The sequence below is a fragment of the Netta rufina genome (genome assembly GCF_964035555.1).
Source record: "Netta rufina genome assembly, chromosome: 5".
Classification (NCBI taxonomy): Eukaryota; Metazoa; Chordata; class Aves; order Anseriformes; family Anatidae; genus Netta; species Netta rufina.
The window spans coordinates 40,148,270-40,204,903 of NC_140128.1; the positions used below are offsets into that span (position 1 = coordinate 40,148,270).

Consider the following 56,634-nt stretch of genomic DNA (forward strand, 5'->3'; position numbering starts at 1 on the left):
ATTAAGGATGCGTTCAGATGAAATGTCTGATCTAGTAACAGCTCACTTTGCTATGACCATCTTCTATTCAACACAGAACATGTAACTTAAAGATGAATTTACCCAAGTTTTAGGAAGAGAGAGGTATTACCCTGTGAATAAGCGAAGCTTTTACTCACCCATGTCTTGTGATGAACACTTTGTTCCTGTCAGGCATTTGCACCTGCCCATATGCTATCACACACCTTTTCCAGTTCTGTAAAACACAAGACTGCCCTCACAGTACCTTCTCTGCAAACTGGATTTGAAAATAACTGGTAATGCCTAGCCAGGGGAGGAACTAGTGCACTCACATCCTAACGCGCCAAGGATGTTAATCTTGCCAAGCAGTGGAGACTTAGAACTTTGCCTTACTGTGAACATTAGTTCTCTTCCTTGTTAGCAGTGCAAATTTGACTTTGGCTGATTAAGTTACCCTATTTTTGTATCTCAGGTTTTATGGCACTAGGATACAAGGCCTGCTTTTGAGTGAACAAGTTTAGTCAGCAATAGGGGTCCAGGGGGTGGGGATGGAGCTGCCTGTACCTGTCCCACCTGACAGCTTGCTGTAAATTCAGACTGTTTCTTTGAAACATGAAGTGAACATCCTACCTATGCTCCTTACCAGAATCTGTTAAGAGATCCATGTTGGGAAATTCCTCAGTGCCAGACCAAGCTTCTGTTCCATCTTCACTAGGAGCTTCTGTTTTAACACGAGGAAAGTTAACTGTGGAGTCCAGCCGCAATGCTGGCCTCTTCTCAAATACAAACCTTTCTTCTTCCCCGCTTTAATATTTGACAAAACTTAGTATACAGTCAGGTCTCAACGACAAGGTGACTGAAAACATGTTCATTTTCTTCTGAGCGAACATTTTTCTTCACCTTTGCGTTCTTGGAAAATACAAAGAAGGTTGCAGTGGTTAATTGGCAGGTGCGTTACTCCTGAAAGTTAACTCATGTAATAATCTAAAAGCCTTCCAGTCTGAGCCAGTGCTACGACAAACCCTCTTACTAGATCTTGGGGCCAAGAGCCATATGCAGCGAGGCTAGATCTTAACAGTATGGCACAGTGGGACATCACATGTAAAGCACAAGCAGCAGCGTATCTGTCAACTGAATATACACAAGCCCTGAGGAGTACTTAGAGGTGTGGTTTTGTCTGCAGGGATGATGCCCAGAACAAGATAGGTACCATGTAGAATAAGCTTCTTCTCTGTGTTCTTTGCCTCAAACTCCGGTACTACAAATCTTAGGTGGGAGCATCTGCTAGCCCGTACCAAAGTTGCATTAAATCTGAATGCTCAGGGCCTTCATTTGTCAGTGGCACAATTCATTAACTGAAGCTTAACTGCTGCTCTCTGTCAGGGGCTTGATGCTGTAGTCAAAAGAGAAACAAGAACTCAGTTCAAAGGTTTCTTTTGCAAGAAACTGCAGAATTGGGCCCCTGCTGTTTACATCTTACTTACTAAAGGTGGGTTGAGGATATAGAGAAGCCAGTCACATCCTCACACTTACCCTAGTGCAATGAGATTATTTATTTGTTTAAAGACTAAGCAGCCTTTTAAGGGAAGAGTTTTGCTTGCATCACTGATTTTTATCTCCTCCTTCGTAATGTCTTTTATCCTCACTAACAGGAACTGACTAGTATGTGTGACTGAAGAAGCACAAGTAATGGTTTTCAGTCAAAAACTTATGTTGAATTCTTTGTGGTGTTAATTCCTGATACTGGTTAACTGTACATGTAAATTGTGCCCAGCAGCATTCACTCACTCAATGTTGTGAGTCTCAAATGTCTAACACAGGAGGCTGGTGTTTGGAACCTAAGACAGAATATCTTGAATTTCTATTTTAGTAATTAAAGCATTTTTAACAATATTCATAACTTTGTGGTGATGTCTTCTTTCCTAGATGTTATCTTGCATCTTTTTTTTATATTGGAGAGCCCTTAAGACTAACCAGTTCCACAAGAAACACCATTATTAAATAAAACACCAAGGGAGTGGCAGGGGGGAAAAGTGAAGGAGACAGATTAGAACTTTAAAACATAGGTATCTACCATCGGGAGGTGGCTCTCTGCTGCTGAAAGTTACCCCTCCTTTTTGAGTCCAGGAAGTGGTAAGAACCCAGAAACAAAATAACACTTCCAGAAGTCACATGAGGGAAAACTGAAAGTAATTAAGCAGCAAAATTTGTAACTAGCAAAATTTAGCACTGCATATGCCAGGAGATAACCTAGAAAGCTGTTTCCAGCTCAGTCTTGTATTCAGAAGGCACTAATTAAAAGCACATTGCATAGACAGTTCAGTGGCTTAAGAGACCACGTACTATAGGAAGAGACCCTAAATCTTCTTGAGGAGGGCAGATGAGACAAGTGCTGCATAAACCAGTGGATGGTGTAAAACACAGCTCAATCCCTCATTTTTATTGATAAATTAAAATAACACGATTCAAAGATTCACAACAGTCACGGTCTTTGTAAGGGTAATTCACTCACTGTCAAGCTGCTGTTCCAAACTGAAAACAGATCACTTGCTGGCAAAAGCCATGATTTGCTCCTAAAATGGGGGAGGAAAAAGAAAAGTAATTTGTAAACTGGTACAGATGTGTACATTCTAGAAAGCAGCTATAGTCTCCTTCCCATCTCCACAGGGACAACAGTTCCTTGTCAGCCTTTTTTTTGTCAAGTGCAGAGCACCTACCCATATAGGCAACAAAATTAAAGAAATTGCAGCATTCTGTTCCTTCTCAAATAACACAAAGCAGAGATGCAACCGATAGATTCTGAGCTTAGAAAAAGAGGCCTTCATCTGTTTTTCTGCTTTAAACAAACTGTAAAAATGCTGAGCCCTGAAGCAGCAGGGTGTCATTCTTTTTAGTACAACTAATAAGAGACACCTTGCCAGTGGCAACTATTCCATCTCAGGAAGTAACTGCTCTTCAGTTCAGCCTAGTGTCTCACTGTGACATGACATAGGAAACTTGGCCACCTGTACTTAATAGGAAAGAAGCTGACTTGATTTGTGCCGTAACAGTCAAATCCAGAAATAAAGAATCTAACTTGAGGGTGTTTGGGAGCTCTGAGAATACGTGAATGAACATCACGACAGTCCAACAACTAACTTAAGACTGAGCAAAATTCAAGGAGGTGGGCTGCAAATAGAGGTTCTGCGTTTAAGACTGAACCTGCTTGCCAACACCTTCCTCAGGTAACCTCCATTAAAGACTTGCACTTCAGCCAGGAGAGGACAAGTTAACAAGGCAGAACAGCACGGAAACAGATACCTGTCTGAGCTGCACACTGTATCTGTCAAGTCACCCAATGTCTTGCTCTTTAATAAAGATTTGTTTTTTTGTAGGGCTGTTTTTTCACGGTGCCTTTCTGGAATGCAGTTCAAAGTTCCATGTTTGCATTCCGTAGCAAAATAAAGCCAGAGACTCCTCGTGACTTTTAACCCATAATTACCGAGGTACAGCAGACACCCCAATCCTGCATCTTCCCCTGCGCTGCAGGAGAAACTTAAAACCACTGAGCCACAAATTATTTAGGAAATCCTCAGGCTCATTACAACATAAAACCTCAGTTTGAAGAAGTTGTTTTCCAACCAAGAAGTGTTTTTCTTTACTTCAACAGCTTGTGTACACTTGAGCAATTCTGGAATCTTTGTACAGCCCTCACTAAAGTAAGAATCTTACTTTGATAGGAGGCAGGGCATTTGTTGCTTGCAATCCCCATGTCCTCAGCAACACCAAGGGAGCCAGGCTCGTGGAGTAAAGCCTCTTCAATATATCAATAGCAGCTATCAAGGAGACATTGTGCCTCTGCCGTTCTGTCTCAAACTTTAAGAGATGCTTTAAGGATCCTGGAAGAGATAATTGAATACTCATATTAAAACTGACTTGCCAGAAAAAGTTGTGCATCTCGTCTATATATCAGTCTCCACAGACAACTGAAAACCACAGAAACACCAGAGAAATGGTCTATCTTAATAAAGACCTCATTCCATCAGCCAGTGGTCTTCATCTCACCACCTCTTTAACTACCATCCTTCTGTGTGTTTAAAGCATCTTTGATGTTTTTAAGGATGGAAAATGCATCCAACAGTTTTGCTTCAAAAATGCTTGTGCCTTTTAAACACAAAATAGCAGCATACTTAGCCTGCAAACAGAGACAATGTTTGTCCTGATATTACCAACAAAGGCTTGTAAGAGTAAACATCTCACTGACACCTCATGGATCCTTACCCAGATCTTGCCCGTTGAAGGCTGCTGCACTGAGGTGATGAGTTAAGCACGCAATATCACCAAAACCCAGGTTTACGCCTTGTCCTGCAAGTGGGTGGACTCTGTGTGCTGCATCCCTAGAGCAAGAAAAGACAGAAATTTAGACCCTTTCTTGAAGAAAGCCAAAAAGGCTGTCAAACTCTTTGCAATGCAATTGATCCTAGAGCAGCATATACAACTTTATCCAGTACCTCTCCTTGTATGCTATGCTGAACTACCTGACTACCTCTCCAGTTCAAAGGTGCAAGAAAAAAGGGTGAACTATTGTCTCACAATAGTTCGATCAGGTGTGAGGTGATGTGCCACATTTCACAACACAAAGTAGACAGCCATTGTGAACACAAGATAGTGGTTTATCTATGAAAGTAAGTCTACTTACAATAAAATCAAAATTGGGTTATCTGTAAAGAACAAAATCAAACACATTTCCTAAAGAAATTAAATAAAATTTGATTATGAAATGTAAGACCACACATTTAAAACATTAATGAGATACAAAGCACAGTGTGCTCGTAAGCACAGAGTGACTCAGAAAGAAGGAAAGTATCTGAAAGGCAACGTGGCATCCAAGAATTACTATAAACTAGCAAGGTACTGCAGCTGTGGGAGAGAAGAGTACATTCAGCCTTAGAATGTAAACACTGTGGTATTTTCCTCTTTCTATAAATCACCGTACAAAAGCCTATGACATTCTATCCAGAATTATCTGTAAGTCTGGTCATTTGTGTTCAAGAAAAGTGAGCTAAAACTCAAACTGGTACACAGAATGACTGCTACAACGTTGGGGAAGTACAGCTTCATCATGAGATACTGCATCGTTTTGCCGAACTACGCAAACCAGGAAAGAAAAATAATTATCACCCAATTTACATAGGAAGCGCACAAAAAACTCCTCACACCGAAGGGTTTTGTTGACACAAGAGCAAATGATATAAACGGGGTGTGGATAAAGTCAAACTGCAAGTATAACTGTATTTCTAACCACCCTCAGTTGTTAACTGGGAGTCACTATGCTCACATCATTTCTAACCACATGCCACCCACTCATCCAGCGGGGACCTTACCCAATGAGAGCCACGCGGTGCTGGACATACTCTGTTGCATGCCCCATTCCAAGGGGGAACATGGCTCGGCTCTCTGGGTCTACTTTAGCGACGCTTGGGGGCAGCTGACGGACTGCAGTCCCCGAGGGTTTCAGGAACGAAATAGCAGACCGAAACATGGCCCCAGCAGTGTCGATGAAATCAGTGTGGTTTACGTTGCTCCACTGAAACATGCAAGCAAATGAAGAGAGATCTTTAGATGTTAACCCAAATGAGACATAAAAAAGAACCCAGTAGAAAAAAAATGAACTAGCTCCAAATATTGAATTTTAACCACCTGGACAAAAATATGCAGCAGAAGAAACAACCTTCATCACTTTAGGACATGTAAGCTTCCAACTAGGATAAGTCTACTCTTCCCATCTTTCAGAAATTCAGTTCAACTTCCAGTGCCTTTCAGACCTAACATAGAAGAATGGCCAAAGGGTCATCCTTTCTTTGCTAACTGTCCTTTTAATATCATCCTCACCAGAGGAAGAAACTTGAGAATCCACCTTTCCTATTGCTATCCTTTAAGCTGTAGGATTTCATCGTACTTTTCATGATTACAACAGTCACCCCCATACCTGCTGCAAGGCTGATACTCACAAAGGCAGAGTTGATGCTATCCACAAAACTTTCCTCATCCATAGTGAGAAGTTCTGATGCGTGTTCATGAGATGTAGACCAAACCAGAGAGCTGGCAGTGTCAGACAGCTGGTTTAAGAGAATTTCAAGGGTAAGTATCAACAGGAAAAATAAACAAATAAAAAAAGCAACCACTGCAAGGATAACTTTAATAAATTAAAAGGCAGAAGAATAGAGTGAAGGTAGCAAGGCAAGGCAGAAGAAAAGTTACTATAAGAACAGACTAAAAGATAAAAAAGGTAGAGACCACGAGGCATCTTACCGGAAGAAGCGCAATCGGCCCTGTGGGAAGGAACCTCTGCCACGCTACGTTATTTTCTGTGGCCTACAGCAGAAAGGAGCAAGTGGACAGTTAAAAACTAGAGACCTGGCATCATCTGCTTAAGCCGTTCTACTGCTTATGGAAGAGAGTCTGCAGAATTTCACCTCAGACAAATGAAGAGTTGCCACCACCGCTGACTGGTCATACCGATGCTCGATGTTCTGAATTTCAGCCTCCTTCCGGACTACAGAGTTATGGCCATCTGCACCAATCTGCGAAAGACAGATGCAAAACAACCTCCTGAGCATCTCCTAAGAAAGCCAATATTCCAAGTCTATAATTCTCTTTTGCTTATATTTTTTGTTTCTCTATAAGAATATATATCCATATTCACCCAAAACAGAAGAAGTAATCCCCTTCTGCTCTTGCCCAGTTCATAACCTTCTTGCATCAGGTACAGAAAAGGCTACGCACTGTGTCCCTTAGCAGCTCTGACAGAGTTAGCCACTCACCTCACTCAAGCCCTCCACGTGGGTGGAGCGGCACACACGGAATCAGAACCAAATCCAGTGGAAAGGACTTGGGCAAGAGATGATGCCTGATCAACAGAAATAAAAAGTTTAGTTACCAGCAGTTTGGTCTGAAGTCTGCGTCCATCAGCTAACTCAATTTGGACCCAAGGGCTTGTGTCACAGCTGTGAGAGGGAAGGGGCCAGGTATACCCGACTGCTCTGCTCCCGTAGAAAACCTCCACCCGGTCTGGTGGGAACACAAAGTACCAGGGTCACAGCATGATACAGACATGAAAAAATGAAACATCACTACAGTAGCAAAGGGCCACACGTGTCTTAATGGCACCCTAAGAATTGACCCTACAATTTTCTAGGCACTCAGAAAGAACAGATCTGGCCTACTGTTACTGCTAAGTCTGCTCTGGACAGAAAGCTACAGACCTTTTCATTAAGTCTCATTTTGAAGAGACTATGTTCTGGAGAAGTACATATACAATTGTCTTCTTGCTTTGTAGCCTATGGAAGACAGATTTTTTCCTCCCCTCCACCCCATGACAAGAAGCTGCCCATGTTCCAGAGTTATTTGTTAGACAAATTCTCTTTCTCCTCTCATAAATTAGCATACACAACAGAAGATGAGTAACTGAAAGCTCTCTGCAGGCAATAAAATATTAAAGAAGTTGTCCACTACCTGCTACTGCATCTAACTGTTTTGTGAGAGCAGACATAATGACGTCATTCTCCACTATGTAACCCATGTCATCTAAGTCATCTTTCTCAAAAACAATGATGGCCTCTGAACAAGCATCCCATACCTGCAAAGAAAAAATACATGGTATGAAGCTATGTGATAAATAAGTGCAGTTCCTTTTACGGAGCATGAATATGTCTATCTTAACAGCCAAAGGGTACGTCAATTTAGAAATACATGACTAGAGGAAATGTCCTGGACTACTGTTACATAATGAACATATAATGCTACCCTACCACCTTTACCTTTATTTCTGGCTTTCCTGACTAGTACCCATGTCTCCATATCTACAGCTTCCATTAGGAATCAAGTTTTCATCCTGTGACATCAAGACTCTGATAGGTATCTCCTCACAGAAAAGCATGGCCCGCCCTTTGCCAAATAAACAAACTTTGGATGTTTGAGAATTCAGAGCAGACAAACACACAGGACATTCCCATCCCTGAGTATAGCACCTGCATTCTCCGGAACGGTTTGAATCTCAGGCTGCAGACATGATCCCAGGCACCAAAACCTGAAAGAGAAAGACACAGGGTTACAAGTGACACCGAGACCCAAACAAAGCTGAAGCTCACTCCATGCTCTCCTCCTCTCTCCCTATGAGCTACTAACCCCTTTCCAGCTTGCCCAGACTTTCACCATCCCTAAACAGGGGCAGTTCTGCCTCAGTACTTTTACAGCACAAGCATCACATTACTTATTTTGCTATTAACACAAGCCACTAGAAAAGACATGAGTTTTCTTTGAGTGCTGTGACTTATATGGTCAACTGTCACTGGGTAACAAAACAGACACAGACATTCATAACCACTGTTTATAATACTTCTTTTTCCATAAGGAATCAAGGCTCTAATCTGCCTTTGAAACAAACGTTGATCAGGAGAAGTGTTGTGATCGGGAGCTACCAGACTACAGAGCACTAAATATATGGGAAACGTGCTTATTTTGTGAACAGAGCATTCCAGATGCTGTAGAGAGCACCTTGCAACCTTTTGCTAGCCTAACAACACAAACATTTGCATTATATATATTTATATAAGCAATCAGACCAAGATACCAGAACATGAATCCCCGTTATGATAAAAACTCTGATTTAACCATGGCAATTCAGTACTTAGAATACTAAGAGACAAAGCCAAGCAACCCCATCCTGTTTAGGATGAAGGCAATGCATCCCCAGAGGGGTTTTGTTTAAACAAAATAAAAACAGTTCAAACATGCTGCTAGAAACACGAAGAATAGAAATTACACTTACTGCTTAGGAGGGTCGCTGACCCTGGGGAGATGGAACTGACCCTGTTACTGAACTTCTCTGGCAACTGACCATATTCTTTCCTAGGACTGGCCTCCAGCAAAGCGATTTTCTTGTCATGGAAGTGGATATCATGCCCTAAAGGAAGCAAATACATGCTTTGTTAGAATGCTCCTGCCAAAAGGCCTTTTTCTTATTTCTACATCAATAATGCCCATGAATTTTTTGTAAGAAGAGAGAATTCAAACTAAACCCCATGAAGAAACACATTTACAGGGCAGGTTTTGAATACAAAGGTGTATGTTAGTATTTTGAAGCTTTATAGCTACAACCCTGTAACTCTGACTGACAACCCTTCTGCAGTTAAAGCAAGGATTTAACCTTTACTTTTTGTACAAATTTTTCATTTTTGCACAAATTTGTGCAATTTTGTTATGAAAGTCCGTTACTAATGAATTAATTCTACAAGTACAGAACATGTTTTCAGAGCTTAAGTATAAATTCACTAACTAGAACAAAAATTTAAACTCCCATGGTATTTAGCAAGTGCATTGGTGTTGGTTATGTTCGTATATTTTTACAGTGGAATAGCACAGGCAGTTTAGAATTCCCACATACTTAAAGAAAACTGGAAAAAAAAAAAATGAAGAGATTACTCAAGTACTGAGTAAATCACCCCAAACTGACAGCGCTCCTTGCATCTGACTGCTCTGGTGGCACAACCTACAGAGACCAGGAACAATGTCCTTACATCATGACAGGTTTACTGCCACAGCAGCCCCAATAACAGCCACATCCTGAACGTGTTTTCTAGATTCCCTGTAACAAGCTCATGGCTGGAAGGGCCCCAGCTCTGCTCCTCAGCCTTAAGGACTGCCTGAGGGGCTCCTGGTGCTAACTGTCTCAAGTTGTCATTGTTGTGGCGTTTAACAACACGCACAGAACAATGGTAAATCTGTGAAGTGAATCTTTAACACTTTCGAAGAACCGAGTTTCTTAGGATCTTTGTTCTTCTGTTCTTTAAAATCTCTTCTGTTCAGGCTTCTGTCCATATCATGCCCTCCTGAATCAATGCTGCAAATACAGGAGCTGCCAGTACTCCCAGGATCTCCAGTTATCCAAACTAACTGCAGATGTATTGTAACTTAGCATTCTGATCTTTAAAATGCAGACTCAGAGAATAAAACTTCGGGTCCGAGCAGCATGTAGGCATTAAGCTTAAAAAATAACTTCCCAGATAAACAAAGCTGCGGCTGAAATTATTCATCAGCGATCCGAGGGCGAATATTTGACACAAATACAAGTATTCTAGACGACTCAAAGCACGAGTTACGTTAAAAAATAAATGAACCGGAGCTACGCCGAGGCCCGCCACAGCCGCCCACAGGAAGGTCACGGCCTTACCCAGCGCGGCGGCCATGGCGCTGCCCACCATGCCCCCACCCGACACCACCACGTCGTAGAGCGGCGCGGCGGGGCCGTGAGGAGGAGAAGAAGGAGGAGGGTGAGGAGGAGGAGGAGGAGCGGTGAAGGAGCGGAGCGGGGCCCGCCGCCGGCCGAGCGGAGCCAGCAGGGCCCTGCCGCAGGCCGCCGCCATGGCTGTGGAAATGGCGGCCGCCGCCCCGCCCGCTACCGGCCATGGCGGCCATGGCAACCATAGCAACGGCGCCGCTCCCCGGGGGAACACCTCTCCCTCAGCACCAATGAGCGCGCGGTGCGGGCGGCCCGTCTTGAAGCCTGATTGGCTGTTGAGGCAGCGAGGCGGGGCTAGGGCGCCGCAACGCCTCGCTGATTGGCGGGAGCCGCGCCGGGAGCTGAAGCAGCGGCGGCGGCCCGCAGGTGAGGGCAGGGCAGGGCCGGGCTGAGGGGCGCGCTGGGGGCCGCAGCCCGCTGAGGGCGGTTCTGTGTTGCAGGTGGCGGCGGGACCCGAGGCGCCGAGCGATGGCGGGGCCGCAGGGCGCGGGCCGGGCAGCGGCGGCGGGCAGGTAGGGCCCCCTCGGGAGGCTCCGCCTGGCGGGCAGCAGCCTGCGCACAGCCGGCCCCTGTCCCCATCTCCCTCTCCTCCTGCGCTTGGTGTTCACCGCCCCACCGCACCCCTCGCTTGCCCTGTGTCTGATCCCTCCCTCAGCGTCTCACCCGGTCCCCTGGCAGCCCCAAACAGCCCAGGAGGGCTGGTGAGGTGCGCCTGGGTGCTCAATTTATTGCCTCTCGTGATTCTGTGATGTTGAACAGCCGCTTCCCGAGTATCCTTGAAGCTATAATGTCCTGTTCAACCCGCAGCCTCACCAGCCATAGAGTACCAGCACAATGAGTCGCGTTAGAGGTCCAGGCAGTCCAGTTGCCATTCCCTGTGTAGAAAACAGAGTACGAGCAAAGCCGTGCTCGTGAACTTAAGTAGCAAAGGAAAATACGAAGCCTGAGAATGATAAGGCCTAGGTCTGTCTTTCTCCCATCTTTTAATTCTAATTTGTAATAATTTCCCCTGTTTTCCCCTTCATAATGTCTTTGTCTTAGTCATGCATCTGGTAACAAAAGACAGTCCAGGTCTTTGATTGACCTCACCTCGGACAGTGCCTGGGATCAGCAAAAACCTCCCTTGTTTCCTAAATCCTGCCTGAGGCCAAAAAGTGCTTCATCTCCCTGGATTCCCTCCATCACCATCCCTCAGCCCTTCAAAATGACGCTGCGGGAAGCTCGCAAAAAGTCCCAGCTGATGAAGTCGTACCTGTTTCTTGAACTAGACAAACCAAGAGACAAAAGGCAAAGCCAGGATGAAGCTGAATGTCAGAAACAATTCCGGGCACAGCCTGTACCTGCCCACGTGTTTCTACCCCTTTATCAGGAAATAATGGAACAGAATGAGATTCGCAGGCAAATAGCAACGCAGAAAAGAAAGGAGCTGCTGCTTTCCACTCAGCGGCCCTTCAGTTTCCTGGAGAAGGAGGAGAAAAAGAAAGACGCTATGAGACAGAAGTTCCTGGCAGCAGCAACCTCAAGTGAGAGCTCCAAACCGAAGCAAGCCAGTCGAAAAGTTCCTAAATCCACTTATGACCCACTTCTTGGAGATAAACTCAAAGGTAAAGTGCCAGGGCTCTTCCTGGAAAAACAGCTCCTTGACTGTCCCTTACTGTCTGGGAGTGTAAAGCCAATATCGTTACTCCCTCTGGTATTGTCTGGTCTCCTGTGTAGCACCACTCATTACATTTCATCTAGAGACCCTTAAAATAGAATGCCCTAAATTTAGCAGTCTTGTGGTAGTGTCAGCTGTGGCAGTTCTGCACTACTCCCAAACACACGTGGGTACACTGAGCTCTTCAGACAGGTTTCTGTGCTGTTTTTGCTGCATATTGTGGTAGTTTGAGAATCCTTCCCTGAACTGAATTCCATGCTTTTAGTTAGACTAAAGGCACTTGCATGATGTGTGTGTGTGTGTTCAAGCATGAAAACAGATGTAGTGCCAGAAGTATCCAAGGTCCATGCAGTATCTTGGAACTGGTAATTTTACTCCTACCCAAGGATCACCCATCAGTTTAAGGACATAGAGTCCCATATGAAAAAAAAACACATCTCCAAGACAAGGGCACAATTACCTGCTACTCCTCAGAAAAGGAATAGGAGGAGAAGGCCAGTTCAGTAACTTACTCTGTGAGAACGGAAAGAGATAGCTAGAGATTAATGCCTAAGAATGAGACACGACCATGGTTCTTCATGCTCCTTCAAATTTCTTTCCTGGGAGGCGGAGGAAAGAGGAGATAGAAAGTGTGGAAAGAGGACACCAGATGCCGGTTCTCTCTTCTGTGAGTGGCTGCCATCATAAAGAAAAGTTTAGAGTTGTCCAGTGACAATTTGGCAGTCTTTTATGTCACTCGTATTCTTCTCATTGTTTTGTTCTTGATTCATTAGAAGCTGAACTCTACAGAGAAATCCGCATTCAGATGAGAGCCAAGGATTTGCTTGAGAGCTCTGTAGCTCCTATAGATACCAGCAACTGTCGGAGGAAGCCTCAGTCCCGAACTGCCACTAAAACTAAGCAGGAAAAACTTGGCTTCTTGCAGGACAAAAGCTTCAGCTTCACACCAAGGATTAATCCAACAATACCAGATTTTGAAGAACTTTACTGGGCATTTCAGAGGGAAGCAGTAAGAAGGCAAGAAGTCAAAGAGGCAACTCGTAATAAGCCGTTCAAGCTACGAACCTCCAATCTCCGTAGCAGGCAGAGGCAGGCTAATGAAAGGATAAAGGTGAGATGACCAGATATTCCTGTGGTACTTTTCTCTGTGATCAAGTTGGAGAGTTCTTAAATGTATAGCATTTATTTATGCATATTTCACATGCTTTAGTGAGACCTCTGCCCTTGCCTTAGGAGTACTGCAGAATTCTAGGACAAATCAGAGAATAAAGTTCTACACAAAGAGATGAGTTCTGGCAGCTAAGCTCAGCCACCCTTCCATACTCCTAACCAAGTCTCCTTCCCTCTCACCCCTCAGCCTCTCCCCATGTAAATCCCTACCGGTGGAAGAGAGAAAAATGAGTGCACTGCCCACATACCTCCGACTGTTCTCTCTAGTAGACAAAGAACAGAGGACATTCTGTGCTGTGAACAAACACACTGAATAAAGTTCCATTTCTTTCAGGATTCTCATCAACTTTCCAAAGTTTCAATGCAAAAAAGTCGTTCTTTGACTGCACTTTCCTCTCTCTCTTCCAACACCCTTCCTGTGCATATTACAGATGCAACAAGAAAAAGGGAATCTGCTATTAGGTAAGTAGAAAAGTTTGTCTGCAAGACCACACACCAACTAATGGCTGAAATGGGGAAAAAAAACATTAATGTTTTCCCTCATCACATCAACAATACTTTTCCTAAACGTTTCTCTGTAGCCAGTCTTCTTTCCTTGCTAGTTCTTACCCTGCCTCCCAGTTGATTTGAGAGCTGCATACATCTATGTCTGGAATTTTGCTTTTCTCCTTAGAGGATTACAAAACTGGAACTGCCAGCCAGCATGCAGTCTGGCACTGTTAAGCGAGCTCATTGCTTACTTTCTCCTATACAGATGCTCCCAAGAAAGCAAAACGGAAGGAGACAAAGAAGGAATTTATTGGCTGGAAGAACAGAAAAAGAAATGTCAGGCTATCCGTAAGTCAGTGAACAGCCGAGCAAAAGCCCTGGATCCGCATAGAAGTCTGGATGAAACACTCAAGGAGAAGTTGAAACAGAACTGGTCAGTATCCTCTTCTGCACAGAGATAACTGTTTGCTTTGGTAACTGGGAATTATCAGATGATTTTTTAAGAGGAGTTGGGTCTAAGAGCCTTCATTCCTAACCTGACTTTTTTGGCTGCCACACCTATTCCACATTCATTTGGGTTTCTGCACAGCCCCACGCTACTCTTTGCAAACAGAATAGTTTCCTTTAGATTAACATTGGTAGAGATGATTTTGTACAAACAAGCCAACTGAAACGTCTCCTTTGGTAAAGCACATAAAACACGTAAGGCAAGATTTTGTCAAAACTTGAACACTGGTTCTCTTCTTACACTCCAGTAGTAAAGCTTGCTGAGGGTGCACAGCTCGCTAGCAACAGCAGTGTTTTGCCCAGTATTTGGAGTAAGGACAATTCCCAGAGCTATTTAAAGGACAAAATGGTTATTAAGAATTCCTGGTTCCTGAGCAGCTACAGTCAGAGGGAACCTGTGTTAGACAGGGAAATTTTCCATTTCAGGCAAAATATGAGAGAGAGAACAAAGGAATACAGAAAGGAGCTGGAAGAAATGCAGCTGCGAGTCAAGAACAGACCATACCTCTTTGAACAGGTCACCAAGGTAACTGGTCAAAGTTCCAGAGTGTTTCTGGGTGACAGGATTCATTGTCTTTCATTTAAGACAGGCATTAAGAAGTTTAGTCTCAAATTATTCATCGATGAGAGGGTGCAAATGCTCGTATAGTCTCTGGACTGTGTTTAAAATAATACATGGGACAGCCACCCAAGTGTTACTTAAACTCCATCCCATGACTTGAAAAACACTTATATTTACTTACTGGTTGTAGAGCTTTCCAATCCTTAATGTCTATTGCAATCCACATATATGGTCTGATCAAAATTAAGGCCTTATCACACCAGAAACTATATGAAAGCCTATTCTGCACCTGAATACTATAGCCTACAGTCTAGAAGTTTTAAACTTTTTTTCTTAAAACCCTCTCCAGTTGAGCACTTTTACTGTGTAACTCCCATGCTACTGGAAAAACATGAATGATTGTTAAGTCACTTTTATCACCTGCAAGCTCAGCTGCCTGTGGTTGCATTCAGCACATCTCACCATCACACAGTACCTACCACCTGCAAATCTATAGTGCACTTAAGCATAGACACAAATTTTACTTTATATAAAGTATATTTCCCTCGGTTTTCTCTCTCAGTTCTGTCTCCTTGCAGAGTTGATAGATACCTGGTTAGAGACATACTGACAATATATAGCTATGTGCTGATTTCAGATATCTCAATAGCAATATCCTCTTTGCTTAAACTTTCTGTTCAGGTGAGTAGTTAACGGAAGCAGAGAACACATTTGTCTGATAAATGTTAGTAACATGTCTGTTCGTCATGTTGGTAAAGATTAACCAGTATTGATAGCATGAATTTAGCTGGAGACAAGATTTCTGTCCTCCATCCAGAATGCCTTAATCTTCAGAAATCAGCCACTCCCTCTGGAAAACCTCATTTGAAACTACATTAATTTGCAAGGTTTATGCGGAGGCAGTGAGGATATAGGATAGAGGATGCTTGGTTTTCAGCTTCTTGAATATGAGCTGATATGAAGCTACTTCACAAGCTCTGTTTGTTGAACTCCACTGTGGTTAGTGCTTACAAATTACAGACGAACGGGCTTCCAGAATTTCTCACAACCCTTTTTTGCACATATTCTCAATCTGAGTGTCAGAGTCAGGATTCAGACACAAATGTGCTACTGCATTAAGACTAGAATACTGTAGAAGCAGGAGAACAGAAGAACAAAGTGAAAAAGAACAGAAGCAGGAAAAGGTGAGCTCCAGCTTTGAAAGATGTGGGGGACATTCTCCTAGTATTCAGTTTTGATATTGTACCCTACGAAGAACAAAAATTCTGGACAGGGGCTTTGCTGTTCTCTTGTTCTCATTAGGAGTGTCAGCCATAAACTTTAAAAGAACTTGACTTGGCTTACAGGAAAGCCCCAGTTCTATATTCTTACTGTTTAAGTTTCAATTTCATAGCATGATGCCCGTCAAGGAGCAGAGCGTCGCTACAGACACACCCTCCAGCATGTTGGGCTAAGTGAAGAATTTGTAAGGAAAAAAGGAGAAGATGCTACTGAGTTGCTGGAAGAAGAATCTGACATTCACAGGTAATAATAACAATGCAATTGAACTCTTTTGCCTTTGATCAGAAATCTTTTCCTTTTTCACAGAAGCATTCCTACATGTAGTGGAGTAAAAATTACATTAATGTTACTCCTATTTAATTAAGCATCATGGTTTCTCTGTCTTGACTTCCATGACTGCTAGGTGGGCCCTTTATTTCTTATGCATGGGGCAAGCAGCAAGTAAGCCCTGCAAACCATTTCCAATATTAGACAACCACTATTTCTGCAGAGTGCCTCAGCCTCAGAGTGAAAAGAACGACTGCACTGTACAGGAAGGAGAACCTCATGAAGAACAGAGAGGAGAGAAAAAGGCAACGTAAGATCTAACAGAAGAATCCATGGATCATCTCTTGATTCTTTGAATTCAAGATTCTCCGGGTTAATCCTCAGGATCTTTCTGGTTTTGGCTGACAATAATTGCTCTGGGGTAAGTGAGATGGGAGAACTTCATAAAGGAAAAAAAGACTGACTGTCATTTAGAGCACATTTTGTCCAACCCAGCAAACCTTGCAGCCTCCCTTAGTCTTCACAAGTGTTCCTCATGTGAGCCATTTCCCCTTCTTTAAAAGGACTGCATGAAACAAACCAAGTTAAAAAGGTTGAAGCACTATCTCTGGATAAAAGTAGACATGAAAGATTGAAGAGGTGCATTCTCTAATGTCAGCTGCTTGTGTTCATGCCACAGAAGTGCAAAGAAAGGGAAGCATCCTTCTCAATGTGCTAAGCCTTGGTTTACACATAACTGGGGCAGAATGAATTTAAACAAGGTATTTCTACAAAAATAGCAGGAGTTGACCTACCTTGGGAGAAGACTTGTGGGGAATTTCTTCTCGAGCCTGTTAACTCTTCATTCACTCCTGACCATATCTGCTTCTTCCTCCCATTAGGAAAAAGCAATAGTCTTTCTATATTAAAATATCTCACGTAAGCCACAATTTGAAGCTTTGCTTTAACTTCTTACCAATTTAGGTAATTAATTTGGCCTGAAAAAAAACAACAACCAAAAGTATGGAGAAGGTTATAATTAAACCATGCATCACTTGGGATTGCTATTGTCCTAATTCTACTATTACTGTGACATCAAAGATGGACTTCGGTGTAAGCGAGATAATGTATTGCTTGTCAATGTGCCACACAAATGCCTGGGTATAATATCTTAAATGGTATGGTTCACATATTAATCATCTTCCTGTACCTGATAATAATGAGTGTCAAAAATACAAACCGCTCCCACCCATTTTCTGAGAATCATGGTGTCAAAGCACTTTGAGATTAAAAGTTTTTTAAATGGTTATCAGTTTTTCTGCATTGTCCAATTTCTTTACCAATCTTTTCCTCACTTCAATGGAAGTTGTGTCTTGTTGTGTTTTTCATCTTCAGTAGCTCTAACTATTTCTCCTTACATCACAACAACACCACTTCATCATCACATCAGAAACACGGTAGCAGTAACAGCCAGCATATTAAAGATATGAAACTGAGATCATGGCATTTCAAATCACAACACAGCAGTAAATCTGGGAATTTTGGGTCCCTGGTTTTCAGGCTGCTATGTTAGACTTCCACAGAGATCAGTTCATGCTGGTACATAGCTGACTGTATTATGTTGCAGCAATCCTTACTGACCCAAACAAGCTCTGACAAATCTAACCGTAGGCTTGTGTTTTTCCTTTTTATTCCTCTCTTTTTCTAGTTGAGCTTTCTACGCAACACATCTGCAGAGTGCTGTATCCCAGATTCAAATACTGTCCTTCACTAGAGAAATTGCCAAGTGTTTGAGAGCCACTTCCTTTCCTGTAGAGACTTAACAACCTGGGAAGGTTCAAGGAAGGATGTTACCAGTACTCCAGTTTCTACATAGGTTTAGTTGTGTAGGGCACCCAAAGGCTGTTCTTTCCCCTGCATCCCATGGAAAAAAGCAGAGATATAATCATATTGTCACTGTGCCCTGTCAAGTTGAAAGAAGAAGGAAGGAAAGATTTCTCCCATGCTACTAGTCTCTGGTCTACAGTCCACTTGGGTTTCTGTGAAAACATGTGGTGCAGTGGGAGGAAATTAGCATACATTTTGATCTGTGTTTACTAGTACCTGCATCACAGGAAAGTACTAATTCAGGAAAAAAAAAAAAAAAAAGCAAGTTTAACATTAAAAAATCCCAGCAAGAGACTAAATTGTACTTGGTTGAGTAGTAATTAGTATCTTCCAAGTACTGGAGTCTGTATAATCCCAGCCTCCTACCACCAGAAACCTTCTAATGACAAACCTAGGAAGCCTCATGTGCTGTTTTCACACCTCCTGAATTTAGCTTCCTGGTGACTGAAACGTGGTCACATTCTGCATTTTTTTAGATCATTTTGGCATTACAGTTGAATTTTGGTCCGGGACAATATGAGAATTAATAGGCCTGCTCAGAATGTGCTTAGCATTCAAAACTTACATATCCTTCCAGAGGTCTTGCACATAGAATTCTTTTTTTGTTGTTTTGTTTTGTTTGCACTTTATGGCTTCCATATTCAGTTACTTTACCACTTTTTGAAAGTTTTCTTCCTTTTGAAACCATGAAGTCAACGCATCCAAGTGATGCTTGATTCTATATATAAAGATTATCCTATCCTCTGTATACTGCATTAACGTGTACAGTTTTCATCATCAGCAACTGACTTGCTAGCCGGCTTTATCAAGCTTATTCCAGTAAGACTAAAGTTAAAGCATATTGTACAAGCTCATAACTACCTTAACTATAAACACCTCAGCCAGCAGTTTCTGGAGTGTTCATCTTTCTGATGAAATCTACTTAGAAAGTAAAAGCATCAAACCAAGTAACTGAAACTCACGAGGCACCTTTCTTGCTAAACAAAGTGTTCTGAAAGTAGGATTATTACATCTCTGATAGTTAATCTCGTAATACACCTCGAAAATGGTATGGAAATAAAGAATTCCCACTTTTGTTCTGGAATTTTGCATCATATGAAAATGTTTGTTGTTTTTAGTTAAAGAATTACAGGCTGTTCAACTGGACAACTGAAAGAGGACATCTCACTAGAGGATCTTCCTGTTAAGGTGCTAATGAACTAATGGTAGCCAAACTACATCAGATCCTGAATCACAGACACACAGTTCTTCTGCAAGAACCTCTAAATTACAATACCTTTACCAACAGCAGCACTACCTTTACATTCAGCTGGGGATCAATATAAACTCAAAGCATTACCTTCACATAGGAGCAATAACAGGTTCATAGTATCTTAGCAAATTCCTGCATTCTTAGTAGTGCTAATTCTGAAGAAAGTCTTCTAAGTTAACGAAAAGTCAAAACATCTACATGGTAGACTCATTTATAGTGCTTCATATATCAATCAAGTTTTCAAGGAAAAGCAACTGGAAAAGAACACAGCAAATGTAATTAAATGATATCAAGTAGTACATTTATTTCAGATATTAAGTCAGCTTCTGACAGTGAGATGTATTAGAATATAGTCTCTGAAGGTAAAGGATGGAAGGCCTGTTCCTCAAGATACTGGGTGTTTGCACAGTGTCTAGCACAATGAGGTCCCGGTCCTTAACTGGACTTCTAAGTGCTCCAGCAAAACAAACGCTTTAGGCTTTAGGAGAATGGACTGCATGAGCAGTTTTGAAATGGCGTTCCACGACATGGGCTAAATGACATCTAAGCAGCAGACTTCACCTTTTAAGCTCTGCAAGAGAGAAACTTGGTCCAGCAGGTCTTCTCCAACTCCAGTTTTAGGATTCATTCTCCATCTACCCACCTGCACCGTGCACACTTAAAGCAATGCTCACTTGTCCCACTGCAACATGATGAGTCTCTAGGAGGAACGATCAATCCCACTTCAGTCACCACATATAAGAGGGCGGAAGAAAGAGCAGCTGGTCTCACCCTCCTCCACTCCAATAATAGACTCTGTGTCTGGCAGATGCAGGGACTCAACACCAAGGCTGGGCTGAGAGTTCATGGAGATGAGATTCTTACTATGCACTGTAGATTCTTCCAGCAAACTGCTGCCCATCAGTGACTCTATTGTGAAAAAAAGGGTAAAACAAAATGATGTAAGGACACTGGAGCACATGGTACAATCCTTGTCCCCCCTCCAAGTCACATAGACTTTATTAGACATCTACTTTATCAATTCCTACTCTATGGACATCTGAAGCTCCAACAGATGATAACTCCTATATGTACTGTTTCGAATGTTAGTATGACAGGATCTCATGCAGGCTCAGCTTTCTCTTTAAATAATTCACACAGCATTAAAAAAACAGGCTTCTTACAACAAGAATATATAACAAAGGGAAAAAAAATGTAAAAAGAAAGATATCAGATTCATGTTGATTTTGAAAATAATAAACCTATCTGCCCCTTGACTACAGTACAGAAATAGACCTTTGTCTTCTATCCTAGAAAGGGGAGAGTGAGCAATCCATCCCCATCTCCAAGAGGAACAGTCTTTTATTCTTTACTGTTTTCTGGTCTGTCTTCCCTTCTCTTTGACCATCCATCCACTACTTCCTTCCTGTACTTCCTTCCCACCATGAATGAACGCCCTCCTTACCTGGCTGTTCTCGCTCCCTGCTGCCAGCTGTTCCAATTCTGGAGTGGTGTTTCCTCATATGCACATTTCTGCTGCCACTCTGGGAAAATGTCTTTCCACAAATTTGGCACTGATGGGGCTTCACTCCTTGGAGAAGAAGGGGGAAAAATATCCCAGGAATTACCAAATTGGGAATGAAAATCTCATCAACCAAAGAATCATGACCATGTTTTGATATGGCTGTTGACACCCTTCATGCTAATTATCCATGGAAAAAAAAAAAAAAAAAGAAAAAAAAAGGAAAAAAAAGTGAGAAACACTCCTGTTTCCTAGGCTCCAGAACAGAAGAGTTTTAGATACCAATATTGCCAGATGTTGGAAACCTGAAGTCTGAAGAGTAACATAACATTTCAGATCTGATTTATAGGAGGGTTCAAATTATTTGGAATCTCTTACTCAGTGACATGGAAATATTTGATGTCTTATGCCTAGAACACAAACTGACAAGAAGCAAGGAACCAGAGATGAACCATAAATTGCAATATCTGGTTTATATTACTGAGCAGACACTGGATGATAACTTGTCACTGTGGAAGGATTCCCACAGAGGATAGGCAGAGTCTATCATTTCCCCCATCTATAACCAAGTATGAAATCCCTAAGTGTGAGCTTAGCAGCATGGAAGCCAAATAGATGAAGGGAAAAAAAGCATGGAGAACTCATGAAGTCCCCAAAAGTTACTCCCCTTCCTCAAAAAAGCCATATTTATCACATGCTGAAGATACTTAAGATCGATCAATCAAAACAGAAGGCAGAAGCTTTGAAACACTTGTGAAATGCCTATCTAATGCTCTTTGGCATTAGGTTACAAGTAAGTAGTACTTAAAAAAAAAACACAACCCTACCCATGGCAGAAATCCATTCATGAGAGACTGAATGATTTTGATGATTGTAAAGAGCTGCTAGATACTCTCTTTTAAATAAGAAAATGAAGATATGAAACAGATATCCAACTTTATGATACCTTAGAAACACTCTTAATTTTAAAAAATAAATTTAAAAATTGTAATCTGAAGTCAGAAACATAACATTTAGAACCACAAACAACAGAAAAATTAAAGTGTGCAGGCCACCGGTACCACAAAGGAAGCTATCAAACAGTATAGCCAGAAATCCTGTAGAAAACAGGGATTTTTTTCTTAAGAAAATCAAATCTAAGTCCTACAGTAAAGATATTTTCTCAGATAGGTTACAGAATGTCAGATGAAAACTCTTACCTGAGTGGACAACCGAATGTTTCCGAAGGCTGGAGTACTCAGCAAAGGAGCGACCACATCCCTGTGCCTCACACAGAAAGGGTTTTTCCCCTACAAAGGAAAAGTAAGTTCTTACATTTTGGGATCACAACTTGATCTGATTGTCCAAGCCCCTGAGAACAGCCTGAAGAACTCTACCCCATTCTCTCTTTTGGCCTTACATGCAACAAAGTTCAACAGAAACAATATACGTGCTTCCTGAGTCTTTTAAAGCATTCACTTCATCAGCTTTTAAGAGGAAACACTTAAATTCTTTGATTGTTAGATCATCATTACCTGAAAGGCAAGAAAAGATCCTCTGTTTCTAAATAGATTTTCCAAGTGCATAAATACAAAAAGAGTAATACAAAAGTGCCTGGAATATGATATATCATTTATATGCAGTTCTTAACAGCCATCTCTCTGCTTCAATAACTCCCAGGATCCTGTTCCCATTCTGCCTCTCGGTGCCAAAAATCCCATTAACTGTATGTATTATTAACTGAATCTTCATATCAGATTCTACACTTTATTTCAGATCAGGCTGACCTTGGCAAAAATCTGTGAGAGATGTGTCAGTCATTTATATTTATCTGTGAAGAAACAGCAATTCGAGGCACAATTTGTTCTCATAGCCTGAAATTTGTTACTTGTTTATATCTCCAGAGCTATGTTTGCATTTTTCTGCATGATGATAAATTGGAATATGACTACACTAATGCAATGTAATATACTTAACCTGTTCTAAATTCCTTTTTAATAAAGTCTTGAATGAAACTAGAGCTAACTGTTGCTTGCGACATCCCACTAAAGAATTTAATATACTATATTTAACAGTATGATTTCAAGCCTTTTTCTACACTACTGTATCAGAGTAACAACAAGTCCATAGCAGATTAAGCAAGCTACCTGAACTATTTCTGTTGTCTAACATATACATAGCTCTCATTTCAGAGCAAGCTTGTTTTTAAAGGTGTTTCTACTCTGATTTTGTCTTTAATAGTCCTCTCCCTAGAGTTCATTCTCAGCTTTAAATCTGCGGTAGCATTCAACAGATCGATTGGTGTTACAGAACTGAAACACACAGCAGATTTCCAAACGCTACTTGTACATTCTGGCTTGTTAGAAGCACTTAAAACTTCGAAAGAAGGAAGGAAAACTACCACTGACAAAAATAACAGCACACAGTTCCATCTATAAGAAACCCTAGATCTATTTACATCTGCAGTTTTTAACACCTTTGGTCTGACAAAACTCTTAATTGCACATGAACAGATTGCAGGTTAGAAAGTTATTTTTTATTCTTCCAGAAGCTACTGCTCTGTTGGTTGCAGAACACTCTGTCATGGAGGATCGTGTCAGCTGGGTCTATTTACTTCATCTGTGCTTTGGCTGGGAGCTTTAAGTGCAAAAGAAAACTGTACAAACTATGTTACTGTTATTACACTTTCGAAATTTTATTATTGGCATATATCACTTTTTACTACATCCCAACATCTGCCCCCAAACCATGTGTTCTAGTTAGACTGCAAATGCTTTAAAATAGCAACTTTTTTCCATGTGTGTCTACAAAGTACCTAGCATACGGTAGTGTTCAAGGCAGCAAGCATACACAGCTGTTGGCAGCCCACATAATTTTTCATTTTACTAGAGATGCCTTGTGCTCTCACAGTTGTCAAGGTTATTTTGAAATGTTAACCAGCTCTAACGCAACCTTCATAGGCCATCAGGGAATCTCTAACAATGTCCTGAGAGGCTTGAACTGAGCCATTTATTTCAGTGGTGTGTTAACCCCAAGGCTTAAAAACAAACAGGCAAAACCCCCAGAATATTCACTGTCAACCTTGCTAACTTAGACTAAAATTTCTGATCATTTCAGCAGGAACTTTTGCAGCTCTCTCAAACACCTTCCTAGGACAAAAGCACCTAAAGCACTCTATGCAGTTGTCAAGACTTTGGCTGGTACAGCAACCTCTAAAAATACTGACATGGCAGAATCAAATTCTGCACAGGAGACAGCATGAGCAAACTGTATATAAATATAGCACTACGAAATTATGGTTCTTGTTTTATTTAATATAAAAAGCTGAGTATGAGTTAAGAGTACACAGGCTCCAATATATGGTGACATCCCAGATTAGCATTAGCACAAACACAACAGTTTGCATGCCAAAATGCTATCTTCTAACTATTGCCTTTTTCTATTAGACTTTGCTGCTATATTTTTAATACTCATTCCACAGTACTCTTTACTCCCTAAATTTCCCAAATATTATCATTCTCCAAGCAGCATAGATAACATAAGGTAGTCAGATCCAGCCAGATGTCAGTACAGCTACAACTGCCTACCAGGACTTCACACTGAAGAAATATCTAAGTTATTGTGCTTCTCAGGAAATTAAAACAGCTTCTTTATAAAAGCAATTACAGCAGTGGTGTTCACTGGCTATTCCACTAGGAATGGTCTACTTTCTCCCAAACCAAAGAGAGATTTTCCCCACCCACAATCAAACAACTCAAAGGGGGAAGAGGGATCTTCAAAGCATGCGTCTGAGAGGAGCACAGCACCATCATACAATAGTTCCTGTATGAAATTATGCAGGATAGTAAAAAGGGGTAAACTGTTGATTAATCTGTCCTACAGATCAATGTGAATTGATAAAAAAGGAACATTAATGAACGACAGAAATGTACAAGCATATGATTCTCAAGAGCTGGAGGATGGAGAAGGGAGTGGTTTAATCCTCAGTAAAGACCCCACCACTGCAGACCACCAATAGGTGAAGTCTAAAACACACCGGTGTGAATTCGCAGGTGGTTCTTCAGATTTCCAGCTGTTGTGAATTGTTTCCCACAGCCCAGCTCCGTGCACACAAAGGGTTTTTCACCATTGTGAGTTCTCATGTGCACCTTCAGCCTCTGCAAGACATAAAAACTTTTTCCACAGCCTTCTGCTGGGCAGGTGAAGGAGCGGTCATTCCTGCAAAGCAACAAAATAGCTGTTTCATAATCACCTACTTCATTGTATTTTTCACAAACACTCAACATTTTTATCTTTGATGAAATAACAAGCAGAAATGTTTAATCCAAAATGAATTATTTCTGAAAATGAAGGAACTCAACCAAAGTGATTGACCTATATTAGTCCTAAGGAACTACCATATAGCCAGAGTTTGGGTTTTCCACCAGAAGAAGTAATTCAGGTAATACCTTTGCATCATATTGCCTTGCCTAGAAAAGATGTACATTGATCTGGAAAGATGTAGCAAAGCAGTGCAACAGATTATACACAAAGGCCATAGATTTTCAGTCACTAGAGGTTCAAAAATGTGTACATATAACACATGCAATTACTGCTGGCCCTGCCTCAGGACAAGATGATGGACACGTATCTGTTGGAGTCCTTCCCAGTTTTCAAGCTTCTCATCTACCTTACTGACAGATCATTTCTCAGCCAGAAAAGATGATGGTCATTTTGTTGTTTTTTTTTAGAACAAGCAACTCTGTTCATGGATATATAAAATGTGACGGCATCCCATATGTTCTAATGCTCACTGTACCATAGGAGTAATGTATGCACATAGCTACTGTAAATTGTCTTTACTGAACACCTGTTAAAATACAAATATTATAAATCCAACACTAACAAGAGCCTGAGAAAATAATCTAAATCTGGCCAAAATGTTTCAACATAACCCACCTGAGGCAAGCAAAGGGCCTAGTATTTCTAAGAGTAATACCAGGTTTTCACAGCTTGCTGATGTCAAAAAATAATGCTGTCCCAAATAGAGCATGTTTTTATCAAAGTCAGAACAACATATAGCTTTATTCTGCTCACCGGTGTGTTTTCAGATGATATTTGAAGTGAGCTGGCCATACAAATGTCCGATTGCAGCCTTCAACTGTGCACTTCAGCTTCCTTTCCACACGAGATAAATGAGGAATGGGGCTAGAGTCTTTTGGTTGCCCATCTCCTGAACAAAGATGAACATTTTCACCTGGAAGAAAAAGCCCACCAAAATCTGAAAAAGTTCCGTATTACTAAGATGTGTCAAATTTAATAGATAAAAGCAGCATCATATGTGATACAGGACTATAAAGTAGATAAGTGCCTGGTTACTGATTGTTTACTATGTCCTACACACAGCTACCCAGCCCACAACAGGGATCAGAGATTTGCAAACCTTACCAGGACCATAAACTATTGCCAGCAAGCTATCCATATCAGACCAGCCACTACCAGACGAGGCTTATCACAAAAAGAATAGAAAGCCAATGCATCAGAAAATGTAAAAATAGTCTCTGTGTCAATAGCAACCGTCCAAGTAGCAGCCAGGATAACTACTTTTAAAAACACCTTAGGTAAAAAAGAGATACTGCACTTGTTTGCAATTCTTTATTGAAATAGTTGTCACAAAGTATGTGACTAAGTCCAATTATGTATTCTTCAGAAAGCTGATCTTGAAACCAAGTGGAGCTAAGAAGAAATCTTTACTTACAGTATGCATTAAAAATACACTTGAAAGTGAAAATGAAAGTTGAAATACAAACAACTGCAGTCAGAAAGAAGATATGCTTTATATGTACCAGAGAACAAGGGGACTGCTGGCTCCACCGAAGCTCATTCCCTGAGAAAAACTGAGGAGCCTACGTATGTTACAGAAAAATTACGTGATTGTTCTGTATAACTCTCTGTCACTGACAGTTTGAGGACACATCAGAATAGCTTAAGAGCAAGAGAGAGTGAAAGACACAAGAAGAAACAAGATGAAACTAGAGGTCTTGTGTGGAACACTCAACTTTTGAGACAGAATCAGGAGATATCCTACCATTATTGCTTGCTTTGGCATTCTTAGCGAGCTGTGCCCGAGTGGCAGCAATTAAACTGTCATGGGCCAATTCTTGCACTCGTAGGAACCATGGTGTACTGCTGTCTGTGCTATCATGAGAGAGAAAGTCGTTCCCAGAATCTTCTGCTTCATCTTGAACAAATACCAAGTGCTCTGCTGGGGAGCCCAGCCCTAGAAAAAAAGACAAGCTCATGAAACAGAATCATAATGTAACAGTGGGAAGACGGAAAGTTCTTTTGCTTCCCAAAGGCTAGCATTCATGGCACAGATGTAATAGCTGCACTGAAAAAGTCTTCACTGACCTCTGCATTGGAGGAAGCTGTTGATGATTAAATGATGCTGAAATATCCAATAATGCCCAGCAAATTTCGTGATCTTTTCCCTTCATAAGCAGCAGGGACAGAGATGTACTTGTATCTCCTGCATTCTGTTGTCTGAGACATATCCAGCCAGGTGACAAACAGAAGGAGAATTACCTGCTCTTGTTAGGTTGAGAAGAATAAATGAAGTGCTGTCACTGGGCTGGAGGTCTTGCAATAAACTGGAAGTCTCTGATGATGACAGAAGTTCAGATGGTTTCTGTACATTCTGTGCCCTTGTTTCCTCTCCATCAGGACCCACATTTACCTGCAGGCTCCTCAAGACAGCAGATGAAGAAACATCTTTGGAAGAATTAGTGTGACTTGGAGAAGTGAGATCTCTTTCATCATCTAGCGAAGAAAGTCAAACCAAAGAAAATAAAAAGTATGAAAATACTATGATGAATAGATACCTATGAATTATTTTCCTAGAAAACAAAACAAAACAAAACACTTTACTGATTTTGGGTGAAGAATGAAATTTCTAACTAATCAGACTTCACCGTTAATTAGAAAAGTTTCAGTCATCCTTCTGAACTTGTTGGAACGCATTATCAGCAAGAGGCAGGGATGACACACAACAGCACAGAAATAAAAACACCTTTATAAACAGCATCTTCACAGGCATCTGCTGCATAGGCTTTACCTGGCAACATGAGTCTGTTGCATTCTGAGGTCTCAGTAACAGGAAGGAGAGAAAGGCAGGTGATGTCTTTTGGCTCCGATTCCACCAGCCCTTGCCCCAGTGGAATAGAAGTATTCTGAACAAACTGAACCAGCAGCTGGAAAGAGATGTAGAAGATTAGGTGAAGAGTAGCATACATCATTAAGAAGGTACTAAACCTACTTCATTATCCCCTCCTTGTAGGAGTAGCCTCTACCCGTCTCTTGTAGGAGATGCAAAAGACAACTATTACCATCAAAGTAAGTGGAAGCTTTTCAGCTTATATTAACGACGAAGAATGTATTAATTTTATTTGTCATTTGAGAAATATAGATTAAAGTCTCATTTCTTTATCAAATAAACACGTTCTAGATCATTGAAGACTATACTGAAGGCTACTTATGCTATCTCATATGTTCTTTTTTAATTCATCTTTTATCACTCAATACTTTACTGCACTCTCACCTTCCAGGTAAGTGTTTTCCATGCTCAGCCTTTGATATAGGTATTTTTTTAAAAGTACTGGCTTTAGACACTTAGCAAAGAAAGTTGGCCTTTTAAATAAAAAAGCAAGCAAGAGAAAAGTCACAAAGATATCTAGCTAATGACTATTCAAAACTGGCAGATAATGATCAGAGGAACAAGGCTGGGATGACAAGAGGAGGGGGGGCAAACAGCATCATCTGTTCAAATCAGTTACAGCTAAAACCATCAAAGGTGAACAATTAAAGCCATTGTCCTTAGTGTGAAACCCAACCACTAAGGGGATTCACCAGAAGAAACTCCAGAATACTATACAAAGTAAAAGGGGCTGTTGAATAAAGGGGTACAGGACTTTGGGTTGCGCTTCCTGACAAGAAATTCGGGGACTTCTCATGAATTGTTTAAGGAAAAGGCCAAAGGCAGGAAAAGGAGGGGATCAAGGTGGATCAGGGCAGAACAAACGCAGGAATATGGAGAAAGGGGGATAAAAGAAGGCCATTACATGTAAGCAGGAAGCCGGTCAACTCACTGATCTGGCCAAACTCTGGGCCTAACCATCATGGTATGTTCTGTCTGCTCATGAAATTGTTCACGACCATCTCCTATGGGATCACGCTCCCCAGTGTGTATGTGTGTGTGTGTGATATAATAGTGAACGCCAAGCCAGGCTAATTGGCAAGTAGGATGAGAGGTGTGGGGCCAGGTATTGGAGCCACCCATGAAAGGTTTTCCCTGAGCAACAACCCTTAGAAACAGGATCAGGCTACTTCTGCCGTCTGTGTTTATGTGGGAAGGTGCCAGCATCCTACCTGTGGTAGTCTGTTTGTGTGTGTACCTATTGAAAACTGTGCTAAACCTCATTACTGGCTGGATCTGAGACCAGAAAGAGGGAGCAGCTCTCATCCTAATGGGCCCAGGAGGTGAGGAATGTGCAGGTCATTCAGTCCAGCAGATTCTGCTATTCTTAACATCACCAGCTCTGCCAATGTAAAAATTAACTCTGGCTAACTCATGAAAATTTTGAGTTATAAAAAAGGAACCTGGAATTCAAAATGGAGCTAGAAGTCAGAGAAATTTAGAAGGAAACTGCACCAAATTAGGTATTCAAAAGCTACTACCCTCATTGTTGCACATTTTAACAGGTATTCATGCAGAGCCCAGATGGAATTGTCTGTGCAGGGAGATGGTTCAAAAGAAAGTAAATTAAAAAAAAGGCACACTCTGTTCACTTAATCACAACGCTACTTGCTTAAAAAAAAAGAGTTGCTAGTCATTTGATCGTTATTTTGTACGAGCATGTTGTGATTGTCTTAACATTTAACTTTCAGAAAAACTGGCACCCCATTCCAAATTATTTCTACATTAAATATCAGCTTTTTGAGCCTCTCCTACACCAGGATCAAGTGAGTTCCATCTAAGAAACTACAAAGAAAACAAGCTCCTTTGGGCTCTGATTTCTCTATGCTTATTTCCTCACATAAGAACACTGGAAATACTGAGGCTTCCTCAGCTTTACCTCTAAGAAATACTGCTGCCAGGGCCTTAATTGCCCTGAGTGGTCTCACCTGGAGCACTCCCCCCACCCTCTGCCCATGGGCCTATTTAAGCCCAGCCTGGGGGGTCCTACTTGCTTCTTGAGCCCTGTTGTAAGTTTTTGTGTCTCCAGCTGTGTCTCTAGCTTTTCCTTCTGGATGGACTCCCACCAATACTACAACAGTCGCTTCAGCCCCATCCTTTGTTGCTTCAGGCCACGCTCCCTGGATGGCTGCTGGGCCAGGTTCACTGCTTTGCCCTACCTGGGCCTGTTGATGGGCCCTGCTACCAGCACCCAGCTCTGCCTGCTGTATTCAGGTGCTCAGGAACGTGCCCTGGTCAGTGAGGGGCTGAGTCAGCCCCTGCTCCCAGCTTACCTCCCTTAGCAGCAACCTGTCTTCAGCATCAACTGCAAAGGTAAATATTAAACCTTGAGGTCATCCAGATGGTGGTAAGCCACATGGAACCAGGTCATGAGCCAGACTGCACTTTGAAACATTAATGGTTTGGTTTTTTTCCTTCCATTAGATATACTATAAGATTATCCACAAGCCCCAGTCAGAAGAGGGAGCTACTCTTGTGTTGTCAAAAAATATGTAGGAGGTAAGAGCCTAACCCTGAAGAGCCTGCATTCCAGTTTAAGACAAAATACAGTGTGGAGAGAAAAAAAGAAAAAAGAGAAGGGAAATAAGAGTAGCAAAGTACAGCAACAAGAAGAAGCTAAACTAAAACCTATAAGCAGCAAAATGGTTCTAAATTATGGGGCTGTCTTTAATTTAAAAGCTATCCTTGATCCCAATGGCTATCTATTCTACCATGAAATACAAATTTTATGGACTTTTCTATTTTTATACAGATGGTCTTGGATAGAACTTTTCCTTTGCTTTAAAGCCTCCACTCCCACACATCAACATTAAGCCACTAAGGAGAAGCAAAAGGCAGCAGCCACAAAACAGATACCCAAAAGAAAAGGGATCCTTCTAATTTTCATCCCGAAGTAATAAGAAGCCAGTATGGAGAATTACAGGGGCAAAAGAAGCAGAAGAAAATAAAAGCCCATGAATCATCCTCGTTATTAAAATACCCAATTAAAAAAAAAAACTCTCAAACTAAAACCAATCATTAAGTATACCCCTCCCAATTCTACATCAAATAATAAAGGGAAAATAAAGTGACATTTGCATTTAAACAGCTAGGTACTTTCAGAAACCTCCCTCCCCAAAATCACCAAAAACTTTTGTGATAATTAGAGCAATTGAAATATGGGGGGGGGGGGAGGGGAGATCATTGCAAACACTATGTGCAGCTTTCTTAACTGTCTTTTAAGTTGTTTTTACAGATGAAAGTAAACAGGAAACTGCAAGAATATTTGGTAATTGGCTATTCAGCAAAAAGGACAAATAAGGAACAGGAAGGTAATTAAATATGTAGATGCACATCCTCTGACACTGCAGATAAGAGAGTAACAAAGAAAGAACACATGGGATGCTGATGGATGGGCTTGAGTGTGAACGACTTGTGTGACCTTGAAAAAACTCAACCAGAAACTTTCTAAGAGGTAGGAAAACAACATTACTAAGGGTTACCAGCACAGGTCTTACAGCAAACAGCAAGCTTCTTATGGGATAGGAGAGGAATTGTGAGACTGGGTAAAAGTTATCAGGATGCCTTAAGCAGGGGATGTGGGAATGTGGAAAAACTGAGATATTTAGGGGAAGGTTCAAAGGCGGGGAAAGGGAGGGATCAAGGTGGATAGGGGAGGAACAGCCATGGGGAATGGGAAGGGATGGGGATAAAAGGGGCTGACTGCATGTTAACAGGCTACATACAGGTCAGGACACTGCTGTGCCTCATGACGGTAGCCCATCCCATCGTCTCCAACACTGCTTGCTCCTAAATAGTTTCCAAGTGAGTTTGTCCAATAAACTTCAAGTCAGACTAGCCCGTGAACTGGAGGAAATCACAATCCGGAAACTCAACGTCCTGACCAGAGACTGGATTAAAAAAATATAATAAAATGGCTGGATATGGATACTGGAAGGACTCAAGGTCTGACAGACTGGACAGATCCATGAATGTGAGTATGTCAGCTGAAAGAGGGCATGATATGCTTGCAGATTTCAAGCCTGGTTACCTGATGAGCAGGAAGAGGATTAGGCTGTTTGTGATCTTCCTGCTCCACGTGAATGCTGTTCATGTTTGTGGATGTCTGTAAAGGTACTGTCCTTCCACTTGTATTAGTGTTTATAGCTGTACCTGTCTGTGTGCATGCATGGGAGCAGGTTCAGCCTTGCTTCTGACCAGACCTTGGAACAGTCTAGGGGGTCTCTAATCTGAAGGGATCAGCAGGGGAGGAATTTCCTGGATGCAACAGTTCAGCAAATTTTCTAACTGTATAGTATCTGGCATCACTGACAAGATCCAGATGGGCTTTAAGTATTCTTGAGATGGTGGATATCAAATACCTATGAAAGGAGGGGACTGATTCTTCTGCAAATATGCCCAAAGCATTAGTTTGTAACCAAACCCACAGAATGTTTTGGGGTACCTGAACAGGAATAGTAAGGGAAACTGAATGTAAAGAGTATTACCAAACCATGAAAGAAATCATTAGAGGTGTAAAGTGGCTTTACTCTACGGCTGAGATCTGCACAAAAGAAGTCCCTTAGAATTCAATGTGAATTTTGATAATAATTGCAAAAGGGCACCCACAGAGTAGAGATTCAAACTTATGGGACAGATGTGAGTTGTCCCTCCAAGGCTCATAGACTCTCTCAATACAGGATGAACAAAGTTCAGCTACATCTTCCTAGGAAGAATTTTTGTCTCTGCCATAACACCTTCTTGAATATATTCTCCTTCCCTTTTTCTGAAACACCACTTAACTCTGAAATGTCTTTAACACAGACAGTGTATGTACTAAATGTAAAATATTTATTGGCTCTTGTCACTTAATCGGCAGCCCTGTTGGCTAAAAAAAAAAAGATCTCAAGGTCTATCACCACAAGCATTGCAGAATGCTTATGTTACCAAGAAGGCTTGGATAATGTTGTTGACCTCAGAGAGGAGAGAAAAAAAATCTGTTTAAAGGAACTGGGAATCCCTCTTAGGGAGCCCTTAAAAAAAAAAAAAACACAGTAGAGAAACAAAAATATAGCTGTCTGGGACAGATGTTCTGCAACAGACTCCCTTCATCAGATGATTCATATGCTAAGAAGTGGCAGACAGCTGCTTTGTTTGTGGTGGGGGTGGCTGGAAGGGAAAGGGAAGGAAGGCTGGCCCAGTACTAAGGTCCAGATCTGGCCTCCCACAGAGGGCCAGGCTACACTCCCAGAACAGCAGGGATGATGTTCTTAATTGAAACTGCTTCTGCTCTAAATTTAGCCAGTAAACCACTACAAAATGGTCAAAGTAACATTTACATTAAGTTCACTTGATTTACTATGGTAATGCTACGCAGGAAGCAGAAAGCTCGCTGCAGTTCTGCAGTTGACCAGTGTGGTGGAGGTGCCTGGAAATATTTGCAATTGTAATGAATCACCCTGAAGGCTTAAAACATGCAAAATGCAGATCTTATCGGCTTTCTGAGGAATGCAGGCAATGCAGCTTTGGGGGCAGGGAATTCAGAAGAAAAGGCAGATACATTTGCCCATATAAACTCTCTCCAAGCAGCTCTGTGATTGCTCATCAAAGGAAGATCCACCTCTGTGCAAGCATTAAACATTTGCTCATATGTTAGTGACTTCTTTAGGGATAAAAAGAGTACCAAAGAAACTTATGCAATCCATTTGTAGTGCCTTGGTTAATATTATTCTAGATCCTACTTGTGTGTAAATACAATTGAATCTTAGTGAATACCTTTTTCGCATAGTAGACTATAAGAAAGGTATCTGTGGCTGCGAGAATTAGGGTGCCATGGTTCACCAGATGATAAAAAAAAATTATGACAAACTTTCAGAGATGCTGGAACTGCTATTTGGGAAAGAGATAAATGGGGTATCATTTCACCAGTTTCACCTCAAATGAATGGAAAATGGCATTAACTTAGTAATCAACTTTCACAATCAGAACAAGGAAGAGGGTGTGTATAGGATTTGGTATTTCACAATAAAAATGAATCTCAGTTTATAGCATTGATCAAGCTTTGATGAAGATTGAGGCTCTTGATTGAACATAAATCAGAAGACAGCATCTACGGAAAGAACAGCCTCTGCAACCACTGTAGTTCTCATGCATCGTGTCGGTTCTTACTGGAAAATGACTTATTTGCATTTGCTGGGAAGAAAAATGCAACTCTATGTGAAAATAGGGCTATTAGGTAAACGCACCTAATAAATAAATACCTTAAGCTGGGAAAAGACATGCCTGCTCATATATTCCAAATATTCCATCCTCTTGTTTGTCAGAAATAATCTAAGGGAATCCACCCCCTCATAGACTGAGGTCATAAAGTTTTCCCACCTTATCATTTAGAAAATTCAACGACAGTTTCTGTGAATTCAACCACAAGGCAAGGGAAAAAAACTCCTTGTGGCCCACCAAACTGAGATTATGCAGTGCTACTGTGAGCTTGCAGCTACTCTTTCTGAATGGTGTAATTGGAAGGACTTTATTAAGAAGGAAATGCCTTACTACATTATTTAGGCTGTGATGAGTTACCAGCATATATAATATAATGATATAATCATCATTTTCTTTAAAATAGCAGTTTAAGATACACGCTACATTGCTTGTGGACTGAAGAATGAAAGAAGACTTGACAAAACCAGTTCTATTTCCACCTGCGAACTTCCCTAAAGCTGATTTCAAAGCAGTACTAAGTCATCTGCTCTAGGACCACAGCCTTCAGAAGAGGTAAAGCTGAGAAGTATAAAAGCAAGCAAGGAGAGTGATACAGTCCTCTGCACTTTTAAATCTGGGAGTATAAAGATAGCTGGTTAATGGCTATTCTGCCTAAAAGACAAAGGAGAGGAATGGGAGAAGCAATAAATTTAAGACACCTTTGTGTTGAATGTAACAAACTGCAGACTTGTATCTAGCAAATTACAGAGAAAGAGTAACAAAGACTAGAAGTCAGATACTGATCAATGGGCCACTGCTCAAGTGAAATGTAAGAAACTTGTAAGAAAACAGCCTACTAGGTTATCTGAACAGGTCTCAGGGGAGAGACCAAATGGATAGGATGCCACAGGAGAACAAGATGTGTAAAACAAGTTATTATGCAATGTTCAGAGGGAGGATCAAAGGAGGAATCAAGGTAGGTGTGTGGTGGAAGAACTGTGGGCAAGGAGAAGATAAGAGAATCCAATTCTATGTTAGCCTGCTGAATTTCCTCCTATCTACTTACTAAACACTCTTCCTGATATCTCCCCTGCAAGAGAGTGTTCTGCTAGTGAACTTTCAGCCAACTAATGTGAATAGGAGGAAACAGCAGTCTAGAAAGACTCAAGATCCCAGACAGAAGCTGGCTAAAAAGCTGTGGGTCTGGCACAGTTACCAGAAGAACTTCAGGCCTGGCAGAGGCTGAAGACATCTGTGACTGTGAGTATGTGTGCAAGTTGACTGAGAGTACAGACATGTTCTGCTAACAAACTTTAAGCCTGATTAACCTACAAGAAAGACCTTCGGTGTTGTTTATGCTGTTAGTGTTTAGCTATTAAAGGTACCTCAGTTGTGTATGTATTTCTTTGTGGCCAGCTGTGTGTGCACTGTGCACATTCATGTGCACATATATTTGTTATTGCCATTCCTGCTCAGGCATGGTGCTGGCTGAACCTGGGGGACAGCAGCCTCATGCTGAGCAACCAGGATCCCCTGGGTGCAACCCTCCACTGCTTCTTGCCAACTCCTCAGTGGAAACATGAGGAATTCAAAAAACAGAACTGGCTGATGTAAACAAAATAATGCAGACTCCCCAAAACTGAATAAAGTCAATTTGGTTTGAGGGAAAGAAATAGTCAGTACAGTAATTTATTTTATTCTTGTAACAGAAAAAAAAAAACAACATTGTAATACTGAAAAAAAAAATGTAACCTGAGAATAGGCAACAGTATTGGCTGAAATTGAGAGGAAGGAGGAAAGCCTGCAATAATCTTTAATTTTTTACCATTCAAATGGTGTTAGAAAATGTCACTGAATAAAAACAACACTGAGAATTACTATCCAGGCAGCAAACTGAGTAGTCTCACTAAACTTTTTCCTGGCTGTTGCCCATAAACTTCTCTGGGAACCAAACCCACTTGATAATTGCTCACCTCTGGTTTGGATTCTAACTCATCCGATAACATTGATTCAAGTGTCCGATTCCTGCAGCTGTCCTCAGCAAGGCACAGATTGTTTTTGTTTTTAATTCAGAGAGAACACTCCCTGCTTATTCTCATATTTTCCTAAGCGTACAACTGTATGGTGGTCTTCCTGCATGAAGCTGTGTTGTGCAAATACTCAGTTTAACCTAAAATGATAAAACAACAAACACGAATGTAGAGGTAAGAACCAAAAAAAAAAAAAAGTCAGCAGGTGTTGCACATAACTGCAGAATGTACCTTGAAGTACTGGGGAAACTCATTCGAGTTCCTGCATTTCTGTTGTTACTGAGTCAGCAAAATAACATCCTAACAGCGTGAAACTCATTGTCAGAGGCTATTTCCCACCTTTTCTTTGCAATATGTACTTCGCAGCGAGGAAAACGAAGCGTTTACCTGCAAACTTATGGAATCGACTGAAAAATCACACAGCGTGCAAGGCGGGGGGGGGGGGGGGGAGGCTGCGTCCCCAGCGGGGTTACCCAAATGGCTGCTGAGAGGTAACCGCAGGCACCGAGCCTGTCAGCGGGGAGCCTCTGCTTCCCCTGCCCTGCCGCTGAGGAGTTCCCTGGCGAACTTCTCCCAGCCCTTACCACAAAGGCAGCGAGCACCCTCCCGACATAACGGGCGACCCGGGCCGGGCCCCTGCAGCCCCCCCTCCCCGCGGGCCGGGCAGCGGGCGGCTCCCGGCATGGCGGCGCCGAGCCCCGGGGGCAGCCCTGTGGGGGGCAGCCGGGGCCTAGCGGGGCCGCCCCCCCGGTCCCCGTCCCGCCCCCGTGGCTCCCCCCCCGGTCCCGGCGGAGCCCCCGGCCCCCCCCGGCCTTACCGGCATCTCCGCCGCGCGGATGTGACGCGGCCGCCGCCCGGAAGGGGCCGAGGAGCGGGGAGAAGGGGGCGGCCCCCGCCCGGCCCGGCCCCCGGCCCCGGGGCGGTGCTCGGGGGGTGGCCGGGGCCTGCGAGCCGCTGACAGGCGTCTTTTTTTAGGGTTTATCCGTCCCTCTCCGCCGCGGGCTGCTCGCCGCCCAGCCGAAGCACGGTGCTGCAGACCGAGGCTCGGGGAACTGCTGTAACGCCCCGAGCCAGCAGCCAGGGAGCTGGTGCCTCATGGCCGTGCAGATTGACCGGTTCAGGGGCCTCGCGCAGCCACTCATGAGGCATTCATCACACCCAGCCTTCAGCTGTGACGAGCTGAAGCTTTAGCCCGTTTATTCACATAACCCTACAAAAATGAACCTACAGCTCTGAGTGTTCAACGTGACCCCAATAAGCTGGAGCTGAGTGAACGGCCAAGGGAGCTGCCTGCATTGTGCCTGTCATCGTCCCGGCACGCGTGTGCTGACCCCGTGCAGCCCGACCAGCTTCACGGATCGGTTTCTCGCCGTGTCGCTTCAGCAAGCCCAGGGCAGCGAGCTGTGAAGCCTGACTCTGCTACATGAACACACTGGGTAGTCTCGAAAGTGCGCTGACTCGTCATGAGCTCAGCGACGGGGAGTTGTTGAGTAGGTATTAAAATAAGGAGACGTGTAGGAGCACAGGTTCCTTTCATTTGCATCCTTCCAGGCCAGCTGAGTTCAGCTGCTTCGGAGGTTTCATCTCCAGCATCTTGCCTGCCTGGGGAAACGTGGCCTAATCTGAGCAGGGGATCTGCACGAGGAGCTTGTGTGGGTCCAGACCATGCAGGCAGGTGCGAGAAGCAGCCCTGGCCCCGCTGGGAGTTATCCAGCGGGGAGTTTCCTCCGGTTTCAGTCCCACAGTAACAGCTGCCCCGCTGGGATCCCTCCTTCTCGTCAGAGAAACCAGGCTCAGTCACGTTTCCCCGTGACCAGACGCGAGGAAATGGAAACGAAGCTGTTTTTTTTTTTTTTTTTTTTTTTTTTCTTTTTTCTTTTTTCTTTTCTCTGTTTCACTTCTGCTGCGAGGTGGGGAAAGCGGCCAGCCCCGGAGGAACGAGCTGGAGCTACTGCAGGGTCGGTTGGGATAAATCTATCCACAACGGGACCCTGCTGGCGCACAGACGGGAGCCGGGGCTTGGTGCGTGTCGGCGCGCCTTTATTTTCATTTCATTTTCATTTCACGCCTGCGTTTCCCTACAGCGCGCTGCTCTGCCAACCCCCGCGCCTTCCTCCACCCCCCCTGCCGCTACTGGGCGATGAAAACCGCACAGTTTATGCGTTATGATCGCAATCAGCTCCCTCCTCCGACCGCTTCCAGCGCCCTGAGGGCAGCGCCACGCGCCCCCCGCCCGCTGCCGGCGGGGCTGTGTGGCAGCCGGGCAGCGAGGGGTTAACCCCCCCCCCGCACCGCGCAGGCCGTTGGGCCGGCCCCGCCTGCCATTCGAACGGCGGCGCGTTCCATTCCGCGCCCGCGGGGGCCTCCCCGATCCCTCCCCGCAGCCACAAAGCGCGGCCGGGCCGGGCCCTCCCCCTCTTTCCCCCCTCCCCATCTCGGCGTGGTGCGTGCCGGCAGAGCCGCGTCCCGGCCGGCGCCCGCCCCCTGCGCCTTGTCATTGATGTTGTTGTTTTTGTCGCAGGAGCCCGAGGCCAGGCCGGGGCCGCCGCCGCCACCGCCGCCCGTGGCCGCCGCCGCCGCCGCAGCAGGGCCCGGGCCGGCTGCAGGCATGTCGGTGTGCGGGGAGGCGGTGGGCGCCGGCTCCCTGCCCAGCGAGCTGGTGGTGCACATCTTCTCCTTCCTGGCCGGCCCCGACCGGCTGCGGGCCTCGGCCGCCTGCTCGCACTGGCGGGAGTGCCTCTTCTACCCGGCCCTGTGGCCGCGCCTCCGCCTCAGCCTCCGCGTCTCGCCGGCCGAGCGCCCGCGCCTCGAGTTCCTCATGCGCAAGTGCGGCTGGTTCGTCCGCGAGCTCCGCGTCCAGTTCGCCGCCGACAACTACCCCAGCGCCTCCCCCTCCCCCGGGGCTGCCGTGACGGGGGCGGCGGCGGCGGCGGCGGGGGCTGGGGGGGATGGAGGCGGCGGTGAGGGCCCGGTGGTGGCGGCGGCCTCGGCGGCGGGGGGAGGCGGTGAGGCGCCGCCGCCGCTGTGCCCCCGCTGGCTGGACCTGCTGCGGACATACCTGGAGCTGGTGCTGTGCGTCCTGAGCAGCGTCCGCAACAACAGGTAGCGCCCGGGGGGGGGGTTCTCACAGAAAAGGGTTTATTTTTATTTTTATTTTTTTATCCCCGAGCCCCTGCGGCCGTAGGGTGAAGGGGCAGGGTGTGCTGGTACCCGCTGGGAAGCTGGGGGGGTGTGGGGGGGATGCTTGAGGGGCAGCCCCAGCTCCTCCAGGCCTGTGGAGGGGTTGTGGAGCGGGCCGGGGCCTCCCTGCCCTCTCCTCGGGCTTGCAGCGCACCCAGAGGGCTTTAAACGCGGTTCCTCGCCCGTTTGGGCCCGATGCAAACGGGCTGTGCGAGGTCTCGCTTTCAGTTCCTCTCCGGCGCTGTGCCCCGCAGGTACTTCCCCAGGGGCAGCTGCTGGGGCTGGCTTCCGAAAGCTGCTCCTAGGCCACAGCTCGCCTGGAGTCCCTGCCCTGTGGGACCCTCGGGGTGCGGGTCCCACCCGCCTCCGCCAGCCTTCTCCTGCCTTGCAGGGGGAGCTTTCGCCTAACAGTCATATTTTTGGGAAGTCTGACTGACGTTCTGAATGAAAAAAGTGTTTAAGTGGTGCTGGCGACGATCAGATCATAGGCAAATTCTGCCAAATGGACTTGGAAGGTTGAAATCCCCAGGAGGTGTCCCCTAGGAGTTTCACAGGGGAAAATAATAATAAAAAAAGAATTTTTTTTTCCGCTGCCTCACAAAAATGCGAGGCTGTCAAATGTGTTGTGCGAAGGCTCCTGGCATATTTTACTTTCTGCATTCTCTGCGGTCTTATCTGCAGCTTCTGCAAGGACACTGCTTTCTGGAGTTGTTTTTACAGATTTTGTATGTACAGCGTGGCTGAGAGTGCAGCAAAATACTAGCAGTAGTTGTTTCTCCACTACCTGTTCTCTGGAGATAAGTATAATTTCAGCGGTAAGATAGAGGTGGAAAGTCACCAACTTGGATAGGATTTTGCATTACTGTACTTTCCTGATGTCTTCAGATCGCTTGCACGCTGCTCTTTTGTTTTGAAATGAATAAGGTTTGACTGGGGAACACACAGTACCTCGTCATTACAGCGGGGTCTTTTTTTGGTGAGCAACTGAAAAACGCATGGGGGATTTACATTAAGCACTTAGTCTACTCAGAATTGCTTTTTGAATAACACTTTTTTTTCTCTAAAGGTTTTAAGTTTGATACTTGTTTCCTTGCAAGGCAACTGGTTAGTTTGTGTGTAGAACGTTGTGCTTTAGCTTTTCAGGTAGGGTTTTAAGATTGAAACATGGTGGGAAGGAACGGTAAGGTGCCAAGTTGCTGCTTGGCTCTCACCTCTAAGCCAGAGCCATCGTCACCTGCCTTGATGCTTTTTCATTTTATCTGTGGAGTGACTGCAGGATGCTCACCTTATTTCTCTGCTCTGCATCACAAGGGTAATGATTAATTCCTTCATGTCTTCTCGTACATGGGGTAGGGATTGTAATTTCCAAACTAAAGGAAACAGCAGCATTTTAACTTGGCCGGTGGCTGAATACAGTAAATGCATTCCTTTCGGAATTAAGTTTAAAACAGGATGATTCTTTCATAACTCTTGTCAGCCTCTGTGATAGCTTTTTTTTTTGGCAGAGAAATTCAAAGAACTTCCATCTTGCACTTCAAACTAGAGAGGAAAAAATCTGCTTTTGTGAAATGGTGTGCCGTTTCTTAACTGTGTAATCTTGTTGTAGGCTTTTAAATCTATTATTAAACAATACAGTAACAACCCCCTCCTTTCAGGAAAAATGTTCTTTAAATGACTGTAGAATTCCTTGAGGATTTGTAATACCACAGGACCTAAGAGAAGACTAAAGTAATGACTAGAAGTAATGCAATTTCTGGATGTCCTCTTGGGTACAGGGGAATGATGATGTGGTGGGGTTTTTTTTGCTAATAAAAGTACTTTCTGTAGAGTACAAAGCTGCTGATTTCTAATCAACTCTGCACATTAAGTCTCTAGAAAAATACTTTGGAGCAGTCTTTACTAATTCTGATGGAATGAAGGAAGTAAACTCAGCTGCAGGCACACAGTTCAAAACACCTGATAATACTATGATAGGTATTTCTGCTGGCACTCAGCATCCACAAAGGTACGTTCAAGGTCCCTCATGCATTTGAGGTAGAGCTCAAATCAACACAAACTTTGTTCTGCAAGTGACAGAGTATTACTCCTAAATACTGCTTTAATAGCACTGAAACCAAGATGAGTTCTGTAATTCTGTAATTTCTTTAATTGAAGTGTACTAACGTGATGTTTATAGCCATCTCTAGCTTTTCTGCAAGCAGTTCTGTTGACAGCAAGCGAAGCAAAATAAAAATGTCTTATTTAAGCACTTGATATTCTACTTCCTATTACAAAAAAAAAAAAAAAAAAAAAACAACTGTGGAGGTGCCTCGTTTCTGTAACAATATCAGGAGGGACAAGTTGTTTCTCTCTGGCTCTTAAGGGATCCTAATCATCTGTGCCTTCACAAGCTGGTCTTTCAAAACTAAGTTCAGGAAGGCGGGTGGGAGGGTGACAAACTTTCCGTGAGTCATTTCAGTGTGTACAGTAGCTAATAGGCAGGGACTGATCATCAGCTGTAGACTGCTCTTTTATGTAACTGTGAAGGCCTGAAGTAGAGATTCTCCTCTGGCTGCTTAAAGAGGAGGGCAGGAAGGTATTGATCCTCCCCCCTTTCATCTGCAGCGTGTTCGTTTGTGAGATTTGTTTGATCTGTGCTGTGGAAACAAAAATGCAGATTGTAGTAAACCAGGGAGTTTAAGTGAAGTACGGTATCTACCTTGGAGTTGCCAGAATTGTGTGAATCATTCAGAAGAGGAGACTGCATCTGTGTTTGGGGCTTTCTAATAACTCGCTTCTGTCATCCTAAGCAGGCAGCTGAAATTGGGGTAGGAATCTGATAACGCAATATGTGCCTTAGCACTTTGTTCCTGTTGAATCCAAGCAAGGCCCTTTTTGCTTCCTTTTGCATTGCAAGGTGGAGGATGGATGTTCATAAAGACCCACCAAACCTGAAGAAGGAGCATAGTAAGAGGCTTGGTACCTGTAGTATGCTTTTTGAGCTAGTGCAAAATGAATGCTTAATATTTAATAAAAATACTAAATACAAAAGAGGATGTTTCCCCAGCTGTGGTTATACACAGAATGTAGGATTAAGTTGCCACTATGACTTTCAGCAAAAGATGACAGTTAACACCTAAATAAATTTGTTTAAGCAGCAATGGACTTCGCTAACCCCATGAAATAAGGATGAGAGGTGAGCCAAATGCCGTGGAGATTATAGGGTACTACAAATAGTAACAAAAATCTAATACTGATTTGGACTGTGGTGGTAACAACTGTGCTGTGCATGGAACAATAATTGGATGTTTTCATTGGCCAAGTTTAGAGGTGGAAAACTTTATCTGGGTCTCTGTAGTGCACAAATAGCAGTCAGGTAGATGTAGGAAACCTGGAGGGTGTCAATAAATCGTGTTTTGTCTGTCCAGTAGCTCAGTAGCTCTAAAATTGATACTCATCTGCAGCAACATTCGCTGGGGTCTGGGTGGCACCAAACAAAACCTGTGTGGGATGTGAATACGCAGGTGAATCAGAATTGTTCTGAAGGTTGCATTTTGTCTGAGCTCTCAGATTTAAGTCCCTGAGATCAGAAGATAAAAGCCTAATTATAGTATTGGCTGTGAGCACTGCCTTGCACACCAGGTGGATGCTTCTGCTGCTTTCCCTGCCACACCAGACTTTCCTCAAAAGCTGTAGGCGACAGAAAAGCACAAAATACTCCTGGTGGTGTTGCCAGTGTCTTCAGATTTCCTTGCCAACCTTATTCTTCAGCTAGGATCAGGCATTGGCTGAGTCAGATTTATCAAATATTGTGCGTGTGGTTGAGGCTCAGTTATATTCCAGTATCACTACAGTAGTCCTGTATTTAAAACACTGAAGTGTTAGAGTTTCTGAAATGGCTGTAAATACTGGAGCAACTCCTAGATTTTGTCTGACTTGATAGGAAGCCTGTGGATCTTCATTCATCTGTAGAAGAAAAGTAGCAGGTGGGACAGCAGAGAGATTTCAGGGAACTAGTCTATGGTTATTTAATACTTCAAAACAGGTAAATGGTTATTTATGATTGATACCAGTTATAGCCTGCAATTCATACTTAAACTGAAAGCTTGACTACTTGACGGCTTTCTTCTGTTGGTAGAACATCTGCTCGTACTAGGGGGGCAGCGAACTGGCACCAGAGCTTCCCTAGCTTTGAGATTTGTGATTGTTTTGCATCTTCCTAAAAGCCGGTCTGAAGTATTAGCATACAATGTGTAGTCAGTTTAAAAAAAAAAAAAAAAAAAAAAAAGCCACAAACAGCTCCTCTAAAACTGCTATCATTTTCATATCTGTTGTTTGATCTTTTTTTAGGGGATAGCAAAGATGCGAATCAGAAGCAAACTGTGCTGGGGAAAGGGAAACTGACTGTCTAGCACGCTGAGACAAGTCCAGGGTAAACTTAGAGGTTCTTCTTTCACTTTTTAGGTATTCCTTCTAGAAATTTAAATTGTCTCATGGTGGACCAGTCGTTCTCTTCTGTTGACTGATGATAGAAGCTGTTCTGATATTTCCTACTTCAGCGTGATAGAAATCAAACACTGTTTGGGGGGCGAGGAGCTTTTGCTCAGCTTCCACATGAAGTTTGTGTTACCTCAGTTGAGGAAGGTTTGGGCCCCCATTTATAACCCAGTTGCCATATATAAGTGCTCAGGCAGGGTTTCTAGCAGTTTAATTCTACTTGGGTGTTAAGCTTGGTGTTAAGTGTTAAAAAGTAGGTATCTGATGTTTCCATCTGTGAAATGTAACACACATGTTCTAAGAGTATGTGAAAGTGCTGCTAGAAAACTTCTTGATAGTGATGGCTTGCTGAAAATACTCCTCTGTGGTCACTAAAAACTGGCATTTGCTTTACAGCTGGATCCAGCACTTTGTATATCCCTCTTCCCCTTTATGCTTCAGCCTCAATTCCTGTAGTTCCATACGTGCCTGTACTCTAGGGCAGAAGGATGCTTCCCAGAAGACGTTACATGTTCCATGCAATAATGTGTTCTTGCTGCCTGTGCTTGTTTTATCCAGAATGATTCCTTACAGTGCTTTAACCTTGTATAAAGATTCCTTTTTTGTTTCTTTGTTTCATAGGAACCTCCAGAAGTTAAGTCTCTTTGGGGATATAAGCATTCTGCAGCAGCACGGAAGTATATCAAATACATACCTCGGAAAGGTTGACCCTGATGGCAAAAAGATTAAGCAGTAAGTTATATTTATAAATTGTCAAGTATGTTAAAATAATGTTTTTTCCTGTCTGAAACACGTAACTGAGAAAGCTTTTTTAATAGGATTAGAATGTAATTCTTAAATTGAGTTGATTTTTTGTTTCTAGTATTTTCATGAAGTAGTCTGGTTTTGTGGCTTGTTTTTTCCCCTTCTCAGCAGGGTGAGAATCTCTTCTTTCTTCTTTTCATCGTGTTCTAGAAACAATATTAACTTAATGAAAACAAAACAGGAGGAGGAACAGGGATTTGTTACCAGCACCTCTAGAATTGTTGTATGTGAAAAAACGAGAAAAGGAAGTAATCCGATGTCCTCAATTCTTGTGAAATATGTGTAGGAAGTAAACTTGAAAGAGGACATAAGCAGTGACAACTTATTTTAAGTTATGTCACAAAACTAGGTTAGGTATTTGTAGAATTCCTGAAAGATCTTAGCTCACGGCATGCTTGTTTAGTCTCAGAGTTGTATTTTAGCTTGCCATAATTACATTACAGTCTTTACTTTGAATAACTAGTTTGTGTTTTTTTTGGAAGTGGTGAAATACAGTTTAAAAAGCTACTGCCTTCTGGAATAAGTTGCCCCTGAAGAGTGATGCTAACTAAGCGAACAAGTTTTAGTAATTCCAGAACTTGTCGTATAGATCACTTTAATTTGTGCCAGCTTAAACATCTTCTTCCCAGTAGCTGCAGAGAGGCGTAAGTACAGCCACTCTAGACTGTTACTGTTTATTTTTAAGTGGTTTTGAGAACTAGCCTAGATATACTATCAGCTGTATGTACATATGTGAATGCAAATGTCAAACTAAATGTTTGCTCCTGACTTAAACTTGGACATCAATGTGAATGCAGACATGTGTCTTTGTTATCCCATTTTCTTTAAATTACTCTAACTTCTTCATTTTGAAATTAAGATTTGTATTATAGTGCTGCCTGCAGGTAATAGGCCAATTTGGTAAAAGCCCCATTTTCATATCCTTTGTGAAAACATAAATACATAATCAAATCATGGCCAAGGGGCTTAAAGAGAACCGTCTAAGCAGATGTTTACTCAGCTGAGCACACAAATATTTCTTCAAACAAATAACAAAAATTACTATGCATACTTCATAGCCATAAACTGTAAAAAAAAATAACTATCTATCTAATGCAAGGTTAGTTTTTTACATGAATATTGACCTTTGCACATTCTGGAATGAGCAAATAAATGCTACTTTGCTTATGTTTGTTTTGCTAGAATAAAGCAGTGTCTTTTGGGACCCACTAGCTCTTTTCTAAATTAAAAGAAAATTGGCAGTGTTTTATTCAGCATTCTCAAGTTCGTCAGCATTAGCAGCATATACTTCAGGAAGTAAATCCCAAGTGCAGAAGGCAAGACTAAGAAGATGTAAGGTGTTTGCATCTCTGAAGTTGAAAAACGTGGGTGCTGACAGCTAACACTGCAAAATACTGGGCAACCTATGGAGGCAATGTTATTGGTGGTTGAAGATTTAGGAACCCAAATGGTGGTAAACCTTAGTAGCTGTTTCAGGAACTTCCTACAGTCCAAACAGGGAAGAAAACACAGCACTTCCTCAAGTCCGAAGCATTGAGATGAGTGTCACAGGCCATGGGTGAAATCTTAGCCAGCACAGAGCCATTGGTCTTTGCCAGGGGGAACATCCTAAGGGCTGTTCTCGGGGAGAGGAGGCCTTGGATTATGTTTCCAAAATCACCCTTTTGTAGTGATCAGCATGTACAATATATGGCTTTGTAATGCTTTTTCTCTTTCTGTATTGTGTATGTGTCCCTGGATGCTTCCTAAAATTCTCTTTAGACCTCAGTTCATTACTGTGTAGAAGTTCATCAGAAACAATGCATTTGTCTTGAGCTGAGCAAGGGGTATATGTGTAAAAGTTTTGTTTTCTGAAATGTTTCCATGATTGATCCACGTGGCTTAGATAGTTTGGTTTCCAAAAGAAGCAGGTTAGCTCCTCATATTAAACTAAACTTATTGATTGGTGGTCTTTAATTAAACAAATGGGCCTTACTAATAGGTTTGCTTCCTGTCTGGGGCCATCAAGGTACTTCAGTACCTGTCAGGACTTCTGGGGCTTAAACAGTTAGTCAGCCTTTGGTCTGTCCTCTGCCTGAAAGTGCCACCTCTGGCATTAATTGTAACAGTAATTTATTTTGAGGTTTTTATTGCTGAGGTAGTTTTCTCCAGTGTGGTAGGTTTCAGGCTGATGGGGAACATCCCATTAACTGTTCTTTACAAGGAGCAAAGGGGACTGATTAAGTACACTTTTGAGGTATCACTACGCTAACTTGCTGTCTTGCACGTGCTGAGCTTTGCTCATATTTTGTGTTCTATGTACTAAACCCTGCTAAAATGTCAATTTTGTAAATGAGCTTTAAGGTAGTCCTGTGTATGTTACAGTGAATATTGTACTATGAGCTAGGTAGTTCAAGTGAAAGTTAGAAGTTAACACCTATTTTATTATCATAGTAAGAATTCACTTAATGTGTTTTAGAAACTGACACAATTCAAGCTGTTCTTGCAGACTCCTGTTAGATGCAGTCTGCTTATGAAAAATAGGATTCGCATAAGAATTTGCGGGGGAGGGAAAACCCGTATTAGGTGCTTGAAAAATGTATTCAAAACTTGTTGAAATGAATAAATAGCTGGTGGGTTTTATTGTTCTTCCTGTCCAGCCTCACATAAAGCAGATATTTAAAGCAAACCAAAAACCAGTCGTTGTTAAATATTCTACACAGACGTGTTGAGTCTCTTATCTATTTTTATTAAATTGGTAACGAGGTGGGGAAAGGAGTCTTAAAAATTTTCCTAGGATATATGGACAGGTAACCTACCAGCATAAGTCTAAATATGAGCATAAATACGTCAGTGCGAACTTAGCATTAAATTGGTATTATTTCTCATAGTTTAAGTTGTATTGAAAGAAGAGTGCTCAAACAGTACTCTTCTGAGCCTAATTATTTAAATCATAACAGAAGCACAATTAAAACAAAATTTTAGTGCAGTAAGGCATAGATGATAGATGTTCTACTGAGCATGTCAAAATTGAGTTGTCATCTATTAAAAAATTCCTATTATGATTGATTACTTGGGCTATTACAAAATAAAGGATTCCATTGCTGTAGATGTTACATCACCTTTCCAAGCTGCTGCAATGAGAGCAGGGAGAGAAGAGACTCTGTTTGTTGTGGGAGAAATTAGGGAGGTTCCTGTGGCAGAACCTTTTCCTTTGAGTGATCATCAGAGGATCTGCCTTAAATTTAAGCTTTGCCAGAAACAGACCCCAAACAAACATTGCCAGGATCAAATAGCTCTCATCTGAACTCCAAAAAAATTTAGGAGTAAAATAGCAAAAATGCGTTATTTGTAATTCTTGACCTGTTGTTTAAAACTGTTTAATTTTTGTTGCCAGTCCTCAATTAAAAAAAAAAAAAAATACTTGGAGACAATCTAGAAGATCTGCAGTGTATATAAACCTGATGACTGTACTAGGCAAAATGTTGGAAACTATTGAGATATATAACTGATAAATGACAATCACGCCAACTGTTCTGCGTGAACAAAGAAAAGGCAGGCCTTTTACAGTTGCAAAAGCTCCTCTTAAAGAGGTGACTAGGTAAATTCATGGAAGTGAGGTCCCTGAGGGTTACTAAAGACAGAAAGCCACCTCTGGCTTAGGAGGTCAAAGTTACAAGTGTTTGGAAATGTGAGGAAATCTCTGAGAATTACAACTCTCTTTCTATCCCTCTTAAGGTATTAGTTTCTCTGCTGTCAGTCAGGATACAGAGCCTTTAATTTTGTCTGGATGGTATCTTGATTAAAGATAGGTAGATAAGAATAACAATTTTGTAAAAATTTGAAGCACAAAGATTTCTGCTAGTTTTGTACTAGATTTTTTTTATTTTTTTACCATATTCCTTGAAGTTTTGTGAACCTGTTGTAGCCTGGCTCAATTGCTTCCTTTAAATGCTGGGTGTTCCTTCTGGCTGGCTGGGGTTTGAGATCAAATATGTCTGTATATGCATCCTAAAATGTACGTGCTCAAAGATTACTTGTCATTGGGGCAAGAGGATTCTTTGGAGCCTCGGTAGGTGAGGGATGAAGATTGAAAAAATACTGCTTTCCAGGAAGTAGGTAGGGTTTGGCCATGCTGTTGTTGTTTATTCAAAATCTTACTTTAAAATACTTCTCATGCATTCTTGAATTAAATAGCTAAATTTAAGAACATTTGTGCATTAAAACAATAAATGGGCAGGAGAGGTGGGATGCATCACAGTGAGCATGGTATAATCATACAGTGCGATAAATCACATGAGGACTCCAGCAGTCCCAAGTGATTCTGGCACTGGTAATCTGGGTTTGTCGTGTTCCCATGTCCAAGCTGTGTCGGTAAAATTTGAAGCTGTTGACAATGAGAATCCAGTCAGCTGTACGTTCAGAGTTATTTCAAGAATCTTCTTAGGTGTTTGTTCCTTACCCTGTGAGGAAAATAAAGCAATTGGTTTCTATCATTCTAACATATGTTCAGAGGCAATCTTCTCCAACTTGTCAATGAAAATTATTTTTTCCATATTGAACTTGCCGTACTAGGGAGATCAGCAACTACGAAGAGCTGTTTGAAAAAATTAAGAACTGTTTTTAATGCATTACAGGTCTTCTTACTTGCATGACCTTAACGTGTATGTGGGAGGGTGTTAGTGCGTGCTGGGATCTGTGCTGAGAAGTATGAAATGAAGGGTCGTAGTGCACCACTGTTTTGGAAAAAGCAAAGTACTTATTTTTTTTCAAGACAGTTTTCAGTTTTTAACCTTTTAAGTGCAGTGGTGATTAAAGCACAGTGGGAAGTTCGCAGTGTGTTGGGTTCTAACTGTGGTAGTTCACAAGAACTCCAACAGTAGCAGCTTCTGCAGAATAAGGCCATAAATGAAAGAAGACTAATTCTTGAACAAAAAAATAAAAAGAGTGGTAAGCAATTGGTAAGACTAAACCGTGTCTAACAGCATCATTGTCTGTTTTGTTTCCTTGCAGAATACAACAGCTGTTTGAAGAGATATTAGGCAACAGCAGGCAATTGAAATGGCTGTCTTGTGGGTTCATGCTGCAAATAGTAACTCCCACATCACTGGCCTCCTTGTCAAACCCCATAGCCAACACCATGGAACACCTGAGCTTATTGGACAACCACATCCCTGGTAACACCACTCTTATCACTGCAGTCGAATTGGAGCGTTTTGTGAATCTGCGTTCACTCGCTTTGGATTTCTGTGATTTTACAGCTGAAATGGCAAGAGTCCTGGCTGATAGCAACCATGTGCCTTTGCATCGACTGTCTCTCCTGGTCCACAGTGTTTCCATAATGCACAAGTCATTGGACAGTATGCCAGAAGATGAGAATTGGAAGGCGCTGACGCGCAACAGCACCAATCTTCGGGTCTACATAATGGCTTTTGATGTCAAGAGTGATGATATGCTAAGGATTCTTAAGCCCAGTATCCCCCTAGAGAGGATTCACTTTGACAGCTACATCACTTGTGTTTCAGGAGCTGTTGTTGACCTCATATCCAGGCAGTATGACAAGTTCCTCACTCACTTTATACTAATGAATGATGTGATAGATATGTCTGGCTTCCCAGATCTTAGCGACAACCGGAATGAAGATCCACTTGTCTTACTAGCCTGGAGGTGCACAAGACTGTCTCTCCTAGCTGTTCATGGTAGGTAATACATTGCACGAGCTTAGTATGTGACTGATATCCTTAGAATGCTTCATCCTTTCTTGTGATGTGTTTTAGTAAGAATGCTGTTCAGAAGCCTGCTATGCAGTTGCTGTACAAGCTGTTGTACCTTCTACTGGTATTTTTGTTTGAAAATAGGAAGTTTTTTTTCTGTGTACGTGTTCTAAACATTCTTGTAGCTTGCTAACCTTTCATGAGAGGTCACTCAGGATTTTGTTAGGCTGCTCACAGAACAGGGGATAATGAAGAACTGGGCGTTCAAGGAGGCTTGTCCTGGAAGTGGCCTGCACTGTGCCGTTCCACCAGGTGGCCAGGCATGTGAACGTGAGCACTGTAGGTGCCTGCTGTGGGTACTGAGCTCATGGGCTGTTAAGATTAGATAATTGTTCTTCCTGTTTGTGTAAATAACGCCGGTTAAGTGCCCCAGGGCTGAAGGGAGGAAGTCTCTTACCAGTTTGGTAAGGCCTTGGCAGCAGATGAAGGTGGTGAACAAAATTTGAGACTTCTCTACTTGAAGAGTGGGGAAATAAAATAATGCAGAGGAGGTTGCCTTGCTGAGTGCATTGGTTTCACTAGTATACAGAGCTAGGTTTATCCCACCTATTTGCTGTATAATTGCGAATCAAATAATGGCACATTTATATTCAGCTCTGTGAACTCTACAGTACTTGTTAGAAGGTAGAATCATTTGGCACATGTGAGGCACCTGAAACTGAAATAATGCAGAGTAGTTATTTTTGTGCTGGAATTGGCTTACCGAGACCAAACTTGTTGCTACATGAAGGAGTTAAGTGATGACTCCGTGCTCTGCTGCGTGAGAGTGAGTGCCCATTTCCTCAGGCAGCTTGCAGGAGTGAATTCCCAGTTACTCAGCACAAACAGGAGAGATCATCATCAGCAGCAGAGATAGTACATTTGGATCTCGGTTGAAGGCAGAAGGTTCTGTTGTATCTGCTAGGAAAAGGTTTTCGCCGTCTTCTACTGAAAATCAGTGGAGAAAAAGAATCAATCCAGTGGTCTCCCCTTTATAGTTTCACTGACAGACTTTGCAGATTGACATATGACTGTGCCACTTTGTAAAGAGTAGATTTTAACAGTTTCTTTAACATTTGGATAAAAGTTTTAGGACCTTTTTAAAAGGAAAGAAAATAATCAAACACAACAAACAACCCAAAACTTAAGTTATCATTCTACCATAGGAAATTCTTCTAATCTGATCCAAATTTAAAAAGATGATAAAATACCTGATCATAAAGTGTAAGTATCTTCTAATATCAAAACACGTCTATTCAGTAGGATATATTACTCTGTGCAGAGCATTGGGAAAGCAAACGCCTTCTGCAGTTCTATGTAATCAAATAATTCTTACTGCATCTTCCTTCTTTGGAGAGCTTCTTTGTATACCTGGAGGAGAGAACGGCCAGACATCACCCTTGCTCTGATTTTGAAATCCAGGTTCTTCCCATTTCCTTGTAGAAGGTAGCAAAGCTCCTTATAAACGCCTCATCTTTAAGTTGTGAATGTGACTTCTCAGGTGGTGTAGCACAAGCACCTTTCTTAGTTATGGTGAGAAAAATGTGGCTAGGAGGAAAGATCTAGAATGCTGTGACTCTTCAGTACAGCATCTTATCCTCACGTCTGTATTTTCTGAGACTTACCAAGCAGTGGTCTCTGGTGCTACTTGTATTTTTGTGATACTATCAAGTGTTCTTCAGGAAAGCAAAACCAAATAGGTGTATTTGTTTGAGGAGCCATAACTTGCTCTATTTGTAAGGGCACAGGTTTCATCTATATTTAGACAAGAAATGGTTGTTCTTCAGTTTCCAATATTTTCCACAGGTTTTTGGTTTTCCCTCTTATGCTTTTAGTTTGCTCTGAAGAAGTCTTTAATTTGCAGATAGCTTTGGCTGCCACTTGGCAGTGACCAAAGAAGGAAGGAAGAAAATGTTCTAAGGATGCTCTCCTTGGATAGCTCACGATTCTTTCCTGTCTCCTGTGGGAAGTCGTATCATCGTTCCATCAAGGAACCCATCTTCAGGGGCAGAGTCAAGGGTATTCAATACTTGTTGCAGCATGAAGGAGCAGTGTGAGGAGTGTGTGGTCTTTTGGGATGAGAAGGGGACAATAGGATAGCCAGAGGCATCAGGAATTATAAATCAGGAGCCACCCCATCCAGACATGCTGGAGCCCTTTTTCCTTTTTTCTTAAGAGAAGGACACTTTGTGTGGGGTTCCAAGATTGTATTGTAAACATCTTGTATTACCTATCCTCTGTTGTATTCTGTCCCTGAGCAAAACTAAAGTTGACATTTTTACCAGCAAGGAAAAAGTCAAGACAACTGTAAGGTGTTGTGAGCTCCTTCCAAGTCTGCTAGGAATGTAATTCATAGAGGTGCAGTTTTCCATTGCGTTTAATATCCTGCAACCTTGCAGGTTCATCTTCCGTGACTATTGTGCTAGAGGTAAAGTATCAGCCAGTGAAAATCACAGGAGTTCGTACCTTTTTAGTGGTTAATACCCTAGAAATGAGCCATTTAGGTGTTGCAGGGTTTCTTGTTTAAAAAAAAAAAAAAAAGTACCTTGAGCAGCATATTTACAGGAGACCTTAGCGACAAAAAAAAAAAGTAGGAAAAAGTAGAATGAAAAATTCATTAATCTATTCCTTTAACTTCAGTTTTTCTCATTCTTTAATTAGCTGTCTTATTTTGATTCAGTAGCATGTAGAGCGTGGTACTTGCCTTGTTGATTCCTTCAGCAGTGAACTTCCCCGGTTCAGATTCTGTGCAGACTGCAGCTTGCCTTAGCCTCCGAGTGGGCACCCCACCAGGACGCATGGTGCCTGTGACAATAATGACGAAGGCAGAAATGAGCCTTTTCTTTTTTTTTTTTTTTTTTTTTTTTTTTTGCAAGGGAAGGGTTGGCTTGCAGAGCTCCCAAAATAGGGGAAATTCCCAAATAGTTTATGTTGTGCCTGGACAGGGAGGAGCTCAACATTTGCCTTAGCGAGGATACAGCAAACTGTTGGAAAAGAGCAGGTAGCTGCAAGTGTTTTGAAAAAGGGGTGCTAATATATGCTAATGGGAAGAGAGGGAAGCCTTATAATTATGTTTAATTCCAGCTAGAATAACAAGATATATGTAGATTATTTTTTTTGGTGCTGGTATGACCTATTTCCTGGAGAGGCTTCTGTTTGTTTTTTCCTCTATTAAGTCCACCTCTAATGCAACAAAAGCTAACTTTTTATAGCTGAAACACAGTTTTAAAGTGGTTCTTTTATATATTAACTTGAATAGTTGATACAACTTGATTATGTAGTTGTATAATAACTAATAGTTGATTAGTCCCTTCTTTGACTTATAAATAAGTAGATCACAGAAGGCTTGAAGTTGTTTTTACAACTTACTTTGTAGCAAAGAAGTTGGTACAAATGGTGGAAAAAAATAGACGTGGAAAAGCTTTGTTAAAAAAAACTTTTTGATACTTCCTTATTTAAGATCTAAATGGAGGTGTTTTTTTTTTTTTTTTTTTTTTTTAATGCATCAACAACAAAAAAAAATCATGAGGAGGATTCTGCCAGACAGAAGATGATTCTGCCAGACAGAAGATGCTGAAAGAAGTTGGGAAGGATGCTTTGATGTTCTGGCATTAAATACATGTGTAAAAAATGCCTTGAGTGAAGTTACAGAGCAACTTTTTTTTTTTTATTTCCCCATAGGTTACACAGTTTGGGCTCATAATCTTATTGCAATTGCTCGTCTTCGTGGCTCTGATCTGAAAGTTCTTGAAGTCACAGAAGAAAGCATTGATTTCGACCAAGGAGAACTGGCTGATCAGGACGTGGATCCGGTGCATAATCTCATTGAGCAAGTATCTCTCGGATTGGGTCGGCCTTGGCACGCAGTGATGGACATAGAACTGCTCAGTGTCTTCACTGAGCCAACTCGTCATTTTTACAGAGAGATGCAAAGCTTCAGTGAAGGCATTTAGCTCCTTATTTACAATTCCTGTGGTTACATATGCAAGTAGGGTCCTATTATGTTTTTTCAGTAGCGTGAATTAACCCCTTTTGTGCTGTGTTTAATCAGTATTAGCTATATAGAATTACATATGTGTATTCTACTTCTTGATCAAAGAACGTAGTCGGGTATTGGTTTAGAAGCTGAAAGTGGCAGTGTTTAGGGTTTTCACGGTTAATGGACTTGTCTACCAAACCTTACCGGGATACAGCCAAAGGCTGTCTGAGGTTGCCGGCTAACTTTACTTTTATCGAGTAACTGTGTTTTGAATGATTTTACTATTATATCGGAGTTCTGCGCTCAGGAGCCAACTGTTTTTAATATCCATATCCATAGCCCAGCAGATTTCTCTGCTGTCATTGTTTGCTTAATCTGGTAGCGTGCAACTTAATAGGCTTAAAAGGAAGAGAAGTCTATCCAGGGCTGTTCATTCTTAGACTCTCACCTTGCTTCATTTCCCATGCAGCTTACGAAGCATGACTTGCTGCCGATGTCCGTTTTTCTTAGCTCTGTTAAGCAGTGGTGCGAAACACTAGCTTTTTGGATACCTGCACTTCCAGATGCACTCCATAAGCTGTAGTATTTCAGATTCGTTGTAAACTCGTCCTAGTTTATTCTCATTTTCTGTTATCTTCCTCAAAAGTTAGCTTTGGGCCAAAGTGTAAGAGAAAAAAAACAAGAATGTGCGCTCCGATGAGGTAAAAGCGTAACAGTGAAGACTTCAATACAAAGGTATACACCTGCAAACAAACGTTAGTCGTGAAATCCCTAGCAACCAAGTCACTGGATTTTCTCTGTCAGCGCCTGTGTCAGCTGCCAAAGAATAGATTAAAAACGAAGAAGTGCCCACATGCTGGCAGGGGCAGGCCAACTTCTGGCCAGCCAGATACTGCTAGATTGTAATATATAAGGTCGAATTTCGACCTGTGGTACACAGCTGTGCTGTGGCTCAGTCAGCAACCTCAGAACTCTTAACAAACATGCACCTGTTTCACTGTGAATAGTGAATGTAAAGGAAGGAAAGGAAACAAATACAAAGCTTGTTCTATCACAGGTATGAGCTGCTATGATGCATGAAGAACATTCCATGAAGTATGTTTTAAAATCTTGTTATATCTGAGAGGCTTTAAAAGCCGATTTAACTGTTTCAGGGCAACCGCGGTACAGACGTGGTCTCTGTGAGACTTCCACCTGACCCCAGTCTTAAGTGGTACGAATGTTGTGCATTTAATGTTTAAAGGACAGTCTGCAATAATAAAGTAAGTGGCCAACGTGGGTGCCCAGCAGTGCTGAGACCTGGCTGCTATATTGTAAGCTTTGGAAAACACAATTTATGCAACAGATGTCCAGATATGATTCTATTTATGGAAAAAGTTTATATGTGTTTTACAAATGGTTTTACCATCTTATATTAAAATGACCTTTTGACAGGTGTGCGCTGTTTTGTCTCCAGTGAGCACATACCATGCGGATTTTATATGTACATCAGTAGAGTGAATCCACTGGCACAGTGTGTGTATATGCCAGATGTGGTGAGATTTTATCTTATAAATGTGATCAGATTAAAAAAATAAACTCCTGACAGAAAATGTAAGGAAACCAGCTGAATGTTTGAATTGATGACTGATGTTGTATGGTTTATGTTAAATGTATATTCTTTTAATCAATGAATAAAGCATTAAAAATTGATCACTGTATAAAATATTTTTGTTGTATCAGCATGAGAATTTCTAGACTTAAAATGCAGCAATCGTTCATAAGTTGTGTATAACTGGTAGCTCCCATTGTGTTTAGGTCAACAAAAGAGTCTAAAATGTCATACAGTAATTTCTTGGCTGAATTTTGTCAACTTATTTTTGGGTGGGGAGGGGTGGGGGGCGGAAGGATGCTTTGGTAACGATCAGACCACCAGACCCGTTAGCACAAAGAGTATTTCACGGTATGACTTACAAGACTGATACGGTAAAATGTGGATTGTAGAAGACTATTTTGAGAAATTCTTGCATCCGTTGCAATTGCTTAAATCAAAACCTAATGTGCGCTAGAAAAATGTGTAGTACTTCTTTTGGTGTCCCACTATTAAATAGATTATGAATACCCGCAACGCTTCAGTTTGACCTTTTCTCTGTACTCAGAGTACGTAGCTGTGTATTCTGAATGAAAACTGCAGATGGCTGATAAGCTGCCCAAGAGCTGCTGTGCCCTGCAGTGG

The 56,634-nt window shown here is 42.3% G+C and overlaps 4 protein-coding genes across 7 annotated transcripts; 2 read left to right on the plus strand and 2 right to left on the minus strand.

Annotated features, from left to right (window-relative positions):
* Positions 1–798: 798 nt before the first annotated feature.
* On the minus strand, positions 799–10,422 carry COQ6 (coenzyme Q6, monooxygenase). 2 transcript variants are annotated; one of them, XM_084287565.1, is made up of 13 exons: positions 10,211–10,422; positions 8,810–8,944; positions 8,010–8,068; positions 7,495–7,618; positions 6,920–7,050; positions 6,456–6,563; positions 6,292–6,354; positions 5,991–6,098; positions 5,364–5,566; positions 4,261–4,376; positions 3,712–3,878; positions 2,513–2,573; positions 799–909 (listed from the first exon to the last, which is right to left on the minus strand). In XM_084287565.1, exons 1-12 carry the CDS (start codon positions 10,401–10,403, stop codon positions 2,544–2,546), a joined length of 1,437 nt encoding a protein of 478 aa, XP_084143691.1. In that variant the 5' UTR covers positions 10,404–10,422; the 3' UTR covers positions 799–909; positions 2,513–2,543. The 2 variants fall into 2 exon arrangements, with proteins under 2 accessions (XP_084143691.1, XP_084143690.1); XM_084287564.1 differs by lacking the exon at positions 799–909 and having other exon boundaries at positions 2,416–2,573.
* A 325-nt stretch (positions 10,423–10,747) lies between these two features.
* Positions 10,748–16,660, plus strand: FAM161B (FAM161 centrosomal protein B; the record flags this gene model as incomplete). The annotated part of the gene is made up of 8 exons (XM_084287927.1): positions 10,748–10,791; positions 11,321–11,883; positions 12,710–13,047; positions 13,441–13,568; positions 13,861–14,028; positions 14,529–14,628; positions 16,058–16,188; positions 16,436–16,660. The coding sequence occupies 8 exons, from the start codon at positions 10,748–10,750 to the stop codon at positions 16,524–16,526; spliced, it is 1,563 nt and encodes a 520-aa protein (XP_084144053.1). The 3' UTR covers positions 16,527–16,660.
* A 2,965-nt stretch (positions 16,661–19,625) lies between these two features.
* Positions 19,626–37,153, minus strand: ZNF410 (zinc finger protein 410). Of its 3 annotated transcripts, XR_014618449.1 has the most exons (11): positions 37,066–37,153; positions 36,192–36,388; positions 27,904–28,039; positions 27,375–27,608; positions 26,878–27,069; positions 25,887–26,046; positions 24,847–25,028; positions 22,031–22,120; positions 20,775–20,900; positions 19,974–20,239; positions 19,626–19,901 (listed from the first exon to the last, which is right to left on the minus strand). XR_014618449.1 is itself a non-coding variant. In XM_084287148.1 (10 exons), the coding sequence occupies exons 2-10, from the start codon at positions 36,222–36,224 to the stop codon at positions 20,055–20,057; spliced, it is 1,338 nt and encodes a 445-aa protein (XP_084143274.1). In that variant the 5' UTR covers positions 36,225–36,388; positions 37,066–37,153; the 3' UTR covers positions 19,626–20,054. The 3 variants fall into 3 exon arrangements, 2 of the variants coding, with proteins under 2 accessions (XP_084143274.1, XP_084143275.1); XM_084287148.1 differs by having other exon boundaries at positions 19,626–20,239; XM_084287149.1 differs by lacking the exon at positions 37,066–37,153 and adding an exon at positions 36,480–36,593 and having other exon boundaries at positions 19,626–20,239.
* A 1,595-nt stretch (positions 37,154–38,748) lies between these two features.
* Positions 38,749–56,251, plus strand: FBXO33 (F-box protein 33; the record flags this gene model as incomplete). The annotated part of the gene is made up of 4 exons (XM_084287474.1): positions 38,749–39,350; positions 44,526–44,636; positions 49,701–50,386; positions 54,122–56,251. The coding sequence occupies 4 exons, from the start codon at positions 38,749–38,751 to the stop codon at positions 54,391–54,393; spliced, it is 1,671 nt and encodes a 556-aa protein (XP_084143600.1). The 3' UTR covers positions 54,394–56,251.
* Positions 56,252–56,634: the final 383 nt, after the last annotated feature.

Bases quoted from the DNA above. Each gene is read 5' to 3' on its own strand.
- COQ6 (XM_084287565.1), bottom strand. From the start codon at position 10,403: ATGGCGGCGGCCTGCGGCAGGGCCCTGCTGGCTCCGCTCGGCCGGCGG. The intron at 6,355-6,455 runs GTGAAATTCTGC...TTTCTGCTGTAG, and splicing joins CAACTCTTCATTTGTCTGAG to GCCACAGAAAATAACGTAGC. The intron at 2,574-3,711 runs GTAAGATTCTTA...CCCCCATTTTAG, and splicing joins ATGCCCTGCCTCCTATCAAA to GAGCAAATCATGGCTTTTGC.
- ZNF410 (XM_084287148.1), bottom strand. From the start codon at position 36,224: ATGTTATCGGATGAGTTAGAATCCAAACCAGAG. The intron at 28,040-36,191 runs GTGAGCAATTAT...ATCTCTTTCCAG, and splicing joins AGTTAGAATCCAAACCAGAG to CTGCTGGTTCAGTTTGTTCA. The intron at 20,901-22,030 runs GTAAGAGTTTTC...TTCTTCTCCAAG, and splicing joins ACATTCGGTTGTCCACTCAG to GAGTGAAGCCCCATCAGTGC.